The following is a 71,470-nucleotide window of genomic DNA, read 5'->3' as shown; positions in this document are numbered from 1 at the left end:
GCCACACAATTGGTCATAACCGAGAGAGGCACGGACTGCCCCGGGACCGTGTGACAGAGGGACCTGAACAAATCTGAAAGGCCACCAGGGCGGTGAGGAAGACGTGAAGGGGTAAACATGGGCCACGGGCCAGGGAAGAGGGGCAGCTGGACGCCCTGGCTGTGGGCGCAGCCTGGCTCACTCCAGAGACCACAGGGAAGCCAGTGTGGCCTCGACGCCCGTGAGACAGCGCCGGTCGGAGCAGAGGTTGGAGGCAGGAGAAGCAGGCAGGCCACTCGGGGTGTCCAGGCGTCCAGGCAGTCCATGAGCACCTGCCCTCCATGACCTTGACCCGACAGCCAATGTCGGCAGGAGGCAGAGACCCACGGACCAGGCGGCAACAACCAAAAAAGCCTCTTGAGCCCTTTGGCTCTTTTAAAGAAAAGCACCTTAGAAATAAGACGCGCCCGAGATGCAGCAGATGTGTTGAGCTTATTCTTTCTCCAAATGCTGAAAAAGACAAGCAGAAACATTGAGTTCGGTGCCCGTTTCTCCACTCGTTGGGAATTTTATGCCTGTTTCCACTTGCGTGCGCACGTGTTTGCAGAGGTTGACGGTGAAGACGCGGTGCTTTGTTTGCACCCCATGGAAAGACCGCTGCTCTTGTTCTCGCACAGTCCGAATGGGAGAGCCCTCCAAAAACACAGAATAAAAGACAGCAGTGATTACAAGTGTGGTTCAAAACGGAGAGCACTAAAATGGAAAATGCCAGCCTCCAGAATCGTGGAGTGAAATGGCAAAATAAATATCTATTTTTCAGCTGAAGAAAAAATGAGCCGTGTCTCGGAACACGACGGAAAGTTTGTCTCTACCCCAGCCGGCGGGGGAAGCAGCAGAGGCAGGGTCCCCAAACAAAGAAGAGATCTGTGGGCTTTTTAAAATTTCCTTTATCTTCTTATTTTGTACTATAAAACATAATGGAGATTTCATCAACTTGGCAGGAAATTGCGAGCTAATAAAAGAGCCTTGTTACAAAGATAATAAGAAGAGAAAAGTCATAAAAGATAGACTTGGGCTAGGTTCCGGCCTTAGGCCCTCCTTTCCCCAGCTTGATGGGGACCCGAGGTTCATCAACTCAGTTAATGGTGTGGATGACCACCAATTTGTCCTTTCTTGCTCCTGCTCTTTCTCCACATTCTGGGACGTTTCCGCCCATAGCGGGTGCCTTGCAAAGGCCAATAGGAAATCTATATAGCATGAAGCCTTGCCGTGTCGCCTTCGGCACACGTGGCACCTGTTCATTCGCTCAGTAAATGACCCCCTGATGGAGGAACCAGACAGGACATGGGACTGAAGCCCGTGTCGATACACCCCTTCACCTGAGGGGGGACTGGCTTGTTCCTCGGATCCTTCTGCTTCCCCTCTGGCTTCCAATTTATCTTGTCACCAAAACATCAGCTATCTCGTTTTCCCCTACTCCTCTCCAATGTGTGAGTTGACTGTGAGGTAAGGAACCCGCCCATCGGGGTCTCCCCGTTCCAAGTATGGTCCTTAGACCAGCAGCCCCAGGCATCACGTTGGAGTTGATGAGAAATGCAGATTCTCAGGCCCCTGCCTCGACCTACTGAATTAGAATGTGCAATTTCACATTTGTGAAATTGTGATTTCAGGTGCACATTTCAGGTGATTCAAGTGCACATAAAAATTGGTAAGTGCCACCATGGAGAATCAGGAGGCATCTGGGCCTAAGACCCATCTGGGCCATGGATTTGGAAAGCCCCATGGGCACATTTGATCTTGCACCTGCAGGTAAATGCTGCAGCCTAATCCTTGGACAATGACCACTGCCCTGCTAGACTTTGAAAGATTCAGAAGCCAAACAGGAGGCTAAAAGAGTTTACATGTAACTATAAGGTTTTCCCCTCAGGTGCCCAAACCCTTTCTAGACAGTACCATACAAACCTTCAGTGCGCTTGATATGGAAGGAAGGAAGTAAATAGTGTTTTCCCCCGGAGGACCCTGAGACACATGCTGTTTCTTTGCACAGTTACATAAACATACTGCAGTGTGGTTGTCTTAATGTTTAATTTAGATTGCTGCCCCATTGATTCAACTGTGGCTCAGGCAAATGAGAATAAACCAGATTCATGGTTCTGCCGTGCCACGGTCCAGTCGTCCTGCCTGTAGGAGAATGACCACATCAGGGTTGTGCGCCTAATTAAGCACTTAGTCAATAACCCACTCCCTCTGGACTGAGCCATTTGCTTTATGCATTGCGGGAACGAGATCAAGCTGGGCAGTGAATGTGGGTAATTCATGCAGGAAAAACTCATTCTAGGTGAGGGTGGATTGATTGGAATTGGTTGTTTCAGAGTCAGAGCCAGAGAGAAAGCGCCTTCCCTCCTCCGGCGATTCCAGCACTCCTTCACAAGGCGAGGTGAGGTTTGAGTCCAGCCTGCCAGGGGTGCACGAGTGTGGACCCCGTAGAGCCGGCACGCACCTCGCCGGGGTGGCCCCAGAGATTTGGGGACAGACTCCATCATTGGTATGCACACCGCTCGCTGCCGTAGGACATCTGGAATTGTTCTGTGGTGAGATAAGAACTCTGCATTTTATCTGAGGTCTCAAGACAGCTTACTGATGGCACTGTCTTACTGTACGGTGCATAATAACATTGTTAGGGGAAATGTCAGCGAAAGCACTGAAGGGCGGAAAAAGACAAAATCAAATTTCTCATATGACAATGGCTTGAATATTTGTTGGGTTTTTGCTTCTGCAAAACGAGTCTGCAGATTCTTTTCAGGCTGATTCGATTGGCCCCTGCACAGTGTTCGTCCAGCCAGCCTACCCAGCAGTCAACACATTTTAACAAGCCATCCCCTCTTCCTCCTCTCAGAGAGGGGTCTGGAACAGGCAGATGCTGTCCCAGTCTCTTCACAGAGAAATCATTTTCATAACATCCCGAGCGTCCTAAGACTTCGTGGTGTATTCTTTCATCAGCCATCTGCTAGGGTGGATGCATCCATAAGACATCTTCCTTCACTGGCATAATTAAAAGAGATTCTCCTCTTTCGAACGTTGTGTTACATTTACATTCAAAGTTATTTTGCTCTTTCTTTGCCCTTGCCCTCAAGGAATTGTGGGAATTCAAGTTAATAGGCTTTTAATGGCTCTGTGATAACTGTGATTATAAACTGTGAATCAGATGGGGGGGGAGCATCAGAGTTCAGCGGCATCTCATGCAAAGACACCACTGTTGCTTTTGATCCTTGGTTGAAATTTGCTTTTCACTGTTCAGACACCACCATCCCTTAAAAAAAAAAAAATTTTTTTTAAGAGATCTCATTTGTTTCACAATTGTTTTGATAACAATTTTAAAACCTTCATACATCTTCCTTTTGATATATTAGCAGCATTTAGAAACACATCCTGTTGCTAAAAATTAAGTCTATAATTGCATTTCCTCCTTCCTTTTTGAGGGGAAGATGCTGATTTATTTAAAACACATGCAACATGTTGGACACACACGCTCACACACACATACGCACACACCGCCTTCAACTTTTCACTGCCAAATATTTAGAAATAAATTTTTACTGTGTTCTCTGAACATATAATTACTGCTTTGAGGCTAGTTAATGAAAATATACTTTTCTTTGAAACATGTTGGCTCTACTAAATGAGCCTTTCCTTGTGAATCCACAGATGAATTGATTGTGAGCCTCCTTGAAAAAAAAGAAAGAAAGAGAAGAAAAGGCATTCTGATCATTGTTGCCAGATGTCTCAAGCAAGCCTGCCAAGCTGGGGCTAGAAATGCAGCCTCAAAATAGTAGGCATGGGATTGTCCCATCAGCCAATTAGGGCCCTGAGAGCAAATTAGCTCTTGTTTCCCATTGGCCAGAACATCTGTGACCTGCACATGGACAGCCCAGGGACATTCTAGCCAGCATCCCCGACTCTGGCCAATTGCTGTTGGCATCTGAAAAGGCCACAGATAACAGTCAGTCCACAGTCTTTAAAAACTGCCCTGTTGAACACCTCAATTCACTTCCTAGGAAAATCGCCATGGCCATCCCTGGAGACCAGGGCATTATCCAGGCAAAATAATCCCTGTGGTTGGAATAGTTGCACAGGGCAAAGCCCTCACTAAAGTTGCTCTCTAGAGACAAGGTCTTAGTCTCAGGTAAGGGGGCCCTTACATACAGGCTCCCCCCCCCTTGGCGGAGAAATCAACTAGATTTGTTCCATGGGAAATCTATAAGAATGAAAGCTGAGTAATCGAGCAACAGACAGCACAGCACGGCCTTCTTGAATAACCATCATCTCAAATTGGAGATTGCATTTGCCATCAATTTTAAGACACATTTCAACAAGAAGCCATGGGAGACATGGAACCCTAAAGACCAGTTCATCTGTAAGGAACAAAGCAACGCTGTGGGAGGAAGTCTCATCTACAAAGGTCAGCTCTTGGCAACATATGCCCACTGGGCAGCCAGGAACTCTTTAGAAACTGTTCAATGGTGCTGCAGGACTGGCATCAGGACCAGAATTAAGAAATTACTATTGGCAGCAAAGAGTAATTTGGTAGCAATGGCTCCCAAAAAGCCTCAAAAATATCCATATTTTATGATCCACCAATTTTACTTCTGAGGATTTACGCCAAGAAGCGACCCATATATTTGCACGAAGATTTATCCCTAAACATGCTCATTATACTGTTTGAGAAAAAAAATTGAAGCATAAATTTGAACCCAATGCAGTCATGAAAACCATAGAATGACACAGAAATGTTTACATCATATTGTTCATTAAAAAAGAAAATAAAAAAGAAAGGTAAACGGGCACCTGGGTGGCTCTGTCGGTTAAGCATCTGCCTTCGGCTCAGGTCATCTCAAGGTCTTGGGATTGGGCCCCAGTAGGGCTCCCTGCTCAGTGGGGAGTCTGCTTGTCCCTCCCCCTCTGCCTCTCCCCCCAGCTTGTGCTCTCACTCTCTCTCTCTCAAATAAATAAATAAATTCTTTTTTTTTAAAAAAAAGGAAAGGTAAATACACATATAGAATGATCCTCTTTTGTAAAAATATATATACATATTTATAGAAAAATGGAAGGTTACATGAAAAGTTTTAGAATTACTTGAGTTTCTTTTTTCTCTTCACTGGGCTTTTCCAAATGAACATGTATTGCTGTTGCAGTTAGAAACAAAATGAGAAGATTTTTTCAAAGAAGGCATAGAAAAGCAAGTAACATAGGATCAATGTCTTATAAGAGTTCAAGACCCAGACAAGGAGAGGGCATGAAAATTAAGTTATAAAACACAGTGATGCATGTGATGATCTACGAAGAACAAAGAAGGCCAGACTGGCTCTGGTCAAATCATGAATTTGCACGTGTTCTAGAAAAAGTGTTTTAAGGACAGTGCTCCACATTGCATTAGGTGCTGAAGATACCACGGTGCATAATCCATGGTCCCTACTCTGAAGGGCTCACCGCCTGTCTGAGGAATGCATCCACATGTCCACGGGGGCACTCCCATTCCACCCTCATGGCGGGCAGAGAAGTTCCCCGATCAGTCTCGGTGGAATCTACTTGAATAAGCCTTCACATGATGGAAAGTGAAATCAAATAAAGCTTAAAGTCTGCCAAAGCATGACACTTGGCCTTAACCCAGACTTTTAAGAGTGAGACCTTGAAGTCCAACGATGAGGAACAACGAAGCTTCAAGTTCCAGCAGTATCCCTGCTGAGATCTTTAAGCAGGAAGGCTAGGACCTGCTAAAATGTCTTCGTGGGTTCCTCTGAACACAACTGTGAAACTTTCAAAGCTTCCGTTCTCAGGAATCAGACCCCAAAAGATAGATTTTTGTCAATTTAAGATATATTTCCTCTCTGTTATGGAAAAGCTTTTGGCATGAATTCTTCAATATCCGCTGTGCATTTTTACAGTAAATAGACCATCTGACAGATTCTTCTTCAAAGGAGTTAAGGAAGGCCCCAAGGGCACTGGCCAAGTGGTCAAGCCAGGGTTCAGTCCTAGGGAACAGAGGTTGATTTGAAGGAGTAGTTAGGGGAGACTCGGAGGCAGGAGGAACTGGGGGGGATAGCGGACATTTGGCGGCTTGCCTCTCTAGCATCCATCATCACCCTTCTTCCAGCAATAACCCCAATTTCTGCTCATCACGACCATCAGCCCACATGGTTGGGGTGGAGTTGGTTCTGCCTTTCACTCAGCACTAACCAATTGGAGCATCACGTTCCCCCGGGCGCTACTGTTTGGCTCTGGGTGGGCACATGACAAAATCAGGCCCATCAAAACAAAGTAAATTCAGTTCTAAAACACAGCAAGAATCTCAGTCTTTCCCGACAAATTCAAACCCGAAAACGCGCAGGCTGGCATCTCTGTCATCACCTTCCTGCCTTGGTACCTCAAGAAGGAAGCCAACTCACAGGCCCTGCCTGGCGGGGCTGAGGGAATGTGGACCCTCCCCACACAGGCTGACCTGCACCCGAAGCCAGCGGTACCCCTGAACTAGCCAGGGCAGGAGCCAGTACATTTCCTTCTGTCTGTGAAAAGGGAGCGAGGACTGAAGGAGAAGCACAGAGAGAAGGCTTGGCCTCACAGGCAGAGGGGGAGGGGAAGTCCCGTGGGAAAGGAAGGTGTTGGGAAACAAAGCTCAGAATCCACTTCCTCCAGGATCAGGGACCCCGACCTGGGGCCTGGCTAACACCTTCAAAGCCCAGGAGTCTGCTGCCCAGATGGGGGTCATTCCATATGCCTCCTCCTCATCCGCGTTCCTGGCCAGCCCCCTGCTGTCCACCACTGCCGAGCATGCCTCACACACCTGTCACCCTTATCTTCTGCAGGGTAGACCTCTTGGTATGGATTCTCCCCAGGAATGACACTATAGGAGGCTGAGCCCCAACAGGGGAGGGGAGGGAAGGAAGAATTCCCACTCTCTGGCCCCCATGATCACTCCATGTACTTGACTCCAATCCCAGCCCACACGCACAGTCTGGACTTGACCTCACACCAAAACACCTACTGCCCCTCCCTGATTTGGCAAATCTCGGGACCTCCATGACAGCCCCACTGTTCAGTCTGTCATTTCTGCTCACCCTGCATCTGGCGTGGATGGTCTGAGATGCAAACCCCAAGGATTGAGTGACCCCTTCTTGCCCTAAGTGTGGCTTCCTTCTTGTTAACAAGACTTGCTCATTTGTTACCCACAGTCTCTGTCTTTGGGGTTATGACAGACAAGGTAAGGAAGCTATCATGAAAATTTGAAAAGAGCAAATGGCAGAAGGCCTACCAATTCAATTTCATTGAACAGAGTTGCTAAGTTCCATATTTATTTCCCTATTAACCACCATATCAATATCATTAATGTAAAGTTATATACTTTTTTGTTAAAAATAGGCATTCTCGGGGCACCTGGATGTCTGAGTCTGAAGAGCATGTGACTCTTGATCTCGGGGTTGTGAGTTCAAGCCCCAGGTTTGGTGTAGAGATTACCTAAATAAATAAACTTAAAAAAAAAAAAAAAGGCATTCTCATCCTGCATCTTTGTTGACCACGTTTTCTGGATTTTAGTGCAGTTGAACTCTCGGGTCTGAAAAAATGGCCAACCTCTGTTCTAACCCATTCCAGGGGAGTAAAACAGAACTTTAAAAAGTACATCCAGAATTATCTGTTGTCTGTTCTCCAAGTCATCCTGGAAAGCAAAAGCCACCTGAATGCTAATGCCCCAGTATTTCTCTGTGTTTCTCAATGTTCTCAGTATTTCTCTGGACTGCAAGAAAAAATTCTAACACTTAGAAATGTGTAGGCAGCAGCAAGAACCCTGGGAAAACCGGCCTTGGGACAGCAGTATCAGCCCGTGGTAAGAATGCAGCTTAGGAGTGGGAGGCTGGTTTGTGCCCCAGCACTGCCACTTCCTAGGTGCATGATCTCAGGCGACTTCCTTCACCCCTTTGTGCCTCACTTTTCTCATCTGCAAAATGGAGATCATTTTTAAGGGGGAGGCTGGGTGGCTCAGTCGATCAAGCATCTGACTTTTGGTTTTGGTCCTGATCTCAGGGTCCTAGGATGGAGCCCCGAGTCTTCCTGTTCCTCCCCCTCCCCCTCTGTTCCTTCCCCTGAGCGCGCTCTCTCTAAAATAAATAAATAAAGTACCGACATCTTTGGGCTATTGGAAGGATTAAAGCCATTGATAACAGGTGAAAAGCCCAGAAAAGTTCCTGACCCAGAACTAGGTGTAAATAAATGCTAGCTCTTTTTACTATCTAGTAGTGATTCCTCAAAGTGCGCAGATTTTGTCCAGGAGCCCGTGGGAACACAGTGGCTGCTGAGGCTGGCAGCAGGAAGTGGCCTAGGAAGCCCAAGGCGGCAGCGCCCGAGCTGGGCCCGTGCTCTGAGTCTCTGGAAGGCTGTCCACAGAGCCAGCGCATTCAGACGTAAAGGAGGCTGTGGCAGAGGCAGATGCTTCCACGCCAATCTGGGGTGCTCCCCCCAAACGATGTCCTCATTCCCAAGGATTCTCACAGCCCCTGACCTTGGATTCTGCCCCTTCCTCTGCTCTCTGCTCTGACACCAGGTCCGCCGCAGCTCTGTTGGTATCTGTCTTTTCTTTGGCTTGTGGACGGTGGCATGGAGGTGGGGTGGGGGTGAGGAGGAGTCCTGTGCAACAGAGGACCCCCAAACACCAAATGGGAAGTCTGGAAGCTCAAAGGCAAATATGGATTCTGTACAGCTTTGCTAATGGAAACCTTTGCTTCCAAGAAAAATCACCAGCAATGACAGGCTCTTCAGTGTGGGTTCCAGCCAAAGATCGGGCTTCGCTGAACCAGAGTAAGGGAAAGAATGACAGTCAAACATCTTCTTTGTCTGCACACAGACTGTAATCAGATCCCCACAAGGTCATCCCGGAACACTAAGGACAATCCAGACCCCTCCTGGCTCTCCCCAGTAATGGACAGAAGCAATGGTGCAAATAATCTGGCCAAATGGTGGGTAATCCAAAAGCCATTTCCATTTGGCCTTGGGAGAAGTTTCCATGCTCCTTCTGAGCGTGGGTGTATGCAATCCTCCCTGCCAGCTCTGGGGCATGCAGTGGGATCTGGGCATACTTATCCTGAGATCAGGCTGCACACAGGGGACGCTGTCTCCAGCCAGAGTCGCACAAAGCTGTGGTCACTGCAGAGCTTGGATGACAGTGTGGCCCATTCAGAAGGGATGGGTGCAGGGATTCTCCACGTGCCCCCAGCACGTTATCCATGCTTCTCAGCCCTGCCAGGCTGACCCTGCTGACGGCATCCCTTGGGCTCCTTTGCTCTTCCACTTCCTGGCAGGTTTGAGCAACAGGAGATAGGAGCAAGGAAAGGAGAGGAAGCCCGGGCATCCCTTCCTGCATCCCTCCTGCGCTGGCACTGTTTCTCCAGTAATCTCTACGTCCCTCCACCTCCTCCTTGGTTCCAGTGTTCACTGGGCTCCAGGAACACCATTCCCTCCTCATCCTTTCAGTCCTCAGGTGGTGACAGAGTCTCACCATCCCATATTGGACCTCACCCACCCATACCTCCATGAGTGGTGAATTCATTAAAGTATTTTCATTAAACCATCTGGGGCGAACTGTTTCCCACTGAACCCTGATGGATACAAGATGGTAGCAGAAGGGGATGAAGTTGGGGCAGGGGCTGGGGGCCTGGGAGAGTTCATCAGAGAGGCAGCTAAATGCCCACTCAGAGCACAGCCCCTCACTAGATCTCACTGAAGTCCACCACACCTTTATATTTAGAGGCCACTTGACTCTGCTTGGCCTGCCTCCCATTTCAGACAGGGGGTGTCAGGTACAACACATATGGATCTCCATCCGGTGTTGGAGGCCAATTTGTCTCTCCCTTGTGGTCATCTGGGATGATGGGGTCCTCCAGAGATGATTGACTTCCCTTAGAAATGGATATATCAAATTATAAAAGGAGCAGCTCATCCAACATTCTTGACTTTTCCTCCTCCTGAGCCCCTTCTCCAATCCTGTCCTCTCAAAACTGGGATTCGGACTTGGGAAGAAGGACCTTTTGTCAATCACTGGTTCCATGATCTTGACCCAGACCCTCTTTTCTAGAATCATGACCCAAATTCTTCCTCCTCAGTCTGCTCAGCCTTCTGGCTGTCTGTTAGTCAAAGCCATGGCTGCTGTGAGTTTGCCACTGTAACAGTCTATTTCATCATTGTTTGTTGAAGGACAATTCAGTTGTTTCTGATAGCTCTTAAATCTAGGTATTTTTCAGAGTTTCCTGCCCCTGTGAGTGGGGCAGGAAACTATCCATCCAGTTCCACACACCAAAGACTTAGGTGTCATCCGCATACCTTTCTCTCCTCCACTCCCCAAATCCAAGCCACCCCCAAGACCTGGCATATCTCTCAAATCCATCCACTTCTCTCCAACTCAGCTTCCCACATCCTGGTTTAAGCGACCAGGGAGTCCCGCAATGGAATCGTTGCGGGAATCCCTGCATCCTTCTGGGCCTCCACCCAAGCCATTCTGCACCCCATGCTTTGAAAATGTGACTCAGACCATGTCAACTGCTAATATCCTTTCATTGGCCACCATCACGCAGCATAAACAGCCCATAAACTCCTGACAGCTCTGGCCCCTGCTTTTGTGTCTGGCTGCATCTCACCATCTTCCACCTCCTTTTCTGCATCCCTCCACAAACCACACTCACATGGCCTTGGTACGCTGCTCTGCCCCACACCCACCTGGCCTCTTTGTCTACCCAACTCCTGTTCATCCTCCAGATCTTTAACATACTTCCTCTAGATCAAGTTAGTCCCCCCAGTTAACTGTAGAAACCCGAACTTTCCTTCAAAGCACCTATCACAGTTTGTAATATATCACGTGTTCATGCCTCCCCTCTAGGCTATTTGCTCCATAAACCCAGGAATTATCCCTGGTTTTGCTCCCACCACTACATCCCTAGCTCCTCTTACATGACAGGTGCCCAAGAGTCTTGAATGAATGATGGGGTTTTTTTTTCTATTAAAAATGCTACAGAGGAAATTTTTCAACCAACATGGCAAATTTACCATATGCCTCTATTTCCTCTTCTTCTGGAAACCCTCCGATGAAGGAATTTTTCCAAAGGTGTAGACCCAGAAGAACAAGAACAAAGAGACATAAAGAGGAGACAATAACAAAAGAAAGAGCTCAGCAAATTTTTGGAGTGTAAACAAAAAAATACAAAACAAAACAAAAAAACGGGTGAAGAAAATAGTAGCTGCTGCGGCAAAGAGCAGCAGCTATGACCCAGGTGCTGATAGAAAGTTAGCCAGGTGACACGGAGAGCCCGGGCCCCTGAGACCTGGAAACAGTTACTGTGCAAGATGGGGGCACGGCAAGTCAGGGGCTGAAAATGCTGGTCGCACATCTGTAGCCAGAGGGCTAAACCCTCTCCCCTTTCCCACCCCAGGTAGTCTAGCGATGACTTTCCCCATCTCTACTCTGACACCACCACCAGCAGAAAAGCAGGGGATTCTCCTCTGGACAAAAATGAACCTGAGGGTCTCCACAGGGGAGGAGATGAGGCATGGAGGTAAGGGGAGCACATGGCTAAAAATGGGCAGTTCAGTGAGCATCTAATAATCTGCAGCTTCACGGAAAAATCCTCAGGCACAGAGATGCAACTTTTCGCAGTTGCAAGTCGGCCAGGGCACGCTGACTGGTCTCAGGACACAGGCAGGGACAGACTGTGTCCACTACCATGAATAAATGCGATGTGGGAGCCTTGATTCTGTCCTGGACCAGAGAAAGAAAAAAAGGCAGCTATAAAGGATAAGTTGAGAATGTTGGGGAAATTCAAATATGGACTCTATATTGGGTTTTATTGTATCAGTGTTAAATATCTTGCTGTGATAATTGTATTGTGTAAAAATAGAGGCAAATATCCTCATCTCTCTAAAGGGGATGCTGAGGCATTGAGAAAAGCTGGGCCTTTTAAAGAGCCAAGAAAGGAATTATACGCATACAGATGTATTTTATAGTAGGTTTGAAAACTTTCAAAATAGAACAGCAACAAAAAGAATCCTAGTAGAATAAGATCCCTCAACAGCAACACTTAAAGAGAAAACCAATAACAAAAGACACTTTATCAGATATTGAGTAAAAGTGATTTTCAATCCAGATTCCTATTCCCAGCCAAACGATCTACCAAAATAGTGAGGGCAGGAGAAAATATTTTTAACATAGGAGAGGAGTCGACATTTCTATCTCCCATGTACCTTTTCTCAGGAAGCTAACGAAAGACGTGCTTCAAACAACAAAGATGGGATGCAGGAAAGAGCCCTGGAAAGAAAAGGAGGCTCAGGATGGTGGGAAAGGGAAGCCACAGGACACAGTGGTACAAGAAGACATCCAGTCCAGGCTGCAGCAGGAGGGTACCGCGTTCTGGAAAAAGAGGAAAAACAGAAAAGAAAAGACAAAACAAAACAAAACAAAACTCTCCCTGGCCTGCCCAAACGGGACTTGTTATTGGTGAACATGGATCAGCGTATTAAGGGAATGTAAGGATAACACATAGCAAACTGGCAAAGATAAAATCAATGCCGTTGTTAATTCCAGAAAAAAAATGACAAGTATTCCAGAAAAGAGATGAGGGACTAGAACATGGCTGCCTCGGTAGTTAACAATATTTGTAACGTTATAATAAAGGAAACATTGTTTCGTTTTGTTTTTTTAATTATTCAAAGCTGGGTGGGGGCACCTGGGTGGCTCAGTCAGTTAAGCGTCCGTCCGACTCTTGATCTCAACTCAGGTCTTGATCTCGGTCGCAAGTTCAAGCCCCGTGTTGGGCTCCGCGCTGGGCCTGGAGCCTGCTTAAAACAAAATTGAAACAAAACGAAACAAAACAAAACAAAAACAAGAACCTATGTGGGAGTGGTCATGGGGAGTGTGTGTATGGAAAGGCAGAGAGTTTGCTTTAGTGATGTCCTCACCTGTCTGATTTACCATGTCTGGAAATCAAAAGATAGTGTAAAAAATGGATACATCAAGGAACAGCTGCCCAAAACAACTGCACGCCGAGGCACAGACTGATATTTGTACCGTAGCACAAATTCATCGCAACATGACTCCCCTTAGCCAAAAGGTGGAAACAACGCAAATGTCCACAGACAGATGAACTATTATAAGCAACATGTGTCATACCCGTGCAGTGGAATATTATTCAGCCTTTAAAATGGAAAGACATTCTGACACCTGCTACCTGGGAGAACCTTAAAGACATAATGCTAAGTGACATAAGCCAGTCACAAAACGATAGATATTGTGATTCCACTTATAGGAGATACTAGAGTAGACAAATTCATAGACGTGGAAAATAGGGTCAAGGTTACCAGGGGCTGGGAGGGGAGAAGGGAGTGGAGAGTTACTGTTTAATGGGTATAGAATCGCCTTTTGGGAAGGTAAAAAACTTCTGGAAACGGACGGTGGTGATGGTTGCACAACCTTGCAGGTGTGCTTAACACCACTAAAAAAAAGGTTGGACAGAAATAGCAGTATAAGAATAATATTCGAAGTTATGGTGGTAACGTGCAGAAGAAACAGCTGAGTGGTGAGTGCTTGCCAGGAGGAGGTGATGCTATGGGGAGGGGAGGGATGTGGCAAGAGACAGCTGCTGGTCATTAAAGTCTTTGTTGCGCCATTTTACTTTTATTTTATTTTTTTTAAAGATTTTATTTATTTATTTGAGAGAGAGAGAGAGAATGAGAGATAGCACGAGAGGGAAGAGGGTCAGGGGGAGAAGCAGACTCCCTGCCGAGCAGGGAGCCCGATGCGAGACTCGATCCTGGGACTGCAGGATCATGACCTGAGCCGAAGGCAGTCGTTTAACCAACTGGGCCACCCAGGCGGCCGTGCCGTTTTACTTTTAAAAGGATTACACGAACATTCACACAGTGCTACTTACTGTGTGCCCAGAGTGCTTTAGATACTTTGTGTATATGTTCTTTAATCCTCCTATCACCAAGAGGCAAGTGCTTCCCGAGTCCTGCTCTCGATCAGCCTACTGCACTGCCCCTTGGACACATGCAACACAGTGATCAAAGGGCTAACTAATTTTCAAAAGATGCTGCACTGAATTTCCTTGTCTACATATTTTATGTGCTAGTATGTGAATATTAGATTCCTAGGAATAAAATATCCTTAATTTCTATAAAAGGCAAAACATGGTGTCCAGCTCATCCCGTGGACATAAAAACTAGGAATGTTGCTGATGCAGATGTTATGTTCCTCTTCTAGTAGAACTGAGCGCAGAAGCCAATGACTTTCCTTTGTATTCCAATTTTTAGCAGGTCTCCCCAGTTTTTGTATTTCCTCCCCCCCGCCATTTCCCCTCTCATCTCTCCTGTGACGATGATCCTTGTAATGGTACCTGGGGAATAAAATATAAGAAAAACAAGCACGGAGAGAGTAAATCGAGCTTCCTTTAGAGATAGAGGAAAATAATTTTGCAGTGAGAAAACATGCTGAAATATTATTTTTATAGTGAAAATAGTTACATCGCAATTTTAAATTACATTTCCATTTGAAATGGAGTCATTTTGCACCACCTACTGGAATATATGGCTCTATATAGTCCAAGGTTTCAAAATTAGGAATCCACTTTTAAGAATTTAGAGTTAATGTTTTTCGTTATCTTTGAGAGACCAATCCCTTTGATGTTGGAAATGCCAAATGCTAAATGATTTCAGGGACCATTTTCTAAAACAAACTCTCTTTAGAAGCCAAATTTAATCATCTAGCTAAGTTAACAAATTGTACAACTGCTTATAAAAATAAAATGATTAAGCCAAATATATCAACCAAAGAGATAAAAATGTAAATTAGAAGCAAAACTGAAATCAATACACATTATCAGTTGCTAACTCACTATTAAAAAAGAAGATTCAAGCAGACAACTGGAAAATGATAGGAAACATAAGCAAACGGAATAAACAGAACATAACTCAACATTAATTAAAAAAGAACTTGCCCAATGAAAATTTGATAGTGTTTATACCCAAAGTAATAATCATTGCCATGGCTTAATTACAGCTGAACATCAACACACAAAGTACTCATATTTAAGCTCTTTGACATTGTAAAGGAAACCCCAACAAAAACTTCATTCTTCATGACTATAAATAAATTTCTGAATATATAGTAGCAACATTCATTATCGTGTAATTGACAGAGATTCAGCAATAAATTTCTGAATATATAGTAGCAACATTCATTATCGTGTAATTGACAGAGATTCAGAAAAAAAATACATCTACAGTATCCACTATTCTACATGAAATTCCTTTAGAAACCTAAATATATTACATTTTAATTTCTTGAAACCTATTATAGCATTTCACTTATTTTATGGGTATTTTGTCTGAAAATTGATTTTATTTTTAGATGTCAACTAAATTAGATGTCAACTCAATTAACTGAAGCATAAAATATAACAGCAAGATATATTTACAAATACACCCCAGAAAATGGTGTGCAAGTAACCACCTGATTTAAACTCCTAAGCACAAAAAGATCTCGTGCGATGGCAACCAACTCACCCATAATCCTCTTTGTTGTTGCAGGTGATTTGTGCATGACAAGCCTGTTTACAGTGACAAATGTCATGTGCAAGGTTGCCGGAAGGTGTTTTTTTCTCAGTTTAGTTCACCGCTGGTGGGATTTCATTCTTAAGGTTCTCACCTGCACTGGAAAGCGTGGTGGTTTAATTTCTGTCAGCTGAGCTCAAAGCCTTTCACTGAGGATACACAGAAAATTCTTAACGAGGCCACGGAGGTCTTTCCTGGTCAAGACACACCTGCCTCTCCAGCCCTACCTGCCACCTCAAGCTCCCCGGGCTTCTGCCCCCTCACCACCGTCTTCCCATGCCTCGCCCTGGCTATGCACGCCACTGCTACTAGGACTTTGCCTATGCTTTTCCCTCTGCCTGGAATTCTCTTCTCTCCCCACTTTGGCCTAGTTACTTCTTCCCTGACTTTCCTGGCTGGGTCAATTCACAGTGGCAAATTTGCATTTTGGGGGTATTTACCTGCAAGTTTCTGCATGCCCCCACTAGACTGTTTTTACTCACCTGTGAGTCCCAAGAGCCCAGCATACCACCTGCACAGAGGAAATACGGAATGACTCACTCAGATCAGCGCCAGAGAGGCACCTGCTCTGGCCCTCCTCTGGCTACACCACTCCCCAGAGGAAGTGGGCCCACCTGGAGCTCCAGGGAGCCTACTCTAAAGGGTCCAGGCCTGCTCTGGGGCCCATGGAGGCTGCTTCCCAAGCCTGTCTCCCAAAGGACCTGGTGTATCCACCCCTATGCCCAAGGGGTGGCCAAGGGGCGTTTATCGGAAAGATGAGCGGATAAAATGTATTTTAGGGGCGCCTGGGTGGCTGAGTCGATTAAGCCTCCAACTCCTGATTTCGGCTCAGGTCATGATCTCAGGGTTGTGAGATCGAGCTCCACATCAGGCTCAGCCGGGCATGGAGCCTGCTTAAGATTCACTCTCTCCCTCTCCCATTTTCCCTCCCCCCGAAAATTGAAAAAAAAAAGTATTTTAATAGTTGCCAAGGGTGGCTGTGTTAAAGGTGTATAGTCAAGGAAGGAGGATAGAATGTATTTTATTTAATAATTTGTTGGCTTAATATATAACTTGAGATATTTTGCTATATGCCATGCAGAACTCCATTTATAGTTTTCCCCAGACCCTACCAACCCTCTCCCCCAAAAATAGGCACAGAAGTGGTTTCATGCCTATCTGAAAATAAACTTTACCTCTCATTTAATGTCAAGATGACCTCCTGTATCCCATCTGAAATCTGAGTTCAAAGGAGAATGACTCTTAAAGTCAACAGAGATATAAATATTTAATGTCAAAACTCCTTGAGAAAGCACAATGAATGGGGCCAGGGGAAGAGGGGCAGGGATAAACAGTTGAAGTGATTCAGTTTGAAAACACGTTTTAAAATCATTGTATGACACTAAAATATTAAAAATTATGTTCTTTGGGTAACAGGGCAATGCACTTTCTTGCCTTTTTGCATTTTACTACTGTTTGAATTTTCTAACATAACAGTGCTTACATTTGTGATGAAAATCTTATTCTTCTGAAAAATCAAGTTACTATTCTGTTTCATTTACAAAACGTGAACGTGTCACCAAAGCTCACCATCTTCTTTGCTATCCTTCACATGGAAGCAACAGTAGGAATTTTCTGCCCATGTATTAATTTCAGAGGCAAAAACTGTACCTTCTCAGAACTCAGTGGAAAAGGACTGTGGCTTATCTTACATTGTATGTAACGGGGAGTCACAAACAAGCTCATTTCTAGGTTTAGAAAATGTGTCGCCTGGCTAGTGGACCCAGAGTCCACTTTCTTTTAGGCAGCTCCCTGAGTGTTCGTGATTTCTGCTAACTTTCATTAAGCCCACCTTGATTTCTTTTGGTTTCCTTATTATGGTCTGGAGTTTCTTTTTCATAGCCATGCTTCTAGAAATCCAGTTTTGTCTAGGGATGCCTGGGTGGCTCAGTCAGTTAAGCGTCTGCCTTCAGCTCAGGTCATTATCATGATCCCAGGGTCCTGGGATAGACCCCCCGAGTTGGGCTCCCTGCTCATCGGGGAGTCTGCTTCTCTCTCTCTGCCCCTCCCCTGCTCATTCTCTCTCTCTCTTTCTCTGTCTCTCCTCAAATAAGTTCTTTTAAAAAAAGAAATAAGAATGGCCTAGTTATTAACCTAGAAAGAACCAATTGCCCTCCTTCCTATGCCCCATCTCCCACCAAGGCCCTCACACCATGTGTACCAGTCAACAGGTGATGCTCTTGTCCCCTCCCCTTTGCCTGCACTGCTCCCACCTCCACATTTTGGCAAGTGTTTTTCCTTCACCCTCCCACACTGCCCAACCTTCCAAATCCCCAACACCCAAGGCTCCACAGCCCTTCCTGATCACCCTCCACATCCACCCCTCCCAGCGGAGTGTAATTATCACACCTTGGAAGCTCTACCACACCTGGGCCTTCTCCTTTACCATAGCAGGACTCACATTCACCTGTTACTGCTGAGTCCTCGTTACTGCTGAGTCCTCGTTACTGCCCTTGTTCTCTTCCCAGAACTAGATCATAAGCCCTTGAAATCACGAGCCCTGTTCTGCCACTGTCTTTAACCCAGCGCTGTGCCTAGGACTCAGTAAGTGTCTGAAATGAATGAAGCATACATTGTTTGGTCAATCCCAACATTTCTGTCAGAACTGCTCAGGGCTCTCTTGAGAAATGTGTCTTTTCAGTGCCAACTCAGCAGCCTGACTTAAGACAGTGATTGACAGAAGAAAATGGCCAGAAAAAGGCAACACGGAAGATTAAATTAAAAGCGATGAAGAATGAACTAATTTCAATAATAATTTGAGGAAGGGGAGGGTTGGGGGAGGAGGCACACTGGATATGTGTTGATAATGGTTCAAGGGGGGTGATGGTGACAGGTACATGGAGGTTCATTTTCCCATTCTCTCTACTTAGGTATATATTTGAAAATTGTGTGATGAAAAGATCTGAAGAAGAAAGCGAAGGAAGAGAAGTAGCCGCAGCTGATTTGCAGACTCAGAGGAGGCCCCAGGCCCAGGTATGAGAAGATTAGGAGGCAGCACCCCCACCCCGCCCCCCCGGGGTGCCATCCTTCCCTGTGGCCACACTCCTGCTGTCCAAGCTGCTCTCCTCCCGAATCTACATGTGCCCCCACTCATGTATATGGTCCCCACGCTCAGACCTTTGACCGAAGTAATGCCATCCCAGGCTCTGCCTCTTGGGTAATGCCCCGTGTTCTAGGACATTCCCAAACAGGAATGGGAGCCCCTCAGAGCCGGGCTCTACTTCAGCTAATCCGGTTGGCAAACCCTAACCCATGTGTGTGATAAGTCACACACTGAGATCTTCTGGAACATAAAGTCCTTGATGTTTCTTAAATGACACCAAGTAGCGTCCCCTACATGGAAGGATTTGCCACAGGTCCCAGGAGACATCTCAGTGGAAATTTCTCCAGTCTAGAAGCCTTCCTGTAGCAATAGAGGCCATTGCAGACCACCCTCTGCCCAGAAGGCCGGTTCTATTCTACACACCCCCTCTGAGGATCCTCCCTATGGCTGTGATTTCTCCCTTGAGTCACTACAATCAGATCATAAACATTCATTGCAGCCAAGATGCACACAGCGTCATAGGGCTTTCATAGCCAGGTCTTTCCTAAACAATTCATGATAGCCACGCTGATTATGTCCAACCAGTTTTAGGGGATAAACAAGGCTGAGTCCCTCCAACAGGAGAGCTCAAGTTTCTCCTCCCACTCTTGTGCTATCTCTTTCCTACTTCCAGCCCATTAAAAGAATGGTACTTGTAATGTAGATGAGGTCAGTCTTTTTGCACCATGTTGACAAACAAGGGGAAGATTCCAGAGAGAAATGCCACAGCAGTGAATGAGTATCAGTGAATGAATATCAATGATGCTTTTCCACTTTGTGCTTACAAAATGCCTTTTGTACCAGAATCTCAAAGCTCTGCAGGAAGCAAGGCTTTGACTGGCACATTCACTCAGGGTAAACGTGAATGGCCAGAGCTGCTCAAGTCATTTGTGATAAGAAAGAACAAAAGTCCAGACACTTTAAAAAATGCAATATCCTTGCCTTCTGAGTAGTAAACAAAAGTATGCAGAAGGATAATGACATCTGTGGATTCTGGCTTCATTGCCTGGAGAGAAAGAATGTAAATAAATATGTAAAAAAAATTGTCATATGTGGATAACACCCTTCGTTCATCCAGTGGTTACCACTCAGCCCAACGTCTGCATGCAATGGATTCTATACCTGGGTGCCTTGTGACTGCATGACACTGAGAAAGTAAAATATATCTTTTCCATACCCACGAGAAGACAAATATAGAAATGTTTAGTTAAAAGGTCTGTCCAGTCAGCGACTTTGACATCTGAGGCCTTGGCACTAAGTGATACCTTCCTTTTGTTCTCTCCACTGGAAGCCTCCTTGTAAATGCATAATAGCCAAATGATTCATTAGGGTCTGCAAAGGCCAAGCCCTTAACTGGAAAGGCAGAGGGGGGACCCACAGGCAGCACCTGACTGTGGGATTAATTTGAAAGTTCATTTGAGAATTCCTTCCTTCTCACTTTTCGCCGAAGGTGCGTGCACTGCATGAATAACCACTCAGGCTCCAGCCACCAATGAGTGGTCTGAAGAGCGAACGTTAGTGACTTTGAAACTGTTCCTAGGATTCATTTATGGTAATAATCAGCTTCGGAGACTAAAACTCACAAAGACTAAGAGCATGTCTGCTGTGAAAGTAATACCTAGCAGAGACAACCTGCCCCTACAATCACTTGCATTTTATTCTGAAAGTCAATGCTAATCACTTACAGAAGAATTTGAGTTCTTCTAGTATCCAGAAAAGGAACTCCTGAAAGTGCAATCCAAATGGCTTCTGAAGAGTTTCAAATAATTTGTTTAAATGTTATTAGTCTACAGAACAGCAATTAAATAATTATCACCTAAATTAAATAAGGTATCATGTAATTTTAACCAAGAGGGTCTTGCCATTACACTAGTAAATTGCTCCTCAAAGTTTTCATCGTCTTATACTTTTAAAAATTTTTCTAGTCTTGTCAAATTAAGGTGTAAAGGAAAATACAGATCATTAACTTGATAACTGTTCTTGACTCAAAGAGTGGCTGGCGTGTGTGGTTTTTGATACCATGGTGTGTCTAAAATAGTCTTTCTAAAAACAGTGGTCTGTAAACTTCCTTATCACACACTGTCATTAGTTTTAAAATGTTCTGAACATGTAGCCCCAATGTCTGTATATTTACTTATTGGTAAATTATATCATGGCAGTAATACATGAACATCAAAACACAAAAGTAGAAAACAATCGATATTTAATATATTTTAATTTATCGACTGCAAACTAGTAGTTTTGTTCCACTAATATTCTTTAGAAGAGAGTAAAGTGGTCAAACAGGTTTATTTTTGTGGCTCTTGGTTGAAAACTTGGTGGCAGAACAATTTGAAGTATCCCTCTAAGTTCAGTTTATTTTAAAACTGGGTTGGAATGGCTGTCATTACTTAAAATAGCTCAAAAGATAAGTAAACTAACTAGGAAGAATCACATGGTCTCAGAGCTTTCCAAGTCAAACTATCATTTCAATTGTATCCACAAATGAGGCAAATGCTGTAGTTGAAATCTGGTTACATTTCTATCTTCTTTGAGTCCATCAGTCTTTCTTACACACCAATTACATGGTGTCAAGGAATAATTCAGAGATAGTAAATTGTTTTACACGCAATTTGTTTACTCGTTCCTGAGGAAGAAAGGTCAACAGACTGTTGTCAAGGAACAAAATGAGAAACAGGCTGTATGAGAGAGAAGAAAGCCTCTGTAGGCAGCTGGGAAGAGTGAATCTTGCAGGCACATTTTTGGGGTAAACAAATCAGTTGGTGGCTGACAAAGAGATCAGTCTGGGCATTCTGAGTAGGCCAATGAGTGGTACTGAGGAAAACAATTAAGATGTGGATAGGTTTTTCCAAAGCCTTAGAGTGTGGCTGAGGAGCATGGCGGGCTTGTGGTCTGTAGGATGTGGGCTCTGCTCTCTCCCTTTGGTTAGACACTGCCTAAGGTAAACCAGATCTGCACCCCTGGCCTCCTTAGAATTCCTCAATATACTTAAAACAAACTCCATTTGGAAGATTTGTAAGATGCGAGAAGTTTGGGCTCTTAGGTTGACTGCAGAAATGAGTTTTTAATAAGCAGTGTAGGTCATTTTTAGCAACAAAAGCATATAATGTTGGAAAGATTTGCAAACATCTATTTTCAGAAATGCTCTCTCCATAAGATAAGGTTTTTTTTTAAAAAAAAAAACCAAAGACTTCTCACTTGTTTAAACCATCACCTTTCTCTCAAAGGGACAGATTAAGTCTGTTTATTTTTGTGAAATTTTCTCCTAAAGCATCCTAATGATGGCAACTTGTCATCACAAAAAAGATGAGGAAATGTAGGACACTTTTTATAAACTACAGTAACTCATTTTTAAGCTTGACAATTTATTTTTAAGACTTTATTTGTTTATTCGTGAGAGACAGAGAGAGAGAGAAAGGCAGAAGGAGAAGCAGGCTCCCCAAGGAGCAGGGAGCCCGATGCAGGACTCGATCCCAGGACCCCAGGATCATGACCTGAGCTGAAAGCAGACCCTTAACCAGCTGAGCCACCCAGGTGCCCAAGCTTGACGATTCTTTTAAGTGCTCTGTCACACGATGATCTGTGAACTGTGTGTGGTACATGAGATTTTCAAGGTCACCCCTCATCACGGAATTCTGAAAAGATTCTCCTAAAGGCCTTGTTTTGTCACCAGACTTAACCACATGGATGGCATCTACTAGCCCGTCTGAGCCACCATATACTCTCGTAGACTACAGAATGGCCACCAGACACCCAGTGCCCCCTTGTTGGGGGCATTCATCTTCCCTGCTGTACCAATGTTACACTTGGTCATGTGTCTCATTTTAGCCAAAAAAAAAAAAAAAAAAAAAAGGTGAGTGGCAGCAATATTTGTCACTCCTGACCAGAAGCTCTGGGGACTGGTTTACAGGTAGTACCTGTCTTGGTTGTACCACTCTAACAGGCAATGCTCGGGGTGGTCTCATCAGTCGGCCTCACAGAGTAAAGATCACGTGGACTAGTGCAAGGCTATCCCAAATTCTGCCTGGGATACACTTCCACTAAATATTTGGGACGTTCTTACCCTTAAGAATTTGTTCACAGTTTATCTGATATTCTAATGTAACCTAGCATCCTGAATTTCACCTGGGGGCCCTAGTCGTCAGTCACTACATTTGGGGATCATTTATTTTGGCTGTAAACGTCAATCTTCCCTGATACACCACCTGAGCATGGCCCAAGGAAGGATGCCTGCGTCAATGTGCATATTAAGTACTAGGAAGGCTTAATTTTGCCCTTACTTTTCAGATTAAAAAGAAGAAAGTTCCAGTTCTTCCTGAGAGCTGGCAGAGTTCTATAGAGATCACTGTTCTAAACTCTGGTCACCGGCCGCAGTGGTCAGATACTGGAACCTTGCTAAAAATGCAGAGTCTCGGCACTACCCTACTGATTTTGAATCTGGAGATGGCTGGAGGATCTACTGGCTTAACACGTTCCTCGGGTGATTCTGAGACAAATTAAAGGTCCAGTGGCTGTGTGGGAGTCTGAGGCTCATCCTGCCTTTGCTGTGAAACTAGTTTTGTATGATGTTCAACAAGTCAATTCTATCCTCCTTTCTGGACTGCACTGTTCAATCTATACAGAGGGATGGGATTGGCTCAGATCATCTCAAATCTCTCTTCCAGCTCGAAAAGTCCAGGGCAAGGAATCAGAAACCCAGGGCCTTCCAAGGTCCCACAGGCAAAGTAAACCATGGAGGGTGGGTAGGTGTAAGACACTAGGTCGTGGATGGGACCGTGGCACTTCTCAAGGCACAAGCCCTATTCTAAGCGGTCCCTGCATGTTTTCTGCTCTGCGGGCAGAACTCCCAGGGTCCTAGACGCATCTTCCTTACATAGAACTGTAACATTTTTTTTTTAAAGATTTTATATCTTTATTTGAGAGAGAGAGAGAGATTGAGAGAATGAGTGGGGGGAGGGGCAACAGGAGAAGCAGACTCTCCAAGGAGCAGGGAGCCCCATGCAGGAACTCAATCCCAGGGCCCTGGGATCATGACCTGAGCCAAAGGCAGATGCTTAACTGACTGAGCCACCCAGGTGGCCCCAGAACTGTAAACTTTTATGACAAGATTTCTAATTTTGCTTTGGAAAATACTGTGTGCTATGACTAAGCAAATTTATGATTGGGATCTCTCTGAAATCATAACGTGTGCTGGGAGATGAGATTTGTAAATACAGTCTAACCTACAAATTGTTTTAGAATGGAACAAGCTGTTTGTGAAGACTAACTTTAATAATTAATGCCTGACAGCAATAGTTTGGAAATACTTCATTATACATTTTTAGCTTTGATTTTGCAGATTAAAAAAAAACTGGAGCCAACAACATTGTTTTTATGTCTCAAACACTTTGGTAAGCATTTTAAAAGCCTGTCATACTAGTTATTTTACCTACATTGCCTAAGGGCTGAAACAGTTCAATGGGCTGGTGCTGTGCCCTGGTGTTGGTAAAACAGTTGATCAAATGGGACACTAGCCCCTGAGGAGCTCACAGGTGGCAAGAGAGGCAAATACAAACAGGTAATTTTTCTATAAAGTGGCAAGTGCAGGATAAAGCTACATATAAGCTTTGGGAACAAGAAAAGGGACCCTAAGGGGTGAGGAGGGGGAGGTGTCAGGAGAGACTTAGGGATGCTACCTGAGATGAGTCTTGAGGAATAAGCTAGGTGAGGAAGGGAAAGGTATTCTAAGCAGAGGAAAAGCACCAGCATATATGGACTTCTGGAACAACCTGTTGAAGCAAAAAACTGTAAGCAGTTCATTCATTCAACAAACATTTCCTAAGTGGTGAAAACATCAGGTGCTAGGGAGCCAGGTAAACACCTAAGAGTGCTGATTGGCTGGGGGACAGGGAAGGAGGCAGAAGGCAGACATTGATACAATACAAAAAGAAACATAAGTAAGCTTCTTAAAATGTGAAATTCTGGAAGTAATCATACATGTTACCCGCAACATTAAATTTCAATCACTTACATTAGAAAAAATGATAACTCTCTCTCTCTCTCACACACACATACACACACACAGCACTTAAAAGTGTTTGAACAGAGAAAAGAAAGCAATTAACAAGCATTTAGCTAGAAGAATGGATCAACTTTCTGTAACTCAGATGTGCCCAGTTTCTCCTGCCCTCCTGAATCCCCCTCCATTGCTGCCGATAGCTTGCTGGTTCTAGCCCTGGGAGTGGCCTCAGGAAACCCAGTCTCCCCTCAGGTTTCATGCCACAAATTGTCCTGAGCGGATGGGAGTCATTGGTCCTCCCGCCCCCAGCCTGAAGCCCCTCTCTGCTCCCAGCACCCTTTCTGCAGCTGACCTCTTTTTCTATGCTGAATTTTACTCTGTTTCATTCTTCTCTACTTTCTTTCTTTCTTCCCTTCTTTCTTTTTTTTTTTTAAGACTTTATTTATTTGACAGAGAGAGAGAGAGAGAGAGAACACAAGCAGGGGGAGCGGCAGGCAGAGGGAGAGGGAGAAGCAGGCTCCCCACTGAGTAAGGAGCCTGATGTGGGACTCCATTCCAGGACCTTGAGATCACGACCTGGGCTGAAATCAAGAGTCGACACATAACCAACTGAGCCACCCCGGTGACCGCTTCTTCTTCTTTTTTAAATATATATTTATTAGAGAGAGAGAGGGAGAATGTGAGTGGGGGGTAGGGGCAGAGGGAGAGAGAGAATCTCAAGCAGACTCCATGCTGAATGAGGAGCCCTACATGGGGCCTGATCTCACAACCCTGAGATCACGACCTGATCCGAAATCAAGAGTCCAACGCTTAACCAACTGAGCCACCCAGGCACCCCCTCTCTGCCTTTTCAAAGGGCATTTCCAGCACATTTTCCCACTTAATAACATCACCAAGCGTTCAGGAACCTACTTCTCAAGAAGCCTGCAATATATTTGAGTCCTGAATAAAAGAATTACTGATATCTCAGAAAATCCCTTCTTACAAAAAATTATACAATAAAACAAAAGAACTTAAAGATTACTGGAAGCTAAAGTATATATGTTTAAAAGTTTAATAAAAATTATGTTTTATGATAAAATGCACAATCAGAAAAAATTGGAAAATAAAAACTTTAAAGAATTTTAAATCACTTCATCTCACCACTCAGACGTTTTTATGGACATAGAGGCAAGAAAAAGATACGTTTTAAAAATTAGGAAAATAATGCATATTTGCTTTTTAAAATTTTATCATTTAACATCATATGTACAATCGAAATGTTCTTGAACATTCCTGAAGAAGATAGCTGCACAAGTTAATGGTATTACATACCAAAAGACTTAAACATCTTCCTAAAGCTAATTTAAATTGTGCTCAATTTTTTACTACAGTAAGTAATGTATTACCTTGCAAAAAAAGGACTACAAAATACAAACAAAAAACGATAAAAAGCAAAATCAGTATGTTGAAGTGTTTACAAAATGTACTATTAAGTATAATTCATTGTTAAATATAATTCACAAGAATGTTTCATTACATTTGAAAACAATTGGTAAATTGAGCTTCCTCAATCACAAGGATGTCACAAGGACGTGTGAATATGCACATGGTGAGTTATCAGGGCCAAATGTAACTTACAAGTTGAGACAGCCAAATACTGCAAGGCAAAGTTAATTTTTCCAAAAACCTTCCAATGTTTTACCACAAAACAAAGCAAATTTTTATGAAGGATGTGGCTGCATTTAACTAGGCTTGATAAGACAGTAGATGAGGAGTCTGAGCAGAAGACAGCCTAGCATCTCCCAAGCCTTCACACGGCCCTGGCTGTTTCTCTACTTCCTTACTACTCAAAGCACTGGCATCATCTCCTAGAGGTCTGTTAGAAATGCAGAATCCCGGGCCTAGAAAATCAGAATCTGCATGTCAACTAGATCTCCAGGTGTTTCCTCTGCACACTAACGCTGGAGAAGCCCCAGGACCACCCAGAAAGCCCTTTGCTAGCTCCCTAGGGCCTGACAAGTAGCAGGCTTTCCGCAGATGCCTCCCGAGTCACTAAGCAAACGCGGCACCTTGCAAAACCCTGTGGAGGTGCGACCGCCTTTGAAATGCGTCCTTCGGTAAAGGCGGAGGGCCGCCGCTCCAACACTCGGGGCCGCGGGGCCAACCTCGCATTGTGATGCGGGGGCAGGACGCCGAGCCCGGGCGCGCACCTGGGCACCTGATCTCTGCCTTCCTGGGGCTGTGAGCCCGTCTGTAAGCCGGTGGGGGCACTGAAGGCTGCGGAGGCAGGAGCACTAAGACCTCGCTACTTTATCTCACTGGAGCCGCTGGTTACACGGACTGCAGCACCTCTCCGCCCGCGCTGCGACAACCTCGAGGAAACTGACACCCCCGAGCCCTAGTCGCCAGAACTGTTTGCCAACAAAGGCTAGAGGCGTGCAAGGGGTGGAGCCTGGGAATCAGCTACCGCGAGACGTGGTCCCCTGAAGAGATTCCGACAGGCGCAGGCGCACTACACCTCCTGCCTCCGCCGCGAAGGTGGCTTCCACCGGGGAAGACGGGACCGGGCCTCTGGCACAAAGATCGCGAGATTTGAGCGCGTCACCGCGACTCCTTCCGGTCAGAGACCGGAAGCGCAGTGAGCGGGGCGTCCCTGGCTCCTGCTTTGCTGTGCTGCCGCGCCAGTGGGCCCGGTTTCTGTCGCGGCTCCTCGGATCCCGTTCCGCCTCGCCTACCCTGGGCGGAGGTGATGGGGGACTCCAAGGAGGCTGGAGCGGAGTCTCCGCCGGCCGGGGCCGCTGCTCGAGGAGGGCTTAGCCTCCTGTCCCAGGGAGAATCCGAGGAATCTTCTGCACAGGTGAGTCCGTCCTGGGGCGGGACCTGCAGGGCTCCGGGGGCTGCGGGCCCGCTCCGCGGGGGAGGCATGTTACGGTTCCCGGAGGCTGCTGATGCCTTCTCTGCGTCTCCCGGACAGTCCCCCAAACGGAGTGGAAGCCCGTGTGTCTGTGGTCAGGCATTCGGGTATTTCCATCCAAGTCACTCGTATTAAAAGCAGTTCTGGCTTCCCCCTCGGTTATAACCGACGGGCGAGTTAGGCACGATCTCGGCTGTCGAGAAGCGTACGTGTGAATATGTGGTTCCAAAAATGTGGCACAGTCGTGCAAAGCTGGAGGGAAAAGAGAGGGTGTCAGCGGGGACCTCACCGAGATGGGATCGAGGTAATCCTTGAAGGGTTTCTAGTGTTTCCCGGGCCGAAAATGGACTGCGTGAAAGGTTAGGATAGTGAACTCGGACACTGAGCTTGCTTGGGGGTGTGCAAGTGAAGAGTGTGAGGAACCCGCAGTGCCTTCCTGCGAAGGTGGAGGTTCAGAGTGTGTAATGAACCGACGAATCACTTACTAAACGTTTGCTTGAAAACAAGCCCCAGGGGCGCCTGGTTAGCTGAGTTAGTGGAAGGAAGGATTCTTGGTCTCTTGGTGGTGAGTTCAAGCCCCACGTTGGGCGTAGAGTTTACTTAAAAAACAAAAACGTCCCAGATATCCTACCACAAACGACTTTCTAAATGATATGTTACTGAAATTGAAATAATACATCTTCAATAACAAGCAGAGGTTTTATCAAATTTTGCATTTTGCTGATATGATTCTTTTGACTGTCCTTGGCTTTTGCTTGTTCACTGTCTTAGCTGATAATCATAAACATTGTACTTCTTGACTCATGTTTTTCTTTGAAATTATGTGAAAAAGAGCTAAGTAAATACGACAGTGTATGCTTGCATTTATTGCTATGAGAAAAGTGTAGCATATATTCTTGTGAAGGCTGATGTGGTGGTTTGTTGTTTGTTTTTTTTTTTTTATAAAGGTAGGATATTTAATTCCTAGTAGTGTTATTAAAAGTTTTGTTCAATGTGTTAATTAGGGATCAGCTTTATTTCTTGGAGGCAATGAAGTGAAGAGCCGAGCTGTGGTGAAATACTCTTCTGCCCCTCCTAGAACAGCATTTGCACGCCTTGAAGAGAAAACAGACTTGAAACTCCCACCTGCCAACTGGTTACGAGAGAGTGCCAAACTAGGGCCAGCAGGAACTACCATTCTTGGCAACAGTAAGAAAAGCAAGCCATTTTCAAGGTAAATATTAATCAGTGGCATTTTTACTTGTCTCTCAACAACCCCCTCCCCCCCAGCCAGCCCCCAGACTCTAATGTTTGCTTTTTCGTTTTAATTTGTAATGCTTATCACCTTGGTGAGATTTCTCTTTAGAAAAAGGTTGTGTTTGACTTTCAAAGTCCTTTTTCTCCCCAGTAGGATTGTATTCTAATATGAAGACATCACTTGCGTAAACTTCTTTTCGGGTCTGCATCATGTTATTAACAAAGCTGAGTTTTGACCACTTAAATTCAGTCAGCTGTTTTATTTTTAGCCGATCTACATACCTTTTGAGTATGTGAATACAAAGAATCAGGGTGGCACATGAGGAGGAGAACCCTTAGCACTACCTAATCTGCCCCGTAGAGTTTTTCATTAAATGGTGGTGGATGGTTTCATCTGAAAAAGCCTGATGTAGAAACCCACCATGTTGGGTGACCTACACCCTTGACTTTGATACTTGCTGAGACAGTTGCTGGAAATTCTGCTGGTGGTATTTAAGTGTGAGAGAGTGGCCTGGGTTCTTACAGAGAAACATATACTAACATTCGTATTCTTGTAGACTACTTAATGTGTAGGATACTTTTTTCTTTTCTTTCCCTCTCTGTGACTGAACCTAAAATATGTCCACATAACCAACGAGAGCCATAAATACATTAAAACCTAATGATTTAGTAGTTTAGAAATTATCCTAATGCCTCCAAAGGTAAAAGTTATATTTGCAAAACGTTGTTTGTAGCATTATTTATACTAGCAAAAAGTTGGAAATAGTCCAGATATTTTCTTTTAGAAGAATGGCTTAATTATATGTCAACACAAATATTATGAAGTGATTTAAATTCTAGTTATATTGACTATGCGCAAACTTGTGCTAAGTACTTTATGTTTAGCTCATTGGATTCTCACAACCCTTTGAGTTAGGTTAACTAATTTTCACATGGGAAAACTGAGGCTTAGAAAGCTTAAGTAACTTGCCTACCCTGCATGGTAAATCATCAGAGCATGCTTTGAAGTGAGGCAGTCCTAGGTAAGTTGTTCTGATCCTCTGCCATTTACTAACTGAAAAATGGTGACATCAGCTGCTTTTCAGGCTTAGAGATTATAGACGTGCCTCACGTGGCACCTGACACAACATTTTTTTTTCTTTTCTCCTTTGGGCTGAATTGGGGTCATTGTTCTTTCTTCCCCCCCCCCCCGAAAAAGTGGTATTGTGTATCACTAGCAACACAGTCCTAGAGACTAAAATCCTGATAAGTGTTTCTGCTTGTATTTTTCTTGTCTCGTCACCTAAAAAGTATACTATCTTGAACTGCTTTCTCTTGGAGACTTTTTGGGGGATTTGCAATTACAAAAAAGAAAGTAATTGCTATTAATTGCTTCTAATGATTATTACTGTATTTTGTCAAATTTAAGATGTGATTGATTGAAGTCTTTGTACCACGAAGAAGGAAAAACTAATTCTAATGGTGATAGGCATATTGATTGCAGAGATGTAAGAATGTGGAAGATGGATATCCTGGAAGTGATGGGATGGTGTAATCTCTTATAAACTCTACTTGTATCATGAGCATGACCTTTGTGGCCTTTGTTCCCTTCATTAGCTTTGGTATGGCGTACGACTTTATTGATTCTGTGGGAAATGATGTAGACGTTGTCTCTGACTCTGAAGTAAGTGTCCTTATTGGAGAATGTAATTGGGGTGTTTGTCAGGGATTTATAACATGCTCTGTTCTGTAGTCTTGAAAAATTGCTGATGAAATAAGATACAACTGATTATCGAATACCCTTTCTGTTAGTAAAGTAACACTGTGCCACATCTCCTTTCAAAAAGGAAGGAGTGACACCCAAAACACTGGCAGTGGTAAATAATTAATATTGATGGCTGTGTTTTAATAATAGCAGTTGTTAATAAGTCATTAAAATGTGTGGGATGATTTATATAATGTTACCAGTTGAGAATTAGAAATGATACCTATGGCAAAATCTTTTGCTCCTAAGTTGGTCAGTTTTATCTGATATGCTAAAAGCATAGGTCAGTGCAAAAGTGACCTGTACGCACTTAACTTTAGGAAATTCCATTGTGTAAAACTAAATCTCTGCCCACCATTTACATTAACATAGGATGACAGCTAAAGTGTAGGTGATCCTGGTTTTAAAGTTTTGTCTTCCATGTGTTTGTATTTAGCTATTTCTGTACAGTACAGTACGTATAACCTTAGGAAAATAAAGTTTATTATGCTTTAAAATTGAATGAAGTTAAAATTTGAAAGAGTTCAAGTCACACTAAAAAGGTCTTTTTTAACTATTTTTCCTCTTAATTTTTTAAAGAACATAAAAAAGCTCCTGAAGATTCCCTACAGCAAGTCCCATGTAAGCATGGCTGTACACCGCATAGGAAGGACTCTCTTACTTGATGAGTTAGATATTCAGGAACTCTTCATGAGATCATCTCAGGTGATACTTTTTGTGGAAAAACAACCATTAAAGCACTTATTTTAACAACTTAAGGGCACTAGCAGTATTGTTTCAAAGAAAGGCTGAAGGGGGAATGCAGTTCGGCAACTGAGAAATGAGACGTTTCGTGGAATATAAAGAAGTTTTAATAACAAAAAAGTAGAAAACAGAGTGAACGGGGAAGAAACTTATTTATAACCAACAGCCAGGATTCTTGCAAAGAAAAGGATGAAACCAATGAAGAAAGTTGTGAAAAATCAGAAATCTAAGGGGATAGTTAAAAATTTTGGAAAAGTCCTTTGATGTCTCCATTAAAGAGATTCTCATGAAACATAACTGCCAGGAAATGTGAAGAATGTTAGAAATTATTCCTATGAATACATAGTTATTAGAATTAATTGGTTCGCTTAAAGCAGAGGTTCTCAAACTATTTTGGTAAATGAGTTCCCCACCCTCCCATGTGATGGTGGATACTTTTTGAAAAGTGTAACAGTAACGTTTGAGTTTCTCAAGGCTTGCTCTCCATTTCTGTACTTGGACTGGGGACTGTTGGCAGTTCAGTATTTATGCTTGCCACTGGTCAAGCTCTTGGGATGTGACAGTGAGTAAGTCACAGTCCTTTGCTGGCAGCTTACAGTTTTGGCATGATAAACATACCCAGATAATTTCAATATGGTATGCCTATTGGGACTTACTCCAGGTACTAAGGAATGTGGTAGAAAGAAAAACTACTTCTCCTAGACTGGCTCAGGGAGAAAAGGAAGACAGATTTCCCAAAAGAGGTGATAGGATTGAGTCTAGAAAGATAGTGTTTGAGTATGTGTTTATTAAATAGATTTTATATTTTCTTTAAAAGAGGAGTGGGTAACAAATTGTTTTGATTACAGGTTTGTTGTATTTATCATTTTCTTTTGTTCCTCAGACTGGTGATTGGACATGGCTGAAAGAATTTTATCAAAGACTCATTGATCAGAAGTGGCAGAGGAAGAAAAAGAGCAAAGAGCACTGGTATCAGAAGGCTATTCTTTCCAAGTTTTTATATTACAGGTACTTGGCTACTTGATTATTTTTTATCTTAAGGAAAATGAAATTCTGTTCTGAAATTTAATTTTAAGCTATAAAAGTAATTTAAGTTTTGCAACTATTGATGACATTTCAATGTCTTCTATTCTTTTTTAAATAAGATTTATGGTTGATTATGGAATTTAGCTTTTAAAAACTGGTAGACTATCACATAAAGTTAACTTTAGTAACAGTGTGATATTTTTATTTCTGATTTGGCCAGTATCAATGGTGATGGAGCCGCTCAGCCCGTCCCATCTGCTGCAGAACAGCAGGAATCATCCAGTTCAGATCAGACAAATGATGCAGACGGGGCTTCGTGGCCCGCCCCCTTTGAAATGCCTTCTTCAGTTTCTGAAGATCCCAGTGCTTCCAGTCAGGTTGGTTAGTACTTAGATGTTAATTCAGTAAACTCATTTAAGAAGACAAAACCAATGATCTTGTTAATAAAAATAGAACAGGAGTAAAAAGTACTCTAATTTATGTCTTATAATTAATTGAAAAAATTACTTTAAAAAATTTTTCAAAATAGAATTTATAAAAAATACTATGAATAGCTAGATTAGATTTTTAAAATTAATTCAAAATATTTAAAGATTTTTATTAGCTTTTAAAATAGCTTACCAATATGTTTATCAATACCGATTATCTCCTTGAAGTCGTAAGAATATTATATGATTTAGTGATATATAGAATATTTTAAGCTTTAGACTTACAGTAAATGCTTATCAAATATTGAGACTCACAGGTCTGTTTGTAATTTAATACTGACCTTCTTACCTTAATTTTTAGATTGTTAAGCCTAAAATTGCCCTTAAGATTTTCTGGGTGAAGTTCCTGAGACTTAACCCACATTAATATTATAAAGCTTTTAGAAAGGAAGAGAGAGTAGTATGTCTGTTTTGTCTCTTGCATTCTTGGGTTTTTTTCTTATTTTTTGTTTAGTTTTTGTCTTTGCTGTGTCTATCAAAGAGTAAAGTAACTGCATCTATGTAAATTTATGCATGTCTGTTTTTAGGAAAACATATTGACAAAGTCGAAGAAGATAAAAATGAGATCTTTGGTAAATTGTGTTTTTCCTCTTGCTATGTGTTCTCACGTATATGAACATTATTTGTCCAGATTGCTGCTATCCTCATAAACTACAGGGTGATAGGAGGGAAATACATTTAACTTGATTTTAGTTTTAGTAGGTTTTAAGATAGAGAAAGCTCATTAAGCTATGTAATGAATTTAAATTTTTTCCAAAGTTAGGAAGGTTATAAAGAAAAAGAAGTAATTTGCAGGTTCACATAGTGCTAACCTCCAGGAGGGGGGTTGTTGTGCGAATGAGAAGGGACATGGGTGCTGGGTGCTAGCAGGGACCAGTATCATGACCTGGGTAGTGATTACATGGATAATTTGCTTTGTAATTAGTCATTTTACTGTATGATTTATTTTATGCATTTTCCGGTATGTGATTATATTGCATTAACGGAGTTTTTAAAAATTCATTTAGTATTCCTTGACTTCAAAACCCACACATTACAAAAAGACCACATAACAGAAATATGAATCTCCTACCACCCCTCTGCTTGTCTTCCAGCCTTAATTATTTTGTCCTTACTTTGTTTAGGGCTTATTGTGAAAAATCAGGGAGGCTTTTGAGAATCTGTAGACTTGTATGTGGAGGAAGTAAACTGGCGTCTATTTAATGCCTCTTATGCCTTGTACTTTAAGCCGTGTATGTGTATGTGCGTACGTATACATTTTTTTCATCCTTGGAGCTGTACATGTATTCAGTGTTGATGGTACCATTTTATAAGTGAGTAAACTAAAGTTCATAAAGAGTAGATGTTTGCTCATGGTCACACTGCTGGTGAAATCTGAAGATTTAAACCCTGAGCTTTCTGACTTCAGAGACCTGTCCTGACAGCAGTACTCCGCTGCATCCATGTGGTCCACACGTGTTCAGAAGGGCCGTGTAAGAAGTAGGGTTGTCACAGCAATGCCGTGGTCCTAAGCAGAGCTAGCCTGCCATAAAAAAAAAAAATCCTCTTTGACAGAATATTTTATGTAACATTATACTGCCTAAATTTCAGATTTAGAGATTGTTGTGTACTCTATTACCTCATGAATTCTTTTTTTTTTTAGAAGATTTTATTTATTTATTTTGACAGAGACAACGAGAGAGGGAACACAAGCAGAGGGAGTGGGAGAGGGAGAAGCAGGTTTCCCGTGGAGCAGGGAGCCCGACATGGGGCTCGATCCCAGAACCCTGGGATCATGACCCACGCTGAAGGCAAATGCTTAACAACTGAGCCACCCAGGCGCCCCTACCTCATGAATTCTTATTCCCAAAACTAACCTTGCTGGTTTGAGGGCTGTGTTAAGCAGTGTTAGAGTTTAAATAGGTGTCTGTGGTTGGCCTTGGAGCCAGACTTTTATTGATAACATTATAACCCAGAGCCCAGACTCCCACTAAGGCTGCTACCTTGCAAATACAGTTTGGGGATTTGGTCCACAGGTTGATGACTTGTCTGTACAAACAAATAAAAAAGCTTGAAGTTCTAGTGGGACTCTTTAAGAAGAGTACAAGGCAGAGCAAAAGCACTGGAGATTCTCCCCCACCCCCACCGTACTTGCAGTCGAGTGTACTCACTTCACAGGCAGGGGCTGAGCTTATTAGCATGCACATAGGTTGAGAAGTAAGAAATTTATGGAATAAGCTGTGCACATGCACATACCGATCTTGGGATTAAAGGTTTAAAGTAACGTTTCTTAAGACAACTGTCCCTAATGGTTGGAAATTTGAGTGGTGGATTGAGTTTACCCATTGTCAAATGTTCCCCTTCCTTAAGTGTTTTCTAGAATATATTCCAGAGAATGTATTAAGAATAAAACGTGTTCCAAGATTAAATAAGTTTGAGAACATTGGATTTTACAGGGGGGAAGTTGATTTTTCTACTATAGAACCTTTTAGAGGCTTTTTTAATGTAGTAAGCATTGTTACTGTCCAAAAGCAAGTCTATAGTGAGCAGTGGGTTTCAAAAGCTTACTCTGGACGTTCTTCACTGAGTACCTCAGGGATTAGTGTTCTGTGAAGCACATGTCAGACAATGGCAAACGTCGGGGCTGCTCTGATGACCAGTGTCTCGAGAATAATATGGCTGAGGGGTGATGGCTGGCTCAGTCAGTAGAGTGGGACTCTTGATCTTGGGTTTAAAAGTTTGAGCCCCATGTTGCATGTAGAGATTACTTCAAGATCTTTTTAAGAATAAAGGAAGGAAAAATAAAAAGAATCCGGCTGAGGTTTCTTAGAAATTTTTTTAATTCAGTGGAGGTGGGGTGGGCTGAAATAGCAGTGGTATTCAGATTTATCCAAAAGAGAAAAAACATGAAAACTTTGAAAGCTTAAAATAATCTTTAATCTTTTTTGAGTATGATCTAAATGTGATTAGCTTATTAGAATAACTATGATAATTAAGAGCTGAAGTAAGCCACACATTGATGAGTTCATGATTTGCATATTAGCCCTAAATTCACAAAAGTAGATTTGAGGTTTATACTTTGAATGTTTAGGGGATACTCTTGAAAAGTAGGCCATTGTGAGAAATATCGGCAGCAGAGTCACTCCTTATCCTTGCACTTTTCACAGGGAAGTGAGCCTCTTGAACCCTCATACATAGTGGGGCATGTGGCCTCAGCACCCAAAGAACAAAACCTGACTACTTTATTCAATGACGGGGAGAACAGTCAGGTATGCTTTCCGTGGTGTCCAGATTGGGACGCCTGATCCCCAGTCTACTTTGTCATTTAAAAGCTAGTCTGAATTGGAATTTGTAGGGAAAAAAGTCCACTTGATCCTGAAAATCACTTTCTAAACATCTCTGTGATCTTATAGCTCTTTAACTTTAATTTACTTTGTCTTCTTTGTCTTTCCTTTTTCTAGAATTTCTGTGAATCATGGGGGGAAATTATGGATCTCCTGTGTATTACATAATAACCTCTCCTATTTTATTTTTAATCAAAGGGTCTTAAAAATGATTTTGTTCGGAATATCTTATGGACATTTGAAGATATACATATGTTAGTTGGCTCCAACATGCCTATATTTGGAGGAGGCAGATATCCAGCAGTCAGCCTACGTCTCAGGTAAACCAAAATGGTATTTCTTTAGAGTCAGTGTTTTATCTGCTTTCACTTAATCTGTTAATCATCACCTTTATCTGGGTTTTTCACCCCCCTCCCAAATCAGCACAGTAAGGATGGGGCTATTATCAGCAAATGCTGAAAGTCCTGGGGCTGGGTTTGCATTCAGGTCCTTAATGAATGGAGTCAGAGATCTGTTGTACCGTCTTAATCTTATGTTTGAATTCACAACGAGTGAGAATATAATAGAATTTAATTAGTTAAGGAGATGGTTTACCAGCTTCCTGTTAACTAATTGTGGGCACTTCTGTTAGTACTCCAGCTGTATGTGTTCCTGTCAGCCAACGTGAGCTATAGCATGGGCATTATTATAGGTGGTGGTCAGTCTTTCACCTCAGGTTGTATGAGGAGCATGCAGTAGGCTCACAGTAATCTGCTATCCTATTTCCTTCTACTCTTACTGAAAACTTGTATGGATTCCAGTTAGGAACGCGAGCGGAACTTAGGGAAAGATGGTAAAGAACGCACCACGTGAGCTACATGTGCATATCTCATCAGGAAATAAAGTTAATATGGCATTTTTCACCTAGGGGAGAATAGATTAAAATGATTAAATGGTGGAAATAAGTCTCAGATGGTTTATTATGGAACATCTTAAACTCCATAACACTAGAAATATGTATTTTTAGGGACAACAACAAACCAATTAATGTGCTAACTGGAATTGACTATTGGTTGGACAACTTGATATGCAACGTACCGGAACTTGTGATGTGTTTTCACGTAAATGGAATTGTGCAGGTAAGTAAGGTACAGTGTGACTTCTCTAATTTTCTTCCAAATGTAAATCAGTGCAGAGTACCTCACCAAAGCTTATGAGGCTCTTAAATACTAGGCTGTCTTTTTAACAAGGAAGATTGTTGTAAATAAACTGAAATTTGAGTGTTTTCACATTTGATTGGGTAATATCAGAATTCTAGATGTTACAGGAGTATAATTGTGGGAAGTTCATAAATATACTGCAACCCACATTTGTAGCCATAGAACTCTGATTTTAATGCTAGGTGTTCATAGTAATTAATTACCTAAAAGTGTCTATACAGTGGAGATAGCCATTTGGTATACAAATGTCTACTCAGTATATGCAGAGTCTTAGGGGAAGTTTACAACAATAATGTGTAAAGTTGATAGTTTATATAGCATATTGTTATTGAGCTTGTTCTTTTTGTGAGGCACTTTATCCTCATAATTATAAGTATTGAGGGAAAACAAAGAGTAAAGTTTGGTCACTACCGAGGAAGGTAAAATGCTAACGGGAAATAACAGGGTGCAAAGAGAAAGATAGGAGACCATCTGTTAGAAGGGCAGGACACCCATGTAGGTCCGGGTGGTCAGGGAAGGTGAGATCATTTCTGATTTGATTTGAAAGAGACTTCTGGAAGAAGTGGTCTCTCCACTGAATCTTGAATGGTAGCCTCTCCAAAAATAAGAGATGAATGTTAGAAGACTATAGTGTTAAGTAAATGAAGGGATTGATAATAGATGCATCTAGGGACACAAGATTCATGTAACAGAATAGCAAATAGATTAGAAAAGCCGAAGTCAAATAATGGAGAATCTAGAATACTGAGTGTGGGCTTAGTTCGATTGGTAATCTGGAATCTGTGAAGGCTTTGCATCTGGGAGGTGAAATTCGTTGTGTTGGAGGCTGAGTTTGGAGATGGTTTGTAGGACAGGCACGGGGGACTTGGAGACAAGAAGCCTGGGGGAGGGCCTTGCTGTACTTTTGCAAGTAACTTGATGGACTTAGACTGTAGAGAAAATACTAAGAATTGACAGTGATAAGAAGGAGCTAGCATTTATTGAGTGCTTGTTTTGTTCCAGACACTTTGCTAAGTGCTTTATATGCATTACTTACTTGATCTTCTTAGCTGCTGGAACACCAGTATTCCCTTTGAAGAAGAGGGAAACTTGAGGATCAGGGAGCTCAAGTGAGTCGCCCAGGGCCCCATTGCTAGTAAGTGGTGGTGCCAGTATTTGAACCTGTATCTCGCTGAGGCCATGCTTCTAACCATTGTATTCCAACCCAGTGATTCTGAACCTTCAGTGTTTATCAGAATCACTCGTGGTCTCTAAAAAGACAGTTTGCTTGGCTTCCTAGTGTATCAGGATAGGTGGGATCTATGTATCTGTCAAAGAAAGGAAAAAAAAGAAAGCTTTGTAGATGATTCTGATTTGCATTCTTGGTTGGGAAACACTGTTGTACCATTACCCTAAACAGCAGCATTTAATGAGAGGCTGTGGCCGGAGGGGGTGGTTCCAGAGAATTCCAGGGCTCACGGTCTAGAGTCACCACCGTGTCACTGCCGGAGATGTGGGGACATTGAACTGGTTTAGGCAGGGAAGGTGATCGGTCTTCATCATGTGTTCCATTTGAGGAAAGCATTGAAATGTCCATGAGCAGTTTGAAGTTACAGGCCTTGGAGAAGACGGGGCTAGAGAAATAACCTGAGGTCCGTCTCCCTGGATACTGTTGGACGTCATCACCACGGGAATCTATTCAGCTCAGACTCTGGAGCCTTCCCCCGTGTGGGTGAAAGGGGAGGGGGGGCCTGAAGAGTGCAGTATAAAATCCAGGATTTTAAGGAAGGAATTATGACGTGGGGCTTTAGATGAACCAAGAAGGAGGAAAACCAACCTGAGGAGGCTATTTGGTCTTCTTTTCCAATCGATTTGGTGTTTCTTGTCTTAGCGTTTTCGGAAAATGTGGTCAGAGACGTTTAAGGAAGTGTGAACAGAAGACAAACTAGAAAGAAATGTGGAGGTACTTTAGAAGTCGTGGCAGTGGTTTCCCTGTGGCCTCTACTCTTGCTGCTGCCTCCAGTCCCCATCTCTGTTTCTGTAAAGGAGTCCCGTCCGTAGCTCAAGGGAAGAGTAGTGTCTACTGGAGGGACTTGCTGAGTGAGTCTAGTGTCTGGGGGAAAAGCAGGCTGGGTGAAGTCTGCCTTCATCTACCACCCTCCCAGGTGAAAACCACCAGGGAGAACGGAAGGAAGTGTATGCTGCAAGCTGTTCCATGTGAGAACAGAAGCAGGATCATGCCTAAATTTGTGGTTCTGAATTGGTGGTGATTCTGTCTTGAGACCTGTTCCTGTGGTAAGCCAACAGCATTGCTGACAGGTGGGTCGGATTCTTTTGGAATGTTGGAGCAATAAAAAGATCGAAAACCAGTGGGTTCAGCTCTTCGGGGCTGCATAGATCTCTGATTGCAGGATTTATATATTTGGTTCCTTTTTAATAAGAGAAGGGTTGCTGCCTGGGTTTTCTCTGAAACTGCGTTCTGTCTGTGTTTTACAGAAGTATGAAATGATAAAAACCGAAGAGATTCCCAATTTGGAAAACTCGAACTTCTCTACGAAAGTCATAAAAGACATTGCACAGAATATTTTATCGTTTCTAAAATCTAACTGTACGAAAGAAGGACATACCTATTGGCTGTTTAAAGGTAAATTCCTTCTTGAATGAACGATAATAATTGATTTGAGTGACCCTGGTAAACTAAGGTTTGTTTTCCTTTTCAGCAAGTGGCAGTGATATAGTGAAGCTTTATGATCTCACTACTCTTTGTGAAGAAACTGAAGACAAGTACCAGAATCCATTCACAATGCCGGTGGCTATTCTCTTATATAAGTGAGTGCGTGAAGAAGTAGCCTTACGTAAAATTTTAAAGTGCACAGCCACACTATCGGGGCCAAAGCTTTTAAATACCTTTTAGGTTTTTGTAGCTTAAGAAACAAAGTATGTACATATGTTTACAGGCTGTACCACAGTCAACTTGGGGGGGAAGTAAATACCATATTTTAAAATACAGTATCGTTTCTTATATCCCTTATTTTATTGGAAGGTGAGAAGAGCATGCTTGTACTTGGGTCTTGCAGAGAATGAGGAATGGGGTGTAAAGTTGATATAAACATTTTTTAGGGTTGCTTGCAACATGATGATGAAGAAGAATCAAAATAAGAAACACTACGGGACTATTAGAACATTGCTTCTTAATTGTGTTAAATTGTTGGACAAAAGCAGACATCCTCAAGTAAGATTAACATTTATATGCTCTTTAAAAATATTCTAGCATTCTGAAAGATTGTTGCCTAGACTTTAAAGCCTCTTAATTCATAGTCTGAACCGCCTTGTCCATTATGGTAGCCAGTAACCACTTGTGGCTGTTGGGTGCTTACAATGTGCTTAATTTGAATTGAGGTGTGCTTTAAGTGTAAAATACACATTGAATTTTGAAGGTTGGGTGTAGATATTGCATATTGAAATGATAATATTTTGTGTTATTGAACTAATATATTAAAATGAATTTCACCATATTTTACTTTTCATAATTTAGCCACAAGAAATTTAAAATTTAAATTTCTGGCTGACATTACATTTCTGTTGGATAACACTGTTCTATAATTTTAGAACTCCTGTCATTTTAACAGTGGTGCTGTTTTTTCCTTTGTCTTAGCACTTCTAGAAGGTGGAAAACTATTTTACAGTATTTTTTAAAAGATCCATTTACACAAACAGGCCTTGTTATCACTTTGTTGTATAAATAAGGTTCACATTCTGTGCTTTTTCAGTGTATAAAGCATCTCTTAAAATAATCTTTTAGTCATGTGCCCCACAATTTTACACCACCCTTACCCTCAGTTGTCTGAATCTGACAACTCCTTTTTGGTGTAATGCTAGTTGTATTCCGTTTAAATTAGGAAAGGCATGGAGCATATGCAATGTTTTTTTAAAGATCCAAGTTAATTTTAATTGTACCCACATCTAGTTGGATATAAAAGTTTATTCTAGAGACCAAACCAAGAGAAAACGCTTTTTGAAGAAAAATGGCAAAATAATTTCTGACTTCAATATCTAATTGCCGCTTGAGGTGGTGGTGTTTAGTGGAAATTGAATAGTTTATGTGAAAGTTAGAAAAGGGTGTTGAAACTGTTGAATGTCTGTGATCAAAAATAACAACAGATAATAGAGTAGAATAAATAGTAATATATAAATGCTAATTTTAAGAGATGCCAGGATGGACTTTTCCTTCATTAAGCTAGTGGGGGATTTCCCCCCTGGAACCAAAGATCATATAATAAATATCAGTTGCTTATCAAACCCTTATTAATTAATAGCTTGTAAAGAGAAATTCTGGTTTCTCAGTTAATACGGAGTGTTGTCTTGCTAATATTTTAGTTACGACACTCCCTGTGAAAACTTTTCTTTATTTCCAGTTGCCACCCTTTTTTAAGAACAGAGGGCTGGGGATGGAGTAATTGCAGGAAATAAACATAACCCATGAAGATTTTGTGGAGAACCTTCACAGTATTGATAACCTTGACTTGAGAACAGTTCTGTGTGTATGACAGTGTGGAAACAGCCTGTTTGCAGACCTCCTAAAATTTGTTAGTACAGTAGTAAAATTTATTCCACTTTAGAATGCTCAGTTTTGATGACAATCACATGTATTTCTTTTTTTTTTATAAGATTATTGCTTCAGCCAATTACATGCTTTCAGAACTTTTTCAATTAGATGAACCTAAAAAAGAAGAAAGCTCAGAATCTCCTTTAAATGAGAATTCTGATGAAAGTTACAGTGAAGAGGAGGAAGAGATGCCGGACAGCGATGAAAATGGATCCTATAGCACCAGTTCTGATCCCTCAGATGATAACAAAGCAGTAGCTATTATTAAGTCTGTTGGAGAATTGTCAGTTCCAGAAAAATACAAATCCATTCATCAAATCCGAGTAAGCATCGTAAAATTGTATTAAAGTTCTGTCAATGGAAAAACAATTATTAACTGAATACAGCTAGCCTCTCAAAAGATGGCATTACTGGGGCACCTGCGTGGCGTACTCCGGCTCTCGGTTTCAGCTCAGGTCATGATCTCAGGGTCTTGAGATTGACCTCCGTGTCAGGCCCCGTGCTCAGTGCAGAGTCTGCTTCAGATTCTCTCTCCCTCTTCCCCCACCCCTCCTGCTTGTGTGTGCTGGCGTACACGTGCGCTCTTGCACTCGTTCACTCTTTCTCTTTCAAATGTCTAAAAAAACAAAAATTCAGTAGATCCTTCATGGTCCAGGGCCTAGTAACCATTAACTTTATGAATACTAAAACCTGTTTTGTAATTGCCCCAGGGTAACTGATCCACATGCAAACCAATGGTAGACGATGTGTAAACCACACATCAGTATATTAATTTTTATGTAGGAGATTTTCGTTTGCAGTGACCAGTGTATAGTCCTGTCTCCTCACCAGGGTATTCATTCTCAGTTTCTGGGTTACTGGGAAACTGAATGTGTAAGAGCAGACAAGGGGTGGCTTGTTGATCCATTTGTGGGGAAGCTGGTACCTTATCCCGGTGCTACAGGACAGCACTTTTCAGTGACTGGGCCATATCAACTAGATTGGACATCTCTTGCCTGGTCAAGGTCAGATAGACTCTAACCACTTCCTACCCTTTAAGTTCTATTGACATGGACTGCACTGACTATTCTCCCAATTGGTCATTTTCCAGACGGTAGAATTACGTTTCAGTTTGCTAAATCCTGATTACTTTCCAGTCCTATCTTCCTGTGATCAGGTCCAAGTCAGCCTTAAAAGACTCTGGCTATTCCTGAAACTGAATATAGTCGTATATACAGATAATCTCTTAACGTAAGTTCTGAGTTTAACTTTCAGATGGAAACTTTATATCCAGATAGATTTTTAGAGGACACCTCTGTCACCCAAAACATTGCCTATCTTTTTGACTTTTCACTTTCCCCTCTCATTTACCATAGCCACATTGCCTTTTTTCCTGCCTCAAGCTCATCAAGATCATGCCCATGTGAGGCATCTGCTGTCGTGTGTGCTCGGCACATCCCAGAAGTTTTCATGGCTGCCTTTTTTAAGCCTTAAGTCTTGATGGAAGTGTTGCTCCTTCTGAAGATTTTCCCCTGACCACTCTAGCCAGAGCATGCTACATTTTTATCTCCTTCATGGAGATCATAATCTGTATCTAAAGCTTGTTTTGTTTCCCTTCATGAAAACAGAAGCTCCCTGTACGTGTAGACATTCTTGTACCTCCCATGTTGAGGACACGTAATGGGTGCTCAGGAAATACTTGATTAAATGACTACAGGACAAGTTCTTAACTGTCCATCTGAGTTTTAGTGCACTTCCAGCTTGAACCCCCCAGTGGAATTAAAAAAAAAAAAAAGTTTTTCCTGATTATAAACAAGATTACTGATGGCAAAAGTTCTGTGTATTTGGGGAACTGCATTGTAACACAAGACCCTAGATTTATGGGGCAAGTAGATGACAAAGACGTAGTGGTATATTAGTTTGCAGTTTTTTACAGAGGTGGCACTTTTTATCAATATCTGAAGCACTCAAAAAATGCGGTCCTGTTATTCATATAAACAGGTCTTTTGTTAGCTTTGCCTTATTAGTGAACTTTTGAAACTACAGTCAGCGTGGCTTCACCTCATTTCCTGCTCAGTGACTGCCCACAGACAGGTTACTTAACATCTGTGCTTGATGCATAGTGAGAACAGTCATTCCAGCCTTGTAGGATTCACCAAAAATGAAATGCTTCGCAGAGGCCCTTACACAGAAGATCACTTAGTAGATTCGGGTTGTTAACTGGTTCTCATAATTAAGCATATAAATTGTACAAATTATGCAATGAGACCATTGGTGATACTTGTTAACTTACTGCTAAATTGATGATATTGTTAACTGTGTGTTACCAAGTATCAGTGCTAATTAGGGATTAAACTCACCTATTAGATTAGGTATACATGTATCTAAAACATTACTCACATTCTTGCTTTTTTCTCATAATAGAATTTTTAAAACTGTAAGAATTTAAAGTAACATATACTTTGGAAGGTCTTTTTATTAGGCAAGGTTTTTGTGGATGCTTATGTCACTTTTATCTGTAGTGAAAGCGGTACATTAACCTTAATATCAGTTACCTCACAAAGCTGAATACACAGCAAATTTTGAAATTATTGATGTGTAGAGTTTTAATAATTCCCAGGAGCTGAGAGCTGTGAAGTTTGTCACGTGGGCAGCATATTAATAGTTCTAAATGTTTGTTTCTGAAGCCCAGTTGCACGTTCCCAGTTTGCCATGACACAGAGGAGCGCTGTAGACTTGTGCTTAGCTATGTTCTGGAGGTAAGTCTTAATTTTGTCTTCACTGTTTCAGTAGACTTATATTTGGTATGCACATAGTGCTTGTTTATTGGTGTCTAAACATTATTCTGAATGATATTCTGCTCTGGCTTTTTTCCCCTTTAAGCATAAAGTGAAAATTAGTTTTTCCCAACCGTTTCAAGTAAAACGTAGTCTTTTCAAGTCTGTTTTCAAAATTTAAATACTCCTAAATGTGTTCAGAGCCTTATATTTAGTTTCTAGTTGACCTTCAGTTATGTGTATAGTAAACGTTTCTCCTCTTTTAAAGGGGTTAAAATCTGTGGATAGCAGCATTAAAAAAGAAAGCGACCTTCCTGCAGCTGACCCCAACACCCCAATCCCATTAAAATATGAAGATGACTCCACAAGGGGGGGTCCTGAGGGTCTGGAGAAGCAGATGGCCTTGTTTTTGGACAAAAGTAAGTTGAATTGATGTGCAAATAAGGACTTTTCTAGAGAATAGTACCCTAGTCCTTTACCAACAGCAGACTTCTGTCAGTTAAGGCAGTCACGGAAAGGAATTCAGGAGAAGGGTATCATGTGAATGGAAAGTGGGGGGAAATACCATTCATTCAAAATATAAAACAAAGGATAATTTTGACTCTTTATAGATACTCCTAATAAGTTCCGCTTCTTCCAGTTCCCTGCAGCGAGGAGCTAATGCCCTCAGCTCAGTAGGGTTCTCGTAAGAAATTACTGCTTCAGTAAAAGCAGTCGTGTGTTTAAGAGCAGACTTTGGAACCAAACTGCCTAGCCTCAATCTTGGCTTTGCTAAGGCAAGTTCCACGTTTTTGAACCTTATTTTTTTTTTCCCCACTCTCAAAATGGAGACAATAGTGCCTACTTTAAAGTTTTTATATGGATTAAATGAATTGATATGTGTGAAGTACTTAGAACAGTGCACGTAATAAGTGCCATGGGATTGTTGGCTTTTGTTACTGAGTGGGCCTTGAATAAGCTAGAAAGGTTGCTTATAAATTGTCTAATTTGTTCCTCAGGAAAGTCACTTCGTGAAGAACATGTGGACTTTTAAAAAATCCCTTTCAGTTGCTTAAAAAGTTTTGGAAGCCTGTATGTTTGAAATACCAAGAGCTTTCCTGATTTTTCTCTTCATGAATATAAGTTGTATGTGGGGGGAGTAAATTTATTGCCCTAGCGTTTAAGTACTGCTTCCTGTGTGCCCGGCTTCAGCCTTTATACCGGGAGGAGAATACCAGGACTTGAGACATCTCTGCCTTTTTTATGGTACTCTTTTTTTTGAAATGCCTTTTCTCTCTTCCTTCGTCCCCAACTCAGCTGTTGAAAATCCTGCTGATGTTCAGGAGATCTATGTTCACCTCTTTCTCTGGTCAGAATTGATTCTGCTAGCACTTTGTCCTTGAGCACGTAACTGAAGCCTGCCTTATGTCATAGTTAGCTGTGTTGAGTGGTTTTATGCACACACACCAATACAACTGTGAGCAAAAACTGTGTCTTACTCAGTTCTGGTGTTCTCACCAAGCCTCACACACAGAGAATGCATACAATAACAGAGGAAAAAGAAATACATGCCCAATTAAAACCATAAGAGAGATTGTAAGTACCTTTCATTGGATTGAAAGATTCATGTTGTCACTGATCAAAAAATGAGAAATCTTGAGGCTCAGAGATTGGGGAGGGGGATTCCCACGGCATTTTGTTCTTACCTCTGTAGTTGCACTTAATAATAGATTCTGCTGTGGTTTGTGTTAGCAGCCTATCTCTACCTCTGGTGTGCAAGATCTCCAAGGATGGAGAGCAAAGAACTTCATGTCACGGTTTCTGGTGCCTAGCATAGTGCTTTGCACAAAAGTTGATCATTTGTTAGATGAAGAAGGTAGTAGTAGGCTGGGCTTTATTAAATAAAGCGTGTTCCTGGTGGAGGAAACAGTTCACTAAGAGAGGAGGTGGAAAAAATAGGCATCTGTGTGGGCAACAAGCACTCACTGGACTTTGGCTGATGAGTAGGAGTAAGGGTGGAATACTGGGGAGGCAGACAAAAATGTTACCCAGGAAGTGGGCCAGGATGCTTAGACAGGGCTTAATAAGTGGTACGGAGCCCTTTCAGTGTTCTAGCACAGGGGTTCTAGAGCCTGGCAGGTTAATACACAGACTGGAGAAAGGACATGCCAGTCACGAGTTATGTCAGTGACCCTGAAAGAGCATGACAGAGTTGATGGCAGCAGGGAGCAGAGAGAGCGCCTTCAGAAATCCCAGTGAGGGTCTCTTGAAACACTGCCATTTTACTCGGTGGTTAAGTAGTAAAGCACAGTATTTACCAGTCTTGTAGCCATTGTACCTAAGCTTGGACTGTCTGTCAAGAAACATTATTTATAGTGAGACTTACATTCAAATAAAATGTGCTTCCTTTCCCCTCCTCCATTGTCGTAGTGGGCTCCCTTCAGAAGGGTAATTATTCCAGTCAATCTGGAATGATCCCTGGTTCTTGGCAACATAAAATGAAACTCCAGCTGATTCTCAAGTCATCAAAGGCCTATTATGTTTTGTCTGATGCTGCCATGAGTCTTCAGAAATATGGAAGAGCGTTACGATACATTAAATTAGCTTTGCAGAGCCATGGTAAGTCATTGTAAATTAATACACTTCATAGACATTGGGAGGGGAGAACAGAAAAGGCATCTGAATCACAGTGAAGTTTTACTCCTATTTCTGTTGTAAAATTTAACTTTGAAATAACTTTTTCCAGTCTTGAGTGTGTTACTTTGTATTTTATTTTCTGCTCTGGTTGATTATCTCTTCCTTTTGAAATACATAAAGCCATATGTGATAACTGACATAACATAAGCTTAGAATAGATACAGTGGTACAAAGCTTTCAGCTAGTAACAAATTATCTTAATATTCACTGTATTCATTAATTTCTAATACACCGGTGTCTTTTTCTCTTTCACACCTCTTCTGCCCAGATACTTACTGCTGCCTCTGCACCAACATGCTTTCGGAAGTGCTGCTATTTCTGTCTCAGTATTTGACGCTCTGTGGCGACATCCAACTGATGCTGGCCCAGAATGCGAACAACAGAGCAGCGCATCTTGAGGAGTTTAATTATCAAACAAAAGAAGATCAGGAGATACTACACAGCCTCCACAGGGAGTCTAGTTGTCAAGGTATGCCAGTGAGACCCAGCGTTCGATTCATGTGGGGATTATTCCATCCAGCTTATGCTTATCGGAGTATGTCCAGGAAAGTGGTGAAAATATTAGTGTTTTGATATTGCAGTTTTGTTTCATTGATTGCTTCATTTTAAGATTGAACATGATCCCTCGTGTATTTGTGTGTAAAATGATTTCAAAATATTTCATAATTACTAATAATACAACTAGGACTAAAGATAAAATAAGCTCTAAGACAATTGTGTTGACTTTTTTACTCTGGTCTTTTCATGAGGTTTTCCTAGGTAACCTTGTAGTCAGTGAACCAAGCCATGGTTTTCTTTTGAAAAGGAGTAACAGTGGGTAAAAGGGAATGAATTACCTTCTGAATGATTTCTGGGGGCCCAGATCCAGAGATCATTTTTTTAAAACTTAGTTCATGGTTGACTGTCTTACTGAATATGTTACTTTGTTTTGGAGTTGTCCGATTTTAAAACTGGGAGAATTAGTCCACAGCGACTGTATCCTTAGTTACGGTCGTAAGCTCACTGCCGTCAGGGTGGTAAATGAGCTCGGAGATCCGTCCTTCTATCATGGCATTGTCGTATTTTGCTCTTAAAGCGTTGATGTTATTTGATATCCAGCTCACCAAAATTTTTGGACATTTACACATCTAGAGAAGTACATTGGGGGGAACGTAGTATTTCCTCACTTTTGCCCTCTTTCTTTGCCTTCTCTCCTGAGTTTCTCAAATGATCAGTTTCATCACGTTAATTTCATTTAAAACACTTCTGTGTGAGAGTGACGTCTCTCGTGGATGCCAGTGTTAGCAGCAGGGGTGCTCCCTTTTTTCCCCCTTGAATTTTGGGCCCTGCACCTGAGTTTACTCCAGTCCCACCAGATGGCATATTGGAGTCTTTGAGAGCTTATGTAGCTGCTGCTTCAGTGAGGTAAATGGACATTGCAAACCATAAGGTACATAAAAGTAGCCTCTTGTAGCAGTCAGCTTTATTTCAAGAACTATTTCCATTAATTAAAAAGAAAAAAAAATGTTTTACCTCGTATCGACGAACTTCAAGTCTGTACCAATGAGCAAGTGTGCTTGGTAAAATCCAGGTCATGGAAATTGTTTGGTATTTTTGGTCAGGAAGATATTTCTTTATTAAAACATTAATATCCCAGGAAAACATAGTTTTCTAAATTAAAAGATCTTTACTTTAAAACTTAAAATTTTAGATGTATTGATTAAATCCTAGTAGGATTATACCATTTTGGGTTTCTTTTACTGTCTTAAAAATAGGAGATTACATGGATACTAAGGAAAAAGGGTTCTCGGGACTCATGGTGATGTTTCCTTTTTTTTCTTTCAAGGATTTGCATGGGCAACCGATTTGTCTACAGACTTAGAGAGTCAGCTTTCAGTCAGTTGTAAATGTTACGAAGCTGCTAATGAAATCTTGCAATTTAGTGACTTAAAAAGCCAGAACCCAGAACACTACGTACAAGTATTGAAGAGAATGGGTAACATTAGAAATGAAATCGGTGTGTTTTACATGAATCAGGCTGCTGCACTGCAGAGTGAGCGAGCAGGTGAGTATCTCTTTGGAGTCCTCTCTTTATTGTCTCTTCTCTTAGAAAATCGTGCTGATTTGTATGGCCTGAGCAAAGAATTGTGGCACTTGACTTGATGTAGGAAGGGGTGCTCTGTTGATGAATCTTTTATTCTTAAGTTCTTGAGAAACAAAGATAGGAAAATACATTTCCCTTTGAGATTCATCATTTCGGTGTCCTCCATTCCCCATCTGATCAGTTCAGAAGGGAAGCGCACAGCCAGCCTGTGCTAGGCTCTGTGCTGCATGTGTAATTGACTAAAACAGTCCTCTTTCATGTCAGGAAGCCAGAGAGAAAGATCTTTGGGGTGCCGGCCTGGCTGAGTTGGTAGAGCATGCGACTCGATCTCGGGGTTGTAAGTTCAAGCCCCATGTTGGGTGTAGAGATTACATAAAAACAAAGTCTTAAAAAAAAAAAATAAAAGAGGGGTACCTGGGTGGCTCAGTCGTTGAGCATCTGCCTTCGGCTCGGGTCATGATCCCAGGGTCCTGGGATCGAGCCCCGCATCGGGCTCCCTGCTCGGGGGGAAGCCTGCTTCTCCCTCTCCCACTCCCCCTGCTTGTGTTCCCTCTCTCACTGTCTCTCTCTGTCAAATAAATAAATAAAGTATTTTTTAAAAATATAAATAAATAGGACGCCTGGGTGGCTCAGTTGGTTAAGCGACTGCCTTCGGCTCAGGTCATGATCCTGGCGTCCCGGGATCGAGTCCCGCATTGGGCTCCCTGCTTAGCAGGGAGTCTGCTTCTCCCTCTGACCCTCCCCCCTCTCATGCTCTCTCTCTCTCATTCTCTCTCTCAAATATATAAATAAAATCTTTAATATATATATATATAAAAATAAAAGAAATACAAATTTTTGGAAAATGCCATAAGCACAGATGTGGTACAGTAGAAAAGTGGGGAAAGGAGATGTTTATTGAAGTTGTGAGGCTTTTTTGAGGGCTTTTGGAAAGAAGATGTGGTTTGAGCAGATTGGTGCATGATGTAGGATATCGGCAGGAAGATGTGGGCAGGGGGGTGCTGTCCAGACTGAGTAGGCAGCATTGAGAAGGACTAGAGATGCACGGTCCAGTGGATTGTGAGGGTAGCAGCAAGTGGTCTTTCGTGATTCGGGCAGAGGATAACGGATTCAGCTGGGCCTTTGTCAAGTTTGAGATCCGGGTAGACATGTGAGTGGAAGGTCTGGCTCAGTTGTTGGTTAGAAACCTGTACTTAGAGCTTTTTGGGTTAGCAAGACATAGGTTGGGGATCGCTCAGATGATATAGGGAGGGGATATTGGATCCGTGAGAATGCTGGAAATGTCAAGACCACCCAGCGGAAGGAAGGAATAGGGCCACAGTAGAACGGAGGACAGCGGGTAAGTTGAGGAAATGTGTGTGTGCCTGGTTGTTTGTGAATTCTGCTTGGCACTGGGGCTACAAAGAGGTCCTCCTCTTTAAGTTTTGTTATGTAAGAGCCTGTGCTTTTGAGGTGTCTCTGGAGGAGGAAGTCCGTGAAGGAGCATGCAAAGTGGGTAGTCAGAAACCTAGGAGAATTAGACACAACCCAGATCATACCTCTTACAACTCCGTGGGACCACGTGTTTTGAATCTTTATAAAATAGGGCTTTGCTCAGATGTTTTTATTTGCTTGTTTTCATATCAGTCAGTTTATAGTGAAAGAGGGCCATGTTTGAGTGTCGTCTGAGTCTGCTCAGGCTACCGTAACAATACCACAGATCGGGTGGGTTAAGACAGAAATCATACTTCTCACAAGTTGGAAGCTGGAAGTCCAAGATCAAGGTGCCGGCAGGGTTGGGGTTTTCTGAAGCCTCTCTCCATGGCTTGCGGATGGCCACCTTCTTGCTGTGTCCTTACCTGGTCTCTGCGTGTGCCCCTGGTGTCTGTTTCTCTTAGAAGAACACCAGTCATGTGGGATCCGGGCCCCATCTTATGACCTCTAACTTTAATTACCTCTTTATAGCCCCTGTCTCCAAATACAGTCACATTGGGGTTAAGGCCTCGCTGTGAATTTGAGGGGGTATGATGCGACCAGGTCACCGCGATGGCTGCGTGCATCTGGTTCCTTAGCCGTCGTGTCCCTGTCCTCCTGCCCGCGTCCTTCCCTGGGACACGCAGAGGGCTGACGCTGATGTTTGCTCACATGTGTTGTTCTCTTTTTGTGTGTGTGCAGTGAGCAAAAGTGTGTCCACCGCGGAGCAGCAGTTGTGGAAAAAAAGCTTTTCTTGTTTTGAAAAAGGAATTCACAACTTTGAGTCGATTGATGATGCCACGAATGCTGCCCTTCTGTTGTGTAACACGGGGAGACTCATGCGGATCTGTGCGCAGGCGCACTGTGGTGCCGGCGATGAGTTTAAGCGGGAGTTCTCACCAGAAGAAGGCTTGTATTACAATAAGGTAACACGCTCGCATGTCGGACCTCATCCATTTACACCTAATTGCCATTTACCTTTGCCATCGCTCCCTGAAAATTTTATAAGGCTAACCAGACCTGTGGTGACGGCACGGGAGAAGACAGAACACTGAGACTGGCCCGAGAGTGCGAGGATGTACTGTTGAAGGTGGCATATTGAAAAGATGATTATTCAGTGAATCGTGTTGGCGGAAGCGGAGAAGACGTCAGGTGGATTAAAGGCTGACGTGGAGAAGGGTGACTGAGAAAGTGCCAGGAGAAAGTGGAGGAGAAGTTTTTGTGTGATGAGGCCGGCACAACACAATGGGCAGGGGTCGCAGAGCAGACGATGGATACACCTAAATGTGTAAAAATAACAGTTTCCAAATGCACAACGGAAAGCAAAATTGAAAAGCAAACCCCATTCTAGTGAAAATATTGGTAACACAGAACAGATCAGAGGTGGATAAACCCTTCATACATGAAGAAGAGTTAAGAACCATTGAAGACAGGGGTGCCTGGCTGGCTCAGTTGGTAGAGCACACGACTCTTGGTCTCGGGGTTGTGAGTTCAAGCCCCACGTTTGCACATAATGCTTACTTTAAAAATAAGTAAATAAAATAAAGAATCACTGAAAATAAACTGCCCCAATAGAAAAAAGGGCAAATAATCTTTTTTTTTTTTTTTTAATTAACGTATAATGTATTACTGGTTTCAGAGGTACAGGTCTATGATTCATAGTACCCAGTGCTCATTAAGGGGCAAATCTTTTTTTTTTTTTTAAAGATTTTATTTATTTCTTTGACAGAGAGAGACACAGCGAGAGAGGGAACACAAGCAGGGGGAGTGGGAGAGGGAGAAGCAGGCTTCCTACTGAGCAGGGAGCCCAATGTGGGGCTCGATCCCAGGACCCTGGGACCATGACCTGAGCCGAAGGCAGACGCTTAACGACTGAGCCACCCAGGAGCCCCAGGGGCAAATAATCTTGAACAAAAAATTCATACACATTAAAAAAAAAGTGGTTATTATGTAAGAAATTTCTAATTTTAAATTTTTATGAAATTAAAAATTGAGTTTCTTTTGTTTATCGTATTGCCAAGTATTTAGTGGTAACATCCAGTGTTGGAACAAGAGCTCACCTTTTTTTTTTTTTAAGACTTTATTTATTTGAGGGGGGGCGGGGGGGAGGGAGAAGGGACAAGCAGACTCCGTGCAGAGCCAGCGGCGGGACTCCGTCCCAGGACCCTGAGATCATGACCTTTGCTGAAACCAAGAGTCAGATGCTTAACTGACTGAGCCACCCAGGCACCCCAAGAGCTCTCCTTTAACAAGTACTTCACAGCTATGTGAATACTAGTGAAGAATGTTTGTGGCAGAGGAGATTTTTTTTTTTTTTAAGATTTATTTATTAGAGTGCGAGTGTGGGAGGAGGAGGGAGAGGGAGAGAGAGAACAAGCAGACTACCTGCTGATCACAGAGCCGGATGCAGGGCTCGATCTCACGACCCTGAGATTATGACCTGAGCTGAAACTGAGAGTCAGGTGGACCACCCAGGCGCCCCATGGCATGGGAGATTTTAAAATCCTTTTTATAGTTTTTTTAAGTTTACAGATACACAGAAAAATGTAGATGGTACACACAGGAAATGTAGAAATTATTGCTAGGTGATGGAATTAAATGTGATTTTATTTGCTTAAACATAATGACCATGCCCTTCAGGCTGGAGGTGGTAAAGGGTGGAAGGGGTTGCTTCTTTTTACAGTCAGATCCAGCAATCTTTTATCCTTGGGCTCATCAAGTTAGTTTTTTCTAGCTTACTACTTATATAAACTAATTTTCATTTAGAAAGGAAAAAAACCAAAGGAAGGAAAAGCATCCTCGTGCATGAGCATGAGTCAGAAGGCACTAAGGCTTATGCTGGACTCGCTGTGGAAACAGGGAGTGGCTTGCAGTCCACTTGAACTGGCTTGCCTCATTGCAACAGTTTCATTGATACGGTTTTTTCCTTTCCTCACAGTATTGCCCTTCTGTAAATTGTTCCCACACCAAATTAACATCTGGGTGATTTTAAAGTATGTTTTATTTTCATAGGTTGTTGGCATAGATTTAGACCAAGTCAGAACTGGATCTTTCTCTCCCTCACAGGCTGTCGATTACTATTTGAAAGCTCTGAGGTCACTGGGGACACGAGACATACACCCGGCTGTTTGGGATTCAGTGAATTGGGAATTGTCCACTACTTATTTCACGATGGCAACTCTACAGCAAGATTATGCTCCATTATCTAGGAAAGCTCAGGAGCAGGTAATAATATTTGCGGGGCTATAAAAGAAGTCTTCAACTTTATGCCTTTAACAGATATTGAGCATATTTTCCGTAACAAGCAGGATTTAAATATTTTTATTTAAGATTATAGGCTTGTCATTTTTTTCTCCTCCCCCTTAAAAAAAAAAAAAAACAGATTGAAAAAGAAGTCAGTGAGGCTATGATGAAGTCCCTGAAATACTGTGATGTGGACTCAGTCTCTGCTCGACAGCCTCTTTGTCAGTATCGAGCCGCGACCATCCATCACAGGCTGGCGTCCATGTACCACAGTTGTCTGAGAAATCAGGTATTGCCATTCTAACTTAAGTTCAATCTCAAGTTCATTTAAAAGTGTTCTGGTTGTTTTTCTTATATTTCACTATCTATTTAAATGCCATCTATTCTATTAGCTGCTTTAGAAAAACTTGCAGTGTAGTTGATTTTCCACTCTCGCCTCTGCTGCGTATTTTTCTTTATAATAATTGATTGAGTATTATTTTGTGAAATTACATATCTTCTGTGCACCACCCCCTCCCCACCGAGTCTCCCTCCGGACCCACCCAGAGTAACTACTGTCCTGGATTTTCAGTATGTCCGCACCTTTTCTGTTTCACCACTTAAACATTTTACCTGGTGGTGAACTTTATAGGAGAAATCATACTGTACGTATTCTGTGGTTTATTGCCTTTCACTAGACATGGTGTTTTTGAGATTCCTCCTGGTTGGTGCATTTTCTTAGTTCACTAGTATTCATTTAATGAATATATCACAGTTTATCCATTTTGTGATTTCTGAACTTTTGGATTGTTTTAGTGTGAGGCTATTAGAAGTAATCTGCTGTGAACAACCTTGTACATGAATCCTGGTACTCAGATGCATGTGTGTCTAAGAATAAATAGAGGCCAAGGTTGAAGGTACCTTCCTCCAGAATGGTTGCTTGGCTTCTGCCAAGGAATCTTGTATTTGAAGTTTCTCAGTAATGTTTGTGTGTGTGTGTGTGTGTGTGTGTGTGTGTGTGTGTGTGTGTGTGTGTGTGTTGCTGTTTCCCTTTACTTAGCTCAGGACCAAGACAACTTACCTTGCAGTCCCTTGGGTGTGGGCCTTCTTCTGGGTGCCCTTATCCTGAGAATACTGTCCTTTGAGGTCCAGCTTAATCAGAGAGGATTTCTTTTCACTTTAAGCTGGCCTCTGGACACTCTTCCCCTTGCCCCAGGACATCCTAACTAAAAATCAGGCTTGCCCAGATGGCCTAGTATCCTCAAGGCAAAAGCAAGCTTTAGCATTCCAAGACAACACAATGGGGAAAGACTTAGTGCCAGGACAGCTGGATGTCCACATGCTGGAGTTGGACTCCAGCGCCTCATATACAAAACCAAAAGTGGATTAAACACCTAACTATAAGAACTAAAACTATAAGACTTCTACAAAAATAACGACACTGAATAACATTTAGTGATCCAGAGACTTGGTTAAGTAGTTATAGTGAAACCCAGGCTTTAAGATTTGTCTTTTTATTTTATTTTGATTCTAGGTTGGTGATGAACATCTTAGGAAGCAGCACCGGGTGCTGGCAGATCTTCATTACAGCAAAGCTGTTAAGCTTTTTCAGCTTCTCAAAGATGCTCCCTGTGAACTACTTAGAGTACAGTTAGAAAGAGTGGCATTTGCAGAATTCCAAATGACCAGTAAGTCTTAACTTTTTCATTTCACAGATCTGTGTGCATTGACTTTGTGTTAGATTGTCTTAGAGTGAGACAGACGTGGGGCTCTCTCTTGAATGTAAATAATGTTTTCTTTTTAATTTGCCCATAGTTAACGGCTTTGGGTAGGGGCCAGGAGAAGTCTCTATACTTCTTGAAGTTTAGAAAATGGATTTGATTATGTTCTGTGACTATTTATGTTCGTAGAAATACTGAAATATAGCCCACGCTCTCTTACTTGGAAAAAAAAATGTGACAGGTCACTTGAGACCATTAGAGATATAAATCATCATGAACAACATAGGAAGGGAGAAGCAGTGGTCCCATTGAATTCCTTTAAACCTGCAGTGGGTACTGGCAGCTGTGGATTACGGAACTAGAACTGCAGGTCCTGAGCAAGGTTAGAGCTCTACGGGAAGGGAAGGGAAGGGAAGGAGGCAGGCAGATGAGTCGGCTTTGTTAGGGCAGGCCACAGCAGGGAGGGAGTTGCTGCCCCACGCTGAATGTGTTTGCCTGAGTTCCCCCGCTCTTGCCCACCTGCTCCCCTTCTGTAGCAGGGGTCTTTGGAGAAATAGCTCTCATGTGGTAAAGAAATAAACGTTTCTTTGAAGTGCAGCTGTTCATTTGATTTTATTTCAGTTGTTTTCTTGTATAAAATTAAAATAAATGTAATAGTTAACCAGGTAGATGACTCTTTCAGTAGAGTATCCCTAAGGATGCACAAGAAAGTGATGACATTGCTGCCTCTGGGGGCCAGGAGGAAGGCTTTCACTGTTTTCTGATTCAGACTTTATACATTTTGAGAATGTATTAGCTATTCAAAACAGTTTTTAAAAATACTTTTTACTGGGACACCTGGGTGGCACAGTCAGTTAAGCATCTGGCTCTTGATTTTGGCAGAGGTTGTGACTCAAGGTCATGAGCTTGAGCCCCATGTCAGGCTCCACTCAGTGTGAAATTTGCTTGAGACACTCTCTCCCTTCCCTCCCCCCACCCCCCCCCCCAAGAAAAATAAATCTTTAAAAAAAAACACGCACAAAAACTTTTTACTGAAAGTATTTTTAACTTTTTGGCAGTGTATACTAGATGGCAGGATTAACAGTAGCTCTTTCTGGGGGGTGCGTTTTGGATGACCTATTTTCATTTGCATCTTTGAATTTTCTGCCATGTTTGAATTCCTTCAAGAGAGCAGGCATCATTTTCATAGGAACAGATACTGGGAACAAATTTGCTAAGATGATAAATATGGTTAATTTTCCTTCTAAAAAATGTTTAAAAATTGAGTACCTGAAAAAAGTAATGTAAACATTTGGGGGCCTTTGGACCAGACTTGTCCCGGCTGGTTTCTTTGACCTTACACTCCGGTCTTATTTCAGATAGGTTGTGTTCTCACCCTGACAGAACCAAATGGTAAGGCAGGGAGACCATTGTTATTTATTGTTTTGTAGACTTAATATTTTTATTTGGGGATAATTATTAAAAGTTGGATTTTAGAAAATTTGTTGAGATTCTCATGAGCTACTATTATAGCATTTGAAAATCAGTTTTCATTAATACATTGACATTGGATGGGTTTCTAGATTTATATTTAAAGGAATGATCATTTTTGTGTTTTTAACACTCTAGGTCAGAATAGCAATGTTGGAAAATTAAAAACACTATCTGGGGCTCTTGATATAATGGTGAGAACTAAGCATGCATTCCAGCTCATCAGAAAGGAGCTTGTAGAGGAATTTGACCAGGTAAATGGAGAAAATATTTATCTTGGTTTTTTGTGTGTCTTAAGCTAAAGGGTGAACATACATAGTGAGCATTTGGGGTATATGTGTGTGTTAGGTGTATTATGTGTGTATGTGTATATACAGACATAGATATACATATATGTGCTTTGCATAAAACACATTAACAGTGATCTATTATATTTTTTTGGTGGGATTATTAAACTCTTTAAGTTGGAACTATATCTTTTATGTTAAAATTTCTTTTTCTTTAAATAACCACATAGAGCTTAGTAAGACCCAGTAGCATAACATCTCTGTTGTGTTTTCCTTTGCTTTTTTTGTTCTTTTTTGTTGTTGTTCTGTTTGTTTTTAAGAAAGAAAGAAGTGCATAGCTCTTTTATAATTTCTACCAAACTGCCGGGGAGCTGTTGAACAATGAATAGGCTTAAGCTCCTTGGAAAGCAGTTCTAGTTTGCCTGGCATTCCAGCATTCATGCTGCCTTCTGCTGTTGCTGAAAGCTTCCCTGAGTCCCCCATGGTCCACCAGCCTGTTACCTCTTCCAGGCTCGGTTTGTCCAACCCTGTAGCATGCCCATTTCCATCTCGCTCCTTTACTGCAGTGTTGCAAAGTGGGAGATTTCCATTCGGGATTAATTTCTTCTATGTAAGTGCCTGTTAGGTGTGAGGCATTTTTCACAGGTTTTAGTCTATCAGAGTGATCTCTGGGGTGTGAGGCTCATCACAGCTTCTGCCAGCAGGCTGTGCCTGGAGAAAAACAAATGACCTGGGGTTTCCTTTTGTTTTGTTTTTGGCTAAAAAGTTTATGGGGTGAGTGCAACTGTGGTCCCTTCACGTCACTATGAAGCTGTCACTCTCGGGCAGCTTAGGTAAAGTAACTTCTTGTTGTTTTCAGCCTAAGAGTGATGAGTCCACTCCAGCTGCAGATTCCTCTCCTAGTCTTAATCGAGAAGAAGTGATCAAGCTCCTCAGTATATTTGAATCTCGGTTGTCATTCCTTCTCCTTCAGTCCATCAAGCTGCTGTCTTCAACTAAGAAGAAAACGAGGTAAATCCAATGGTTCTTTGTGGAAATGCCTTTTCCAGCAGCTTAACCTGTAGAAAGGTAATAATCTCTACTGACCGAATGAAAAGATAGATAGGTTGTATTCATTCTTGTCTTTTATGTGGGTGATCAGGGATTTTAAGTGGTGCTCTTTCCTGACTTGGTAAATCAGATGAGACTCCTCTCCATGTGACCTACTACATATTGAAACTATAGAAACAGGTCTTGCTTCCTAAGAGTAAATACCCTACTGGTTATAAAGTTTTCCCTGAGAGAGATGACTGACCCTGGAATGAAGACCTCGACTGTTTCTAGTAACTCTTCATTGTCTTTAATGGGAAGGCAGGACTACAGTTTTGATATTCAGCACCAAATACACTAATAGGAAGGAGATGACAGCATCAAAATCTCTGTAAAGCCCAAGAACTTAGTGAAGAGAAGTGTGAGCATCTCAGCAAAAAATGTTCTCATACACCTCTATCAGCTTGTATAGTTCTGTTGTTTTTGCCAGAGTTATTATGTTGGCATTATTAATTTAACTTGAAATTCTAGTAGTAGGTACTAGATCAGGAAGGTAATATAAATAATATGTCTTCCTTTTTTTAAGATATAAGTACAGTCTGGCCATCACCCTACACATACATTGTTACCAGTTATTCTGTGTGTGTATTTTATCAATTTATAATCTTCAGGTGCTTTGTCTCTATATTTGTTTTAGTTTACGTGTAGTAAAATTTACTTTTGGTGGTGTATAGTCCTTCAGGCTTTGAGAAACACATACAGATATGTGTCTTCTGCCAAAATCATGACACAGAACAGTTCCATCACTCCAAAAATTCCCTCTTGCTACCTCTTGGTGGTCAGCCCCCGCTCTGCCCCAAATCCTTAGATCTCAGGGAGAAAGCTTGCTGTCTTTTACCAGTAAGTGTAGCATCAGCTGTGGGTTTTTTGTAGATGCCCTTTGTCAAGTTGAGAATGTTCCCTTCTCTTCCTAGTTTTTATCATGAATGGATGTGGAATTTTTGTCAGTTTATTGGTACACACATTGAAATGACCCCATGGTTTTCCTTCTTTAATCTCTTGATGTGCTAGAGCTCATTCAGTTTTTGTGAATGTTAACCAGCTTTGCATTCCTGAGATAAACCCCACTTTGTTGGCATGTGTCATTCTTGGGTACCCCTGGGATTGCGTGTGTTAGTACCGTGTTGAGGATTCTTACGTCTGTCTGTGAGGATGGTTCCCTCCTGCAGTATGATCGCAGTTCTGGTCTTGTGGTGGGTTTGTCTGCTGTCAGTACTAGAGCAGTGCTGGTCTTATTAAATCAATTTGCAGGTGTTTCTTCTGGTTTTTAGAAGTGTAGAGTTACTGTTTCTTCCCTAAAGGTTTGTTAGAATTTACCAGTGAAATTATCTTAACCTAGAGTTGGCTTTATTGAAAGTTTTCCACAATGAGTTTAATTTCTTTTCGTAGATAAAATGCTATTCGAGTTGACTTTTTCTTCTTGAGGAATGAAAGTGTATTTTAGCTGTTGTCAGATGTATAGGTTCACAGTGTTCCGTATTATCCTGTTAATGTCTTAAGGTGTTTGTTGTGATAACCCTCTTTTCATTCCTGATATTGCCAACTTTTGTCTTTTTTTTTTTCTCGGTTAGTCTGATTAGGAGTTCATCAGTTTTATCGATCTTTTCAAAGAACTGGTTTATTCAATTTTTTTCCCCATTGTTTTTCTATTTTCAGTGTCCTTGATTTATACATTTATCTATATACCTTTCTTTCTGCTTATTACGGGTTTAATTAGCTCTTCTACTGGTTTCTTTAAGTGGAAGCTTAGATTATTGACTTGAAACCCTTTCTCTTTTCTAATATAAGCATTTACTATAAATTCCACTCTGCTTTTGCTACATCTCACAAATGTATTTTCTTTTTCTTTCAGTTTAATTTTAATTTTTGATACCCCCTGACACAATTTTTCTGTAGGTTCTCTGGTCTTCTTTGACCCCTGTGTTATTTAGAAGCATGCTGCTTTCGTTTCTAAATAGTGGGACTTTCCAGGTAATCTTTATTATGGATTACTAGTAATTCCATTATGTGCTGAGACCATAACTTCGTATGATTTCTCTTTTTTGTGTACGTTTGTATTATGGCCTAGAATATGGTTTGTCTTTCCATATGCACTTGAAATATATGGGTATCCTGCTCTCTTGGATAGAGCATCCTGGAAATGTCAATTAAGTTGGTTTATAGTATTATTCAGGTCTTCTGTATTCTTACTGACTTTCTACTAGTTTTATCAATTACTAAGAGAGGAGTGGAATTTTCCAACTACAGTTGTGGATTCATCTATTTTTCTCTTTGGTTCTGTCAGTTTTGTTTCCTCTGTTTTGATGTGGACACATTTAGACGCGTACACATTTAGGCTTGTTCTGTCTTAGAGAATTGACCCCCTTACCATGTGATATCTGCTTTTTATCTTAATATAACTACTCAGCTTTCTTTTGGTTGATGTCTTTTTCTTTCTTTCTTTTAACCTATGCCATTTTTAGTAAAAGTGAGATTCTTATAAATGACTGGGTCTTGTTTTTTTTAATCCAAACTTACAGTTGGTGTCTTCAGACTGTTTACATTTAAGGTGATACAGTAACAGTCAGATCAGGTCTGCTCTCTTGTTAGCTGTTCTGTCTTTTCTGCCTTCTCGAGTCAATTGAGCATTTTCTGTGATTGCATTTGATTTCACTATTGATTTATTATTTATACTATTTTTTAAATGTTTTGGTGTTTGACCTAGGGTTTAGGTTTACATCTTTAATCAGAGACCACTTTCACGTGATACTCTGTGGCGCCACATGCTGTATGAAGACCTTCAGATAGTCCCTCCCAGTTCTTCCGTCTCTTCAGTTGTTACCATTCATTTCACTGTTACATATGTTACAGACACAATACACTACTACTGTTTCTGCGTTAGATAGTTACCTTTTAGAGCAATTAAAAATAGAACCATTTTTTTTTTAAGATTTTATTTATTTGAGAGAGAATGAGAGATAGAGAGCATGAGAGGGAAGAGGGTCAGAGGGAGAAGCTGACTCCCCGCTGAGCAGGGAGCCCGATGCGGGACTCGATCCCAGGACTCCGGGATCATGACCTGAGCCGAAGGCAGTTGCTTAACAATCTGAGCCACCCAGGCGCCAGAACAATTTATTTTTATATGAATTTACTTTACCTTCATTTATTCCATTTCTAGTGCTGTTCTTGGTACAGATACCATTTTCTGTCTGGTGTCCTATTCTTTCTCTATGAAGAACTTCCTTTAACAAATACCAGCAAAGAATTCTTCCATTTTGATTGTCTGAGAAAGTCTTTTATTCCTCCTTCAGCTTTGGGAGATGTTTTAGCTGGGTATAGAGTTCTAGGTTGACAGACATTTTTGTCCCACACTTAAGGGATGTCCCTCCCTTGCCTTCTGGCTTGCGTGTTCTCTGACAGGAAGCCTGTTCTGAACCTTACCTTTGTTCTTAGGTATATAATGTGCCTTTTTTCCACCAGCTGCTTTCAGGGTTTTCTCTCCCCACCCCCAGCAGTTTGAACATGATATTCTTGGGTGTGTTGTGATTTCTCCTTCCTTCCTTGGTATTTTTATTTCTTCTGTTCCATTCTCTCTCCTTTCTCTGTGGTTCCGGTTGTGCCTATGCTAATCTATCTTCAAGTTCACTGATTCTTGATTTTTGTCACAGTTGAACTTGTCAAAGGCATTCTCTATCTCTTTTTACGGTGTTCCTCATTTCTGGTATTCCCATTGGGTTTTTTCTGTAGGTTCCATCTCTCTGCTGAAGCGACCATTCTGATCTTGCGCGTTGTCCACATTTTCCACTTGAGCCTTTTAATGTATCATTGTCATTTTAAATTGCCGATCGGGGAGTTCCACCATCTGTGTCATATCTGAGTCTGGTTCTGTTGATTCTTTCTCTTGGTGTGTGTTGTTTCCTTACCTTTCTACATCTCATAGTTATGGGAAACTGGACATCTCAGCCTGAGAGAAATAATTTTCATGCCTGGAAAGTTCTTACACCTGTCCCATGCTAGGCCTTTAGTATGGGGGGTTAAGTTCATTTTTCTAGCCAGGAGCTGAGCTGTGGTTGAGATTTTTTTGTTGCTGTGGTTACTTTTCATGTCCAGCAGCCTTCAAGTTCCTCAGGCAGTGCCTGTGCTTAGTCTGGAGCAGGTCTGCAGAGGGTTTTTCTGAATGTCTCCTCCACCTTTAGTTTTAGGATTTTCCTAAGGAAGGTGTGTGGTACCTCAGAGAGGGTCTGTCTTCACACTCTTAGAGTTCTCTCAGCTATAATTCCACTCCTGCTTGTCGTTCAGTGCTTCTAGCCTGCTAGGGACGGGGAGAGGGTGGGCCAGGCCTTCTCAGTTGTTTGGGTAAGCCTCAGTCTTAGGCAGACACTGGGTCCCTGAGTGCCAGGTGTGTGGCCTCACACTGCTCCTGCCCCAGCCCCGGGGTGGAGTGTTTTTTTCTGTTCACTGCTTTATCTGCGTTGACTTTTACCAGTGCCCTGAGGCTGCCATAGCTTGTGGCCTTCCTGTCCCTCGACTACACCCTACAGATTAAGGCTTTCATTCCTTGGAGAAAAGGGTCTGGGTGGGGTTGCCTGCCTTTCTGTAGCTCTAGCTGGTCCCCTTGCCTAGCCTGCATGAAGGTTGCTTTCTTAGGGCTCTCACCAGTTTTTTATGTGAGCATCTGGTAGGGTCCTTGAAGAAAAGCCTACCAGACAAGGTAAACTCATCCTGTATCTGCAGCCCCCAGGGGCCCTTCACTCCCTCACCAGCCCTTGCTCAGCCTCTACCAGCTCATTAAATTCTTAGCAGTATCTGGGTCTGGCTGCATCTGCTGCAGACAAGGAAGTACTTCCCTGTCTCCGTCTGTCCTTAGTTTGCAGACTCAGTGCTTACCCAGCGACCCCAGCTCTTTGATAAGATTCATGCAGAGTCATGTAGTTTGTCAAGACGGTGGCAATCATACTTTTTCCTGCTGTCTACATTCTGAGAAGAAACCCTCTCCAGTAAATGCTTTCAGATAATTCTCTGTGGCCTGAGGAGAGCTTTTGTTTGGGCGGAGCACTCAGTCTTAGGTGCGCTGCCATCTCAGCCCCGTCGTCCGTCCTCGGCGCGGCTCTGCATCCTGTCCCCGTACGGTCAGGGAGTATTGGCATGTGCGCAGTGGCTCAGCAGATGTGCCGTCTTCTGAAGAACCAAAGAACTAAAAGGCAGAGGAGACAGTGCAGGTAGTGAACCGCAGTTGAAAAATTTCGGCTTTCCCTGTTCAACAAGAGTGGGTAAATTTTAAAATTTTTTCTTGGTTTCCACAAGGTGGCAGTATAAACATAGGATATGTGAGAAACAGTGCTTCGCTGATTTGTCACAAATTGACGGTTTGAGTAGTTAACTAACAGGTGATGGTTCGGTCTTACAATGTCTTTTATAAACATAACTGTCGGGGCGCCTTGGTGGCTCAGTCAGTTAAGCGTTCAGCTCTTCGTTTCAGCTCAGATTGTGATCTTGGGGTCGTGAGATCAAACCCCCAGTCCGGCTCTGCACTGGGCCTGGAGCCTGCTTAAGATTCTCTCTCCCCCATCCCCACGCGCTCGCACACACACTAAGAAATTAAATTAAAAAAAAAAAAAAAAAAAAAACAACTGTCATATATATGGCTTAAGCAGTTTTTATTTTAGTGGAGGGTCTTCTAACCTGTTTTTTCAGGTTATTAATATCCTCTCAAAAAAATGCAACCTGAAGTTTTCATGCATGATGCATAAAGTCCTGTTTAGCTAATTTGTGTTCATTTTTCAAGGTTTATTAAGTAAAAAGACTGTTAAATGTGATACTTATGTTTATACAGTTTATATGTTGATAGGCTTCAAAACATAGAGAAACTGGTTACTAAGTCAGTGACCGTGTCTCTCCTGTGTCACTGGTCGCACATGAAAACATGGGATTTATCGTGAGGAGGGCGGCCACCGGTGCTGTCTCACCACAATCTGTGAGCCTTCCTGTTTGGAGTAAAGGGAGATCAGATCTAGACTACTTCTTTTTTTTTTTTTTTTTTTAATTTATTTATGTGAGAGAGAGCACAAGCTGGGGGAAGGGGCAGCAGGAGAGGGAGAAGCAGACACACAGGGCTCCATCCCAGGACCCTGGGATCATGACCTAAGCCAAAAGCAGACTTTTAAATGACCGAGCCACCCAGGCGCTCCAGAACTAGACTTTAAAAGAAAGGAAATAGTATGTTTGTGGGCTTTGTTTTGATTATTCTCTACCTGCCACAACCCTGCTTTAAAAAGAAAATAGCTTAGTAATTAAAAATCATAATTTTCTTAGACTCCTCTTACGACAACGTCCTCTTATGACAACCAGTGTTGTCCTGCTAGAAATGCTTGTTTTTTGTCTGTTGGGTTGTGTTTTCTTTTTGGATGAAGAATTTATTTACTCTTGTACTGTATTTTAATATTCATTGCTTTGGCAGATTGGAGCCTGTTGACCTTTTTTCATGGCTTTGGGGTTTCATAGAATGAAAAACTATGAAAAATAGAAGTAATCTCTGAGGGTTTGGAAAGCCCTTGACCACAGTGCAGAGAGCAGATCTTTTAGCTTTATGGGCTGTTCCTGGCCATTTAATATGTATGTTTAATATTTGGTTAAGATTATTAAAAGGAAAATAGAGGAATGTTAGTTGCCTTTGGAAAAAAGATAAGCCAATGAAATGTTGGGACCTTTCTTGTTAGAGTTCATGGTTCAATGAGACTATTGATGAGAGTTGATTAAGGATGGGAATCATTTGTAGAAATTGGAAGATGGGGTGCCTGGGTGGCTCAGTTGGTTAAGCGACTGCCTTCGGCTCAGGTCATGATCCCGGAGTCCTGGGATCGAGTCCCACATCGGGCTCCCTGCTCAGTGGGGAGTCTGCTTCTCTCCCTCTGCCTGCACCTCCCCCTGCTTGTGCTCTGTCTCAGATAAATAAAATCTTTTTAAAAAAAGAAAAATTGGAAGATGAATATTTAAGATTCAGAAAGAGGATCAGAACAAATCTCAGAGGGTTTTAAATTTATGATCCCAGCAGCCATCAGTTATCTTTAGGCCCCCAGCTAAAATGTGGTATCATTGTCCATGAAGAAAAACTCATTTTTGGAGCACTGATTAAGTACTACTGCCTTGATTTGTCAGGAGTTTACATTTCTTGTAAGATTATCAGAGGTTTTATAAATGTCAGCCCCACCCAGAAATTAAAACATAGCCCTCTTAGGCCCAAACTGTAGACAGTGAATGCATTTTGAACGATCACGTTTACTGTGCCACGGGTGGTTTGAAAGGAAGAGAGATTTGCCTGATAAAAGAAGTTGGACTGGGGCGCCTGGGTGGCTCAGTCGGTTGAGCGGCTGCCTTCGGCTCGGGTCATGGTCCCAGGGTCCTGGGGTCGAGCCCCGCGTCGGGCTCCCCGCTCCGCGGGGAGTCTGCTTCTCCCTCTGCCTGCCGCTCCCCCTGCTGGTGCTCTCTCTGACAAATAAATTAGTAAAATCTTTAAAAAAAAGAAGTAGGACTAAGAGGGAGAAGAGAAACGGGTGTCTGGAGAGGGGTGTGTGGGGTCCCCACTCTTTCCAGCCTGGGCCCGCGGTCAGGCCCGGCACGGACAGCTGGGTCCTGCTGAGGAGGAGTCCTCACAGCCCGAGCCTTGATGTGCGCCCGCGGGAGCTTCTAGACTGCCGGTTTGCTCTCTGGCCGGCCTGACGGGCACTCGGGCAAAAGCAGAACATTTGTACGTTGGTGAATGGAAAGAACATAGCATTCGAAGTCAGAATATAATGTTTTGACCTCAATACAAATTATTTAGCCCTTCTGGGCCTTGGTTTTTCCATCTGTAAGGTAGGAATATTCTAAGTCCTTCCCCTTCTGAGGCAGTGGTTGTCACACGGCTCAGATGCAGACACGCACACTCTGAGGAGACGAGCCACTGTCCACAGTAGCTGGTCCCGTGTGACCAGAGGGTCTGTATTGCATCTGGACTCGTTTAAAAACGGGGGGGAGAAAGGATGCTAGAGATGAACTGCCATGTAATTAGTAATGTTTTCTACTAGTAACATAAGTATAATCTGTTGATCTATCCTGTGGGGGACCTATTTTCAGGACAACTGAAGTCTTTGTTAAAACAGTTTTTAAGTGGAGTACGTCTAGGACCCTGCACCCGAGGGGCATTCTTCGCACGAAGTGGCACAGACAGTGTGGATACGTGGAGGTGGAGTAGCTCCCGAGTCTGGGGTCTGGGCTTCAGTCCGGCGCAGTTCTATCCCCACATTCAGGCTGGTTGATCTGAGGGGTGTCAGGCTCAGCACGGAGAAGGGAGGAAATCCTGGACAGCTCTGTGCCCTACTTAGCCTGTCTCCGCTGGATTTTCTGAGACATGCTGTTTCCTTCTTGTTCAGTGCACGGCTTCTCCCCCACTCCTACCTCAGTGGAACGCAGGTGCCGAGAGGGCGGGGGCACTTGGTCTGGTTTGTCCACTGCCAGGAGCCGTTCCCAGTACACGGGAGGCACTCGGAGACTCGTAAAGAGAAGGAACATTGGTTCTAATTGATGCAGTGAAGTAAATGTCCACAAACAGGCCTCTAAGCAATAGATGCAAGACGGTTAAGTATGGACTAAACACGAATAGAACACCTGCTTCCATGTGAAAAGTGACGGGCTGTTCCTATTGACATTTTTGGATTTCTTCTTGAATTGGTGGGCATCGCTGTGCACTTCACAAGTGTCTTTGTTTTTGTTTTACTGCAGCAGTAATACTGAGGAAGATGTCCTCAAAACCAACAAGCAGATTTACTCCCAGCTTTTGAGAGCTATTGCCAACAAAAATGCAACTCTTCTGGAAAGAATCGACATTCTCATCCATTTGCTGGATCAGCTTGCTCGTGGCAGCGGCAGCGGCGTGCAGTGACTCGCGCCCGAGGCTCCGGCTGAGGAGATCCTGTCAGTGCCTTCTGCTCCCGGGGGCTCGTTTGTCCATTCGGTGCTTTGTTTCATTAAATATGAGGGAAATCTCCACCTACAACAGGCCCGGCAGTGGAAACACAGAGTTCTCTTTCCCATGACAGACAAGTCATGGCTGAGTTCTTTGACTTCTTCATTGGAAGTGCTAAAATCAGAATCAGACTTGGAGCTCCCAGCATTTGTTTCTTTGAGAAGTACACGGTACCTCAGTGTTAACAGACTTGCTTTGGTGGCCGGTACACTTCTAGGCATTTTTGAGGTATGTTAAGCTACATGGGTTTAAGATAATAATTATTTTGGATGATGTTACTTTGGTCAAGGGGACTTTTCTGCAAATGATTTTAGTGGTTCACATGGGTTAAAGAAATGTCCTGTGCATCTGCAGCATCTCCTCCTCAGTTGCACAGAAGGAAGCCCGTCCTCCTTCAGCTTCGGTGCAGGATTTGATGGAGACTGGCCACTGTGCGAGTTTCTGTATTTAGTGCATGTTCTGAAAGGATCCGCTTTTCTTTGACTTTGTATGACAGTTGATAAGAATAGGTACTACCCCCCCTTTTTTTCTTCATTTTAAACTTGAAACTGTGAATAAGGTAAGAAAACTATTTTGAATAAATAAATTATTTATTTAAAATGTCGTCGTATTTTTCCATTTCACGTTCTTCATTTTGAGTTTTGATTTGAACTGGTTTAGTGAATGAATTTTACAAAAGAACAATTCAAACTTTAAAAATAAAATTGTGCCACTCACTAAGTTCTCACCAGAACGTCACACTCATTTCTCGCCCCTGTTCCTGCGCGGCTCCTGTCCGGCTGTGTACGCACGGCGTCTGTTTTCTCCGTGCCTACAGCGTGCGGCGCTGGGCTTGTCCTGCCCCGTCCTACTAAAACCCGTTTCAAGGAAATGGAACAGAAATCAAGCATACTCTTTCCTGTCGGGTGGATGGATGGGACTTAGGTGCCTGAGGCCTTTGTAGACAGCCTGCCCTGCCTCCAAGTCCGCTGGCCTGGCCCCGAGGGCCACTCCGACCTCCTTCATGCCACCGGCAGACCCCTTTCCCTGCAGATCCTGCAGAACCCCTCCGCTCAGCAGCCACACCTCTCTGGAGGAATCTGAACTATAGTGAAAGTTGTCTGGAATAAGCTTGTTTTAAGTAGAGTTTTTACAGAGTGCGTTCTCATGCACTAAGACTTTGGGGGTGTTTTCCTTGGCAGTGTGTGGACACCTGTCCTAGCTCGGCAGAGCTCCTCCTGGCCACTGGCCGTTTGTCCACTTCCTTGTTACTTAGTTTGCACTTCCTTGGGACAGATTTGCATCCATTTTCAAACATCACTGAAGCATTTAAAGTTTTGACTAAGTCATGAAGCCAGTGCACAGACTCAGTCTCCTGTCAGGACGGCGTTCACTCTGCCTTCCCCGTTGGCGAGCACTGTCTCCTCTGGTTAAACCTGCACGCTTCCGTGGAAAAGATCCGACGCCGAAGTAAGCTGGCGTCAGGGATGTCGCAGCCCTGGTCTTGTTTTCTGGCCTCTCCTTGGCTGAACAGCCTTTTCGTCCAGAGGAGTATTTGTTTCTAAGCAAGAAGATACCAATTCTAAAGCTGTCTTCCCTTGTCCGAGCAAGAATATGAACATCCCTACAGGGGGAGAGAGGTCTTTTTCCATGTTTTTGTAATCTGCTGACTTTAAGTTCGTGCTGCTTAAAGTTAAGCTCGTGTCTTAGCTGTTACCTGAGAAGAATTGTGCCAGCCGTGGCCTGACCACCGAGATGACTTGTTTTGCAGTTAACTTCAGGGCAGGGATGGAGAGCAGGTTGCCTGGGCACTGGGCTGGGGCGAGGAGGCGAGGGTCGCCAGCAACCACGGCGTCTGACTCTGGGAAGGACACAAGTGTGAACTTCACCTTGACTAGAAATGTGCACAGTAGTAGGTCCCCTGGCACTTTGCCAGACTTGTGAAGATCGAGAAATACATGGGAAAACCTTCTGTACACAGTCACGTATTAGAAAAATATAAATTATTATGACAGGAATTGTGGACTGTAGTCAATTTGAAATCTGTGACTTTTTCCACTGAATGCCCCCAGGGAGCTGCGTTTCCTTCCATGACTGGATCCTATGGCTGTAGGTACGTCTCCGTCCACCCATGAAATCGGGGTGCAGGGGGGCAGGGGTTGGAAAGACGGGGATTCCTCAGGATTCTTTTTTTTTAACCTTTCCTAAAAGACTGGCAAAATTATTCAGTGGATTATTTTTTTGCCTGAGAAATTCACTTTTAAATCAAGTATTTTAAAAGTTCAAGTAATGCTTTTCCCACGGGGTTTTAGCCTCATTTGCTTTGGTTATTAAAAATCTGGTTTGTTTTCTTTGTAAAAGAAATCAGACTTTCTCTTAGAAGAAAAACCCTTTGACTCCATTTGCCCATTTTTCTCATTACATGTTCAGGGTGGAGGTATGGACGTCACAAATGTCAAACCACCGCTCTGAAATTGACTGCTTCGGGAATAAGCCATTTGAAGGAAGCCAAGAATGCTGTTGTCTGTCCCTGTCGCTAACCACTTTCCAATATGCATTGCCTTTGAAAAAGAAAATGGCGTTGTGTGCGTAGGAGTAATAGGCTGAGTCTATATTCCTGAAGGGATGGTTCTCTGGGTCTATTCCCGGAAACACTTCAGTGATCTTCATCGGATAAGAATCAAGTACTTGATTTCTATTGACATCAAATGCAAACACCTGCAAAGCAAGGAAGGGCGTTAAGACTGGCTTTTTGGAAAATCACTGATTTTTAGGTTAATTTATAGGAATGAGTTAAGTAAATCTGTGGCTTTGCACCAAATTCTCTGGGCTTGAAGTTCTTCATTTTCCATATGATGGGATCTGCCATGGCCACAGAGGTCTGAGGCAACTGAGAACAACTTGTAACTAAGACCTTGAATTTCACGTAGGGGTGAAGAAGCAACACCAGGCTGGAAAGCCGCCTACTTACGAGGGACTCTTTGAAGAAGTAAATTAACTGCTTTCTTCGGTCATAAAAGGCAGTGTCCAGGGGACTTGGGATGCCAGGAAATCCTTCTGAAATCAATTTGGGGTAGCTTCTTCCTTGTTCATCTTCTGTGTAGGCCTGATCCTTGTCACTGTCATATCTCCAGTACTGATTTCCTGAGGGCCAAACAAAAAATGCTAATATGGTTTATTACCATTTAATTATAGCAAACCATGAAGAGGGACTGCTTTCACCATAGGTCTCAGCCAACCATGATGTTCTCCCGTGATCCCAGGACGAGGCAGGACCTCAGCCTCTAAGCAAAGCCTCCATTCAGACGAATGATTCCCCAGGTCTTGAATTACTTCTAGATTGATCCCGGCAATCACTGCTGCTATTAAAATGTTGGTTGTCAGGGGCGCCTGGGTGGCTCAGTCGGCTAATCATCTGCCTTCAGCTCAGGTCGTGATCCCGGGGTCCCGGGAACCTGGGGTCGGGCCCCAAGTTGGGCTCTCTGCTCAGCAGGGAGTCTGCTTCTCCCTCTGACCCTCCCCCTCTCGTGCTCTCTCTCTCTCAAATAAATAAAACCTTAAAGAAAAAAAAAAAAAGACACACGCGCCCGCTCGGGCCCCTCTTGGCGTGTCTTTCTTTAAGATGACAGGGCGCTGGAGAAGAGGCTGCTGGAATCAGCTGCAAACTCTGGAGATGAACCTCACCAACCTGGTTAAGCGCAACAGTGAACTAGAAAATCAAATGGCCAAACTAATACAGATCTGCCAGCAAGCTGAGGTGAATACTGCTATGCATGA

The 71,470-nt window shown here is 42.6% G+C and overlaps 2 protein-coding genes across 2 annotated transcripts in view; one reads left to right on the top strand and one right to left on the bottom strand.

The window, feature by feature from the left end:
* Nucleotides 1–27,354: 27,354 nt before the first annotated feature.
* Nucleotides 27,355–68,318, top strand: EDRF1 (erythroid differentiation regulatory factor 1). The gene is made up of 25 exons (XM_028119928.2): nt 27,355–27,576; nt 28,638–28,846; nt 30,466–30,532; nt 31,193–31,318; nt 32,241–32,365; nt 32,604–32,760; nt 36,018–36,119; nt 36,393–36,514; nt 37,201–37,312; nt 39,869–40,016; nt 40,093–40,201; nt 40,493–40,604; nt 42,041–42,301; nt 44,645–44,716; nt 45,003–45,153; nt 47,144–47,332; nt 47,679–47,879; nt 49,236–49,454; nt 51,648–51,871; nt 54,012–54,170; nt 54,328–54,477; nt 55,702–55,855; nt 57,497–57,612; nt 58,505–58,656; nt 67,471–68,318. Exons 1-25 carry the CDS (start codon nt 27,469–27,471, stop codon nt 67,628–67,630), a joined length of 3,705 nt encoding a protein of 1,234 aa, XP_027975729.1. The 5' UTR covers nt 27,355–27,468; the 3' UTR covers nt 67,631–68,318.
* A 1,793-nt stretch (nt 68,319–70,111) lies between these two features.
* MMP21 (matrix metallopeptidase 21) overlaps nt 70,112–71,470 on the bottom strand; it is an 8,113-nt gene continuing 6,754 nt past the window's right edge. The window contains exons 6-7 of the mRNA XM_028119929.2: nt 70,665–70,837; nt 70,112–70,411 (exon numbers count right to left, since the gene is read on the bottom strand). Of these exons, the coding sequence (XP_027975730.2) occupies nt 70,112–70,411; nt 70,665–70,837 (473 nt within the window). The remainder of the gene's footprint in view (nt 70,412–70,664; nt 70,838–71,470) is intronic.

The sequence above is a fragment of the Eumetopias jubatus genome, unplaced genomic scaffold, assembly GCF_037043125.1.
Source record: "Eumetopias jubatus isolate StellerSeaLion01/CBP00866 unplaced genomic scaffold, mEumJub1_p1.0 scaffold_17, whole genome shotgun sequence".
NCBI classification, from domain to species: Eukaryota; Metazoa; Chordata; class Mammalia; order Carnivora; family Otariidae; genus Eumetopias; species Eumetopias jubatus.
The sequence above is the reverse complement of the archived record's forward strand: the minus strand, read 5'-3'. Positions and strand labels throughout refer to the sequence as shown.

Excerpts from the sequence above, each read along its gene's own strand:
- EDRF1 (XM_028119928.2), top strand. The coding sequence starts at position 27,469 with ATGGGGGACTCCAAGGAGGCTGGAGCGGAGTCTCCGCCGGCCGGGGCC. Across the intron at positions 47,880-49,235 it reads CAGGGAGTCTAGTTGTCAAG|GATTTGCATGGGCAACCGAT; the intron begins GTATGCCAGTGA and ends TTTTCTTTCAAG. Across the intron at positions 54,478-55,701 it reads ACAGTTGTCTGAGAAATCAG|GTTGGTGATGAACATCTTAG; the intron begins GTATTGCCATTC and ends TTTTGATTCTAG.